The following is a 72,089-nucleotide window of genomic DNA, read 5'->3' as shown; positions in this document are numbered from 1 at the left end:
TCAAAGTGATTTTTTCAGGAAATCTTCTATGATATATTAGAATAAATATCACCAAGTTTAACGTTTTTATATTGGAAATTAAGGGAGAAATGGCTAAAAATCTTTCTATCTGAACGATCGGATGTATGGGATATATATTATATATAGCTCCGATCCAAATGATTTTTTCATGTAATTTTCTATGATATATTAGAATAAATATCACCAAGTTTAACGTTTATATATTGGAAATTAAGGGAGAAATTGCCAAAAATCTTTCTATTGAACGATCTGTTGTATGGGATATATACTATATAAAGCTCCGATCAAAGTGATTTTTTCAGAAAATCTTCTACGATATATTAAAATATATATCACCGAGTTTCATGTTTATACTTTCTAATTAAAGGAGAAATGGCCAAAAACCTTTCTATCTTAACGATCGGTTGTATGGGATATATCTAATATATAAAATTCTTCTGTCACTGTTTTAGAGGCTTAACTCCTCCGAAAAGGCTGAACCGATTCTCATGAAATTTTGTGAGCATATTGGGTAGGTCTGAGAATCGGCCATCGTCTACCTTTTTTTTCGCTATGAGCAGAGGGTCTTGAGATCAAAACGTGGACCCGGGTACCCCTGAAATGTGTTTATAAAATATGGATATCAAATGAAAGCTGTTGATGAGTGCTATAGTACAGGATAATTTTCATACAACTGGAAGGTTAGGGTCTCGAGATATAGCCCAAAAAGTGGAATCGGGTACCCCTAGAATGTGTTTATACAATATGGATATCAAATGAAAGCTGTTGTTGAGTGCTATAGTACGGGATAATTTTCATACAACTGCGAGGCTAGAGTCTCGAGATATAGCCCAAAACGTGGACCCGGGTACCTCTAGAATGTGTTTATACAATATGGATATCAAATGAAAACTGTTGATGAGTGCTATAGTACAGGATAATTTTCATACCCCTGGGTGACTAGGGTCTCGAGATATAGGCCAAAACGTAGAACCGCGTACCCCTAGACAATGTTTTTACATTGTGGGCATCAAATTGAAGCTGTTGATGAGTGCTTTAGTACAGAGTAAGTTTTACACCACTGGGTGACTACGGTCTCGAGATATAGGGCAAAACATGGACCCGAATACACCTAGAATGTGTTTTTATATTATGGGTATCAGATTGAAGCTGTTGATGTGTGCTCTAATACAGAGTAAGTTTTACACCGCTGAGTGACTAGGGTCTCGAGATATAGGCCAAAAAATGGACCCGGATACCCCTAGAATGTGTGTGTATTATGGATATAAAATAAAAGCTGTTAATGGGAGCTCTAATGTTCATTGTCATATTCGATTTAGGCGCATTAACCTGGCAAAACTGATAAATATGCATGCGAAGCCGAAATAAAGACAATAGTTAATAATACCCACATACCTATTTACATACGTCCAATTCCATTTGCCTGACATTTCGTATATAAATTTGCCTATATTAGTATTTACGATGATTTTTCCGGAAAGTATACCAGAGACAGACTGGGACTGGGATTTGGACTAGGACTGGGACTGAGACTGAGACTCGGAGTTGGAATGTGACTGAGACTCGGAATGGGACTGGAACCAAATACGGGTGGTATGTATGTCTGGGACTGGCAATAAGAGATGAAAAAGAAGGAGAAAAACTTGAGAGAAGAAAAAAGAGAGAAGGAGACCGAGAAAGAGATAGAATGAGACGAAGATGGATATGAAGCGAAAAAGACGGAGGGAGGAGTGAATAAAAAGGTTAGGAAAAGGTGTAGAGGGATAGGGTAGAGTTAGACGGAAAAAGCTTATTAAAATGTATGCAGATAGGCCAAATTTAGGGCAGAACAACGTCTGCCGGGTCTGCTAGTACTATATATAGCTCCGATCAAAGTGATTTTTTCAGGAAATCTTCTATGGTGTATTAGAATATATATCACCAAGTTTCAGGTTTATACTTTCTAAATTGCGGCAGGAATAACCAAAATCGTCTTATCTGAACGATCGGTTGTATGGGAGATATATGTTATAATGGTCCGATCATACCGGATCCGACAAATGTCTAATATAATACAAAAATACATCCGTGTACCAAATTTCATTGAGATATCTCAAAATTTGAGGGACTAGTTTGCGTTCAAACAGACAGACGGACATGGCTATATCAACTCAGTTCGTCGCCCTGATCAATTCGGTATACTTAATGGTGAGTATATCTTCTATATTTCTTAACGTTAAAAATATCGGACCAAAGTTAATATACCATTTCATGTTCATGAAAGGTATAAAAATAAAACGAGGGAGACCACAACTGGAAAGAAATGGTGTACCTGGAAGACCAAGAAAGATTTACAAAACCGAGGAATTGCCTCAAGTGAATGAGATAACAGCCATGGAAAGAGATCCATTGACAGTGAAAGAGGCAATGAATAAAAGGAATGCAGAAGAGTGGAAGAAGGCGATGCAAAAAGAATATTATGCATTATGTAAGAATAAGACTCGGGAGCTTGTGGATAAGCCGAAAGGTAAAAATATTATTGGAAGTAAATGGGTGTTTGTTACGCGTAGAGCTGATGGTAGTATAGAGAAACTTAAAGCTCGTTTGGTAGCAAAAGGGTGTAGCCAAAAGTATAATATTGGTTATTTTGATACATATGCACCAGTAATTCGTCATTCTACTATAAGAATGTTACTATCGTTAGCAGTGCAATATATATTGATATATGGACGTTGATATAACGTCTGCATATTTGAATGGACAATTAAATGAAGAAGTTTATATGAAACAACCCGAGATGTTTAAAGATGCGGAATTTCCAAATAAAGTATGTAAATTAAAGAAATCACTTTATGGTTTAAAGCAAGAAGGAAGAGAATGGAATAGAAGACTTAATGAAATACTAGAAAATATAGGATTTATGAGGTGTAAATCGGATAATTGTTTATATATTATGAAAAAAGGAAATGAAATGAATATAATTGCGGTTTATGTGGATGACATATTGATTGCGTGCCCTTTAGAAGAGTCAATGGAATCGATTTTTAACGAGTTGAATAAAGAATTGGATCCGGTAAATCGTGGGACAGTATCATATTTTCTAGGAATGGAAATAGATCGCGAAGAATGTGGAGAGATTATTACATCAAAAGAAATATATACAAGACTTCTTAACACGTGGATCATGGCAGATTGCAAATCAGCATCAACACCGTTTGCAAGCGGAGTAGATTTAGATTTTGCAAAGAGAATTGTTCTGATATGATTGCTGTAAAGAAGTATCAGTCATTAATAGGAGGGTTAATGTATTTAGCCGTTATATCACGATATATATTGATATAACACACACGGTATCCAAGTTATCTCAATTCAATGGACATCCTCATAAAGATCATTTTATTGCAGCAAAACTTGTTCTACGACATCTTAAAGCAAAACAAGATTTTACAATTAAATACAAATATCCGAAAATGCATTTTTATGTTTTACAGATGCAGATTGGGGTTCAAATCCAATTGATAGGAAGTCATATAGCGGATACGTAATATTTATGGCAAATGGTCCTGTGGCATGGGAGGCAAAAAGACAAAATTCGATTTCTTTAAGTTCAATGGAAGCTGGATATTTATGAGAAATATGTTGCCCGAAATCGGTTTGCAGATTTTATGTAACAAACCTACATTAATCAAATGTGATAATCAAGGTGCAGAATTTTTGGTCAAGAATCCAACAACTCATAAGTGAAGCAAACACATTCACAAATTCGAGGCCAATGAGATTTCGATTGAATATGTACAAACAGCTGAAAATATTGCAGATTTGTTTACAAAATGTTTGACTAAAGAGAAACATAAGAAATGTTGTAATATGTTAAATTTAGATGTATAAGCATATTTATACATATATTTGAGTTGAGCGGAAGTTTGTCAGAAATATTATTGATTCAAATCAACTATAATAATACTTTGATCTTGTTGGAACGATCATAGATCTTCATTGAGATATTGAAAATTTCTACTTCAGAAATTTTCTATTTTACATCATTCAAATAAAAAACTTCATATTGTTCAAACTTAAATATTATCTTTCCTGAATATCTATATTGGAAGTTAATTAATAATAAGTCATCTGCATAAAGTAAAAACTTTGCAAACGGAAAACAACTGCTGATGTCATTAATAAATAATATAAATAAAAGTGGACCTATTATACTTCCCTGGGGAACGCCAGAAGTCGTAACAAACGGACTAGACATTTTCCCGTTAAAGGTAACAACACAGTGTCTGTTACTTAAATACGAACGTATTCACAAAAGAAACGTTGAATGAAAACCGAGACAGCTTAATTTTTTTATCAGAATTGTGTGAGGAACTCTATCAAAAGCTTTGGAGAAGTCATTGTAAATGCAATCAACCTGTAGTCCAGCAGAGAAAGACTCTACACAGTATTGGCTAAAAACAGCAAGATTTGAAACCGTAGACCTATCAGCAAAAAACACGTGCTGGTGGGGATATCAGGGATTTAACAGAAAAACTCAACTTGGCATTCACAGCATGCTCAAAATCGATTTAATATTCGACTCAATATTACGAATATAATTGTTTTTGATTTTATCGGCTTATTGATAAATGATTCAAGGTTCGATTTGAGTTCAAAAACAATTGGTTGAGGTTTTCAGGAAAGAAGCCAATAAACCAGGAATATATGCCACCTATGTCCCGGAAACCTGTAAGATTTATTTTAAAAGTGTGCATTTTGGTTTTCTGTACAGTTTGTGGTGGTGGGTTTTGTTGAAATGTGTTAAAAATCTCGAAGGTCTTGTTGTTGATATTAAGGAATTTCGAAGGCCTTGTTTGTTGTGCCAAATTTAATAATGATAATCTTGATTTGCCTTTTCTGTGATGTGGACTGTATATGTAGATCAAGTTCTGTTCGCTTGTAAAAAATCTCTCAGTGAGTAGGACCAATGTATATTCTCGCACGGTGCGTGGAAGCACGGAGAATATATATATGTGTATGAAAAGAAATAAAAAGGCAAATAGTTATATTATTAATGATGGCAATTATTAGTTTATTTTGTATTAAGTTAGTACAATATTTTACCTTTGGTGTATGATGTGGCGTGACAGCAGCAGCGACTTTCTTCCTCCGTGGTTGAAATAGAACAGAAAACAAGAAAATGATCTCCGTTGTGTCGGACCGGAGATCGTGCGGGGGTTTTCCAAGGGATATTTTTTATCCGATGGAAAACTCAGTTACCCGTGTTATGCTGCTTATATGTGTGAGTGTCTATATGAGGGTGTATGCATGCGTGTTAGCAATACATGACAATGTATTTATGTAAATACATATGTGAAACGAAATTAATTATGCATTGGGGTGGCCGTGTAAAATAGATATAAATATTTAGGTTCTGACCCAAACATTCAGTTTATTTAATTCTTTCGAATACCACCGAAGTTTATACGGCCTCTTTCGTTTTACCGGAATTTTATCCAAACAGTGACGAAATAGAATGAATTTGAACGTGGAGAAGCAGTTAGAGGTATCAAATCCTCCAGTAATTCGTCCCAGTTTATTTCCATTAAAACGTAAAATCTAGGGATATCGCACGAATTGAAATTGAAAATTAGTCTGCTATCTGAAGTATCCGACGCATAATAATAAAAACTACAAGTTATGACCAGGGGTAGGTGATGCCTATCCTTGGGAATAACTGCATTAGAGCATTCACTTATTTCGCAACTAATGTTGTCACTTATAAATACTAGGTCCACTAATCTATTTAGAGCCTTTACATAATTACTAATTTGCTTTAATTAAGACTCAATAAATTATCAATGATATACAGTTCGTGATTCGAAGAAAGGTTATTAGCGTGAGACCATAGCTGGAAACATTTGTTGACTAGTGAATATTACAAAGTTTGAAGTCACCAAGCACGCAGAGGTGGTCATCATTTAGGGTACGTAAAACAAGAGAGATTATGTTATCAGCATGTACTTTGTATACATCAAATGCGCTGCTTGGTGGAAAGTACGAGGCAAGCAGATATAGGGAGCCTTGTGCACCAGAACCAGAACCATTTATACACATGCAAAATTGGTCAAGTAGCGAGTCGTCATTATTGAGAGGAAATAAAAATGAACGCAGCTGGCGCTTGACAGCAATTAAAACACCACCACCGCGAATGCAACCAGTTTTACCAGCATCCCGATCTTCGCGATAGACAAAAGATTTGAGTCAAAGAATTCACTATCAAAAAATTTTTTATTGAGCCCTGTCTCGATGAAGACAAAATTATTGTAATCCATTTGCGCACTACAATTATACATAAGGTCAGATTTGGTTATCATTCCAGATACATTGTGAAAATATATCTTTGAGTCGTTATTGCTCTTATTAGTGGGGAGATTTCTCCCTACTGTGTGCGAGGTGGCCTTTTGTGAGCCTTCCGAAAAAACTGAAAAGGCTTCACCGTAACATTAGTCGGCCAAATTTGGGAGCTGAGCAATTTGATGATGACTCAGGAACTCCCAACCTGAAGCTAACTCTATTCAGGTTTGCCAATGCAACATATTTTTATTAGCTTCGTACAACTTAACGTGGTTTTATTTAATTTAGCTTGCCTAGCCACGTATTCAATTATATTATCTTCAGTTACAGATGGTGAAAAAGACGATATATGTAACCATTTGTAACGATCAGCAACCACCAGATCGCTCGATGCATGATATCCTCTAATAAGAATTTGAGAATTACTATTTTTCCTTTTGGTTCTAGTTTTAGACAGATTTACCAACTGTCCATCATCGATAATATGCGCATGAGTGGATGAAAAAGAAGCCGAAATTTCGGTTATTGGCACGGCCCGTTATTATGGATACGTATTGCGAGTATTATTTGAATTTGAAGAAGAAGCGTTAACTTTAGAAAGAGAGTTAGCAGATGACACAGCAGCAGAAATAACATTCTGAGGCGTCGACGTCACAGCATTGGACACCATTGTATTAGTAGCGCAAGCAGCAGCACTAATATTTGAGATAGCAATAACCTATACTACAGATGATTGAGGATTCATAGGCACTGACGTCACAACACTAGGCTTTGACGTGAAAGTTGTGCAAGCAGCAGCACTAGCCGATAGTACGGATGTTTGGGCATTCACTGGCACTGACGCCGCAACATTAGGATTTATTGTATCCACTTGCTCTGACGTCACTACACTAGGCACCGCCATTTTAATGGTACAAGCAGCAGCACAAATAGCAACAGGTGATCGAGCATTATCATGTACTGACAGCACAACGTTCGTTGTGTTAGTAGTAGTTAATTTGCTAGCACTCTCATTAGTTGTGGGTGGAGGATGAGCTGGCAGATGAGAGGGATTACCATTCCACACATCGGCATTACTCATAGCTTGTTTAACTGCGACTTCAAAAGAGCCGCGTAGGCAATTGATTTCCGAAGTGAGGGAAACAATTGTATTGCCTTTTGCTATCAAATTTTAACGAAAGTTTTTTGTTATCATCTTTTAGAGCACTGACCACATTAAAAACACGAACATTCTCTGCTCTAAGAGAAGATGTATTAAATAAAGATACCAATGTTGGTTGCTGTTAATTGACATTGTTATTAGTGTTGTCACATTGTCAGGCTTAAGGGCCCATTACTGATCCTTAGCATAGACTTGACTTGGCGTAAATTTGGCCACGATTATACTCCACTTAGCGCATACAATCTGGCATGATAATCAATAAATGTCAATTTGTATGACAAAATGTCAAAATGGAATGGAAACAAACAAATGGCATCTCAAATGTAAACGTCACTTAGAACTTACGTAGAAAATCAAAATTCAACAGATTTCTAGGTCAAGTTAAGTGTTGCTAAGTTTTGAGTAATCAGTAACATGCCATGTTCATATAACAGAACTGTAAGTGACAGTTCTCAATTCAAGTCAAGTCTATGCTAAATATCAGTAATGGGCCCTTTAGATTTCGTTGATTTTGAAGTATTACTTTCTGACACATTCGAATTTATGGCAATAGCCTTTTCATCCATCACCAGAGTTGGGGAGGAGAGCGAAGGGAATTCCGACGCTGGGAAGCACAGTCTTTACAAAAAAAAACTCTGCTCGGAATTCTATAAAAATCGACGTCTGACTGACGGATATCAACACAATGTATGTGAAAGGGATTGTTGCACTTAGCGCACTGCAGTTTCTTTTGATTTCACTCAAGGCATATTAATTAAAAGTTTCAGTGATTGGAATTAATAATGATAATTTCCAAAAGTCAACGATTTGTCAAATGTGTTACCATTGCAAAGGCAATCGAGAACACTTTTACTTTCGCAATAATACGGTGAATTTATAGAATTATGAAAGAGCGTTTTAAAAACACGTCCGAATGGCACGAAGGCGCTATCGTATTCTGTGTAATTATTAATATATAATTTTATTTTGTTTTGTTGTATTTTCCTATATGTGGGGACTATGTCCTTTGGGTATATATACACTTAAGGTCAAAAAAAAATCGGAGGAAACTGTTTTCCCTGTTACGGCGTTTCTACTGTCACTATAGCTGCGTAACGAAACTTTTTAGTTATTTTGGTTAATATCAATAACTCCTTAACTAATTATGTGGTATTTTACGCGAGAAAGTTAGAAGGTCCCTGAACAAATCACACAAAATATGGAAAACGTCAGCGGAGAACAGTATAATGAATTACCAAAGGGGATTCTGGACGAAATATATCGCATAGGTGAATTTATGCACAATTTATCAAAGTGGACGACCACCAAAGGCCACTGAACGCGTTAATAAGAATATCGTCGGGATAGCTCATCTGAATATATTTAAAACTGTCCAGAAACTTTCGTGGAATTGAAGGATAGTATAAACACGAAAACTATAATATTTTTGGTCCGTCGTCACTTGAGGTAAAATAATTAGATGATCCCTGGCTAGAATTAAACCAGCTTATTTTAACAAAAATCCCTCCTCCCTACTAAGCTGGTTCTGCGAAAAAAGGAACTGGCCTCGGAGCGACTGGGACGAGTTATATTCTCTGAATAGCGCAAAATAAATACATTCAATTCCGTTAGGTAATGCGTGTTTAGTCCCAAAAATACAAAAATATGGATTCACAGCTGCGTTCAGATTACTGTGCTCGATTAGCCCCCCATTCTTGGTGAGATGCTGTCAATGTAGGCGGCGGAGTTATTTTAACTCCCCGTTAACAAAATCTAATCAACTTTCACGATTTTTAATGCGTTCCACCCCATTATATACGGAGAATCATTCACTGTTAACGCAGTTTTGACTCAATCTTCCTGATTTTTGGGACTTACTACGTGAATAACTTTGGTCTCTCTTCGCTGCACTACAATACTCCTTTCTTAAATAAAAAGAGTTTATAGTTTTTTTTTCTTAAAACGTTATAATTTTCAATATTCATTATTTAATACTTAAGTATTTTATCTTCACTTTGCATGTGTACAAAAGGATACTAAAGTGCACTTTCGCCTTGGTTGACGATACATATGTATAAAATAAAAGTATAGGAGCGCGTCCGCGATTGCCGGTTGTTAGTACTAGACTGAGTTGACTGCGCTCGTGTCAGGGACGATGATAGTGAATGCGTGTTGACGCCTTTCCCCTCGCCGCGCTCGGCTGCGCATATGAATTTCGCCACCGTCGAAATGTAATGTAATGTATTTATTTATTACGGCTTTCCTAAGCCTAACTTAAATCTATTTTACATGTTTATAATTTTCTTCTGGACTATACAATCTAAAATAGTTACATCTATGTCCTACCTTGGAGTACTATGGATGGGAGACTTCCAGATCATGCGACCAAAGTTTTGTGCTTGTGTAGTATGTAGGCATTTTACGCATGTTAGTAAAGTGCGAAGGCAACATCTGCACGGCGATGCACTGAGTTAATCGAGGGATGCGTTTCAGTATGTGCTTCGGCAATCTTTTTTGTATGCCTACAAGAGCTTGGAAGTCTTGGCGCTACATAGCAGTATAGTTTCGCTGCACTTCTATCGATGCTATGGAAGCCCACCTGTCCAGCACTAAATTGGTAGTGTTCTGCAATAATTGTACAATTTTTGTTTAAATTTATTGGAATGACATGATTTAATATCATTCGGTAGTTCATTATAGGATTTCAGACCTTTATAATACAGATTATATTTGTCTGCTTCAGTTTTATAAGCCGGCAGATTAAAATCATTTTTATTACGAGTATTTACAGAGTGCATATGTTTTACATATTTTATATTAGTCCCCAAATACGCTGGCAAAGTTCCTTCTATTATGTTTTTAATAAATTTTATGGTATAATAAAAAAGTTGCTGTCTAATGCTAAGCCAATTAAGAGAGCATAGCATGTCTCTGATAGGTGTGTCATACCGTTTTTTGAGAATGAATCTCATAGCTCGGTTCTGTTGCTTTTGTAGCTTGTATATCTGACTATCTCGCAAGATGAAAAATATAGTTGGGCAATAAATAAAATGAGGTTTATTATAGATCTGTGGACGTTGATTTTATACCTTCTATTTAAATATTTGCAGGTTCGTTGTGTAAAATATAACTTTTTCGCTATTTTTCCTACCGTATAATCCTCGTTGAAATTCAGCTTATCATCTATTTTTATTCCCAAGTATTTTATGGTGCTGACTTTTTCAATTAGTTCGTTATTTATATTTAAGTTTTGTAGCTCACTGTTTTGAAAATTGCGTCTAGATATAACCATAAATTTCGTTTTATTGACATACACTTTTAGTCTATTTACGCATAACCAACCATATACGCGGTTAGGATCTTCTTGCAGCTTAGCATATAATTCAGTAATATTGTTCCCACTTATCATCAGCAATGTATCATCAGCAAACAATTTTATTTCACAGTGCTTAATGGAGCTAGTTATATCATTAATATATATATTGAACAGTATGGGTGCCGGCACAGACCCGACCAACAGGTACCTCCCTTTTATCCGATACGGACGTTCCAATCACTGTTCTTTGGTATCTGTTAATTAGGAAGTCTTGAAACCATTTTAGTTCTATACCAGAAACGCCAATGTAAGAAAGCTTTTTCAGCATTAAGTTTTGGTCGATCGTCTCGAATGCACGTTTAAATCCAAAAACACAGATAATATGTGTTTTTTCCTGCTTAAGTCTTCTTTCCAGTTAGCTACAACCAAATTCAAAGCACTTTCATAGGAATGTTTCTTTCGAAAACCAGATTGTTGAGGCATAATAATTACATTATCTTCTAAATATTTTACGAGCTGATTTTTTACCACTGTTTCCAAAATTTTTTCATCACATTGTAACGTGTTAATAGGTCTTATCTCCTCAGCTTTGATGGTATTTTTAACTTTTTCTAATGGCACAACTATAGGATTTCCATAAACTAGGAACGAGACCTTTATCTAAGCTCTCATTAACAAGTTGAGAATAGAAAAAAGCTGTATACGTTATGGAGTCTTTAACGACTCCTTCCGACACAAGTTTCATCCCTCCAATTTTATTTTTAAACTTACTTACTATATCAACTATTTCTGAAGTGGATACATTCTGAAACTTAAAAACATGAGGGCCATTTTGCTCATCTATAGTACCTTCATTACTAAAAGAAGTAGGAATATTCATGCTAATCTCCAATATACTATCAATGAAATAGTTATTCAAAGACTGCGCTATTTCATTTTCCTCTGTATAGAGTTGGTCGTTTATTTTAATTTTTTTAATACCATTGTTTTCTTTAGCCATGCTTATGGAATTTTTCAAGTTTTTCCACATAACCTTACTATCACCAGCACTATGGTTGATTTTGATTTCCATGTACTTGGTTTTTTTATCTTAATTAGCTGTTTATATTGGCGTTTCCCACTATAATATTCACTCCATTCTCCAGTGGATAGGATGATCTTGTAAAGATTTAGCTTACGTTTATTTAAGTTAGCCAGCTCAAAATCATACCACTTGTTCATAAGTTTGACACTGACTTCTTTAGAGTATGTCTGGGTGGTCACTGCGCTTGATAGCATATTATATAGGAATGTAGCCTTATTTTCGATACTCAGATTTTCAAAGTCAGTGTAGTTAAGCTGTCGTAATTCGTTAACAAAGCTGTCGCTTGTATAATTTTCCCAGGAAATTATTGTTCTCTTCTTCTCATCTGAAATAGCTTATGTAATTTGATTTTGAATTTAATCGTTTCATGATCTGAAATCTGAAACTCTTCTAATTTTAAACATGATATAGAGCTACTATCAGTAAATAACAAGTCGATCAATGTATCTGTCTTATCGCCCTTTCGTGTATAAAAATCAATTTTTTGCTCCATAGCAAAGGATCGAAATAGGTCAACTAACTGTTTACTATAAGTTGTGCTCTTGTAAAGGTTTATATTGAAATCACCCACAAAGATAATATTATCCTGTGTTACGCAGTTATTATTTAAAATGTCATGTAAGTTCGTTATAAATTCTGCATCACTCGAGCTCAGTGAGTGATATATCAGAGCTATTTGGTATTGGGGAAAATATTTTTAACTTTTGGTATAATACACCAGATGCTCTTGTTTAATGTTCTGTTGTAACTTATTGATTATTCAATTGTTTCATATATATATTAGCACACCGCCTGTGTGCCTGCTGTGGGAATTGCACCGTACAAGTTTATATGTTTGTATCTGTGGCTCTTGATTCGTTATTTCTTCAATCGAACAAGTCTCCGAGCAAAATATTAAATGTGGTTTATGTACATCTATCAGACGCTCTAGTTCAGCTTTATTGGCGACGATACTGCTAATATTAAATATATACAACTTAGCTCCTCTGGTATTCGTTGCTAAACTCGTGCCTTATTCCTTGGCTGCGAACATTTTTTATAAGCAGGTACGCAGGACAATCTTTGCTGAAAACGTAATGACTAACACGGACGTCAATAACTTTTTTTTGAACAAGTTCGCTACACTTTACACATTTAACAATGTTATATGTACACTCTTTGTTTTCATGGGGTCCAGAACATTTGCTGCAAGCTACTTTATTCGTACACTCTGCTGCTTTGTGCTTATATCCCAGACATTTAAAACACCTTAAAACACTTATATGCTCGTAAGCGACGCAAGTATCCCACTCTATATATAGTTTCTTTTGTTGCAACACATTATCGAATGTTACTGCATCTGTTTCCACTAACGCAATGTAGCTTACTTCTCTACGATTGGTATTTTCATACAGTTTTAACACTTTAAAATCCTTTCCGTTACATGAGTCATTTTGCTTAGTTAAGCATTCTACCAAACGCTCATTGCTAACTTTTTCAGTTAACCAACAATTTTTATTTTATTTTTTATTTCATCCTTATTTTTTGTTTTCTCTGCTTCGTAATCATTTCCAATACCTTCTCTTACGTTTAGCTGGACTTTTTCACAGGCGTCTTTATTTTTACATTCTACAATAATGGGACCACTATGTACTTCTTTAACATTTTTAACAAGGCCTTCGGTAGGTTCGACAACTTTTTTTAGAGCTTCCTTGGTTTCCTTAGCTTTTTTGCCCTTCTTTTTCGGTTTAATGACAATTTTATTCTCATTTTCAGAAGCGACCTGAGCATAAGATAGTTTTTCTGGCTGATCATTTGCCACGCGTAAATCGTTAAACAATTCATTGCTCTTCTTTAATTCATTAGATACATCTTTTACTATCCCATTCTTCATTGCAATCAGTTTTACTTCTATATTATGCTCTTAAAGGGAGTTGAAGTCCGTAATAATGCTACTTTTAATCTGGGGGAATTTATTACAAAATATCTGCTCGACTATCCGTTTAATATCAATGGCTTTCATTTTTGTTTCTTCACATTTATTAATCAAATGTTTGATTTCCACAAATTTAGTATTGGTATCCGATAATGCACATACATTACAGAACCATTTTATGTTCATATTATCTTCTATTATCTTTTTTTCATTTCTTTTAATATTACTGCATTTCAAGCAGAAACTATAGCCACACCCACCAGAGCATGCTACTATGTCATCTACCTGAAGCAGTTTCGCAGTAGATTCTTTGAACTCTGCTGGCATTGTAAATGTTTATCTTTATAAGAAAACGTAAAAGATATGCAAATTTACATGGCAACTTTGTGATACACAACTTTAAATATTCGCAAGACTGGTTTGAAAAAATAAACTACAAAATATGTATAAATATATAGTTTTCTACCGTGATGACAGCCCTGTTTTAGGCTGACACTTTTCACTCCTTTATGTCTTCCACTTTCCCTTTCTATCGTTCACCTTTGTAAACAAATTCAGTGCTTATCGGGCGCTAATTTTTCGCGCTAAGTTAATGATAGCAAAGAAAAGTCAAAAACGCAAAATAAAGAGCACAATTAGTAGCGACAGTATAGCAACAAAGCGGCTTGACAGGTTGTTGATGTTCTCACCCGTACTCAGCGTATCAGCAGGCGTTTGTGTGAAATTGTGCTTGGCGATGTTTGCAGCGCGCCGACTGCGGTAATGGCAGCACAGCAGATAGCTTTTGCAAATTACTAACCACCTAAATACTCCACTCTTCCAAACTATGTTTTTAGATTTGTTCACTTGAATACAGCTTCCCGCACCTGTTGTTAGATGTTGTACGTTTTTTTAGCTCTTTTGTATGTTGTTTACAATTTTTTGTTTAATAAAAACACGGAGCACGTATCAAAACGACCGTCTTGTTCGTCTGTTGAAGGCGGCTTAAACATCCTGCCCGCCCTGCAGGGAGGTGCTTGTAAGCACCTTCTGCAGTTCCTGGAATAAGCGGATGTTGGTATATAAGGCGCGACTGCCCATATTACGTCATTGGCATTGCACCTTTTGCAGGCCTTGTGGGGTGCGCGTGGTCGTGCGCTTGGCCGTCCGTTCGAGTTTGGAGGTTGCCGCTGGTTTCTTCGCACGTTGCGCCTTTTGGGCCCTACAGGTGCAGATGGGTGTCCTCTTGTTCTGTCAGGTGGTAGCGCTGCCATTAGTTGCGTGCGCGTTTTTTGTTTGAAAGGCGTGCACGATTTGCATTGGAAAATGCATTTCTTAATAATAGGCTTTGGTTTTGGTACGTAGTACTCTTTCCTCAACATTTGGAATATCAATCGTATTTCTGCATGAAGAAGCAGGCGGTAGAAACTCTAGATACAACTTGCATAACCTTGAATCCGGAGGAAGGATTACTGGATGCTTCTATTTGTATTGCAATGTAGCATGTTTCAATCTGCCACCGATACGTAGGAGTCCGTCTCCATCAAGAAAGGGGTTAAGAGCCAGAAGGGAACAATTTTTTCTAATTGGCATTTTGATTTGTAGAGAGCTCTTTTCCGCCCCGAAATGGCAAGATTGTGTGACTGCTACAAGCCGCGTTTGCGCATGTTGCAACTCTTTGTAGGTCAGATGGGGATTATGTGTTGTTGCCACCGATTTGGATTTGTTGCAAGCATTGCGGAACACGTATGCCATCACACGGAGCGCTCGAGATGTGAGGGGAAACGTTGAAGAATGCTCTTTCTCGAGTGCGTGATACGCGTCAACTTTGGGTTTCTCGGGTGGAGAAGCGCTACCTGCTTTCGACTTTGGCCAAGTCGAAATGTGGCAAGAAAGCCATTGTGGTCCGTGCCATCAATGTGAGGAGCCTATCAAATCATGCGGCTTGCAACAGGGTTGTCGGGTTGTAGATACATAGCGCCAGGTGCCGCTAGGAAGATATTCTCGAATATGAGAGTTATGGTTGGCCACTTAAGTCTTCCAGGTCGATGGAAAGTTTTCTAGCCAAGCTAGTACAATCTCAGAATATGACCATGTGTTGCATGCTTGTAAGTCGAGCCGTTTTCGAACAATTGAAGCCAGTTTGGCGAGTAGGACTGCACCACATAGCTCTAAGCGGGTAAGCTTATAGTTGTTATGGGGGCAAATTTGCCTTCCGCAACCAAAAGAGAAGAATTTATCTGATTGCCCACATTTGCGTGGATGTAAATCGCTGCGCAATATGCTTTTTCCGAGGCTTCACAGAACCCATGTATTTGGGTATCTTGCCCTGGAACGACACTAACCCATCCAGAGGTTTCGATGTGGCAAATGGCTGGCAGATTTTCTGCAAAATGTTGCCATTTTGATAATATTGAGGCCTTGGCGCTTTCATCCCAATCGCTGCCATCCAGCTAGACTTCTTGGAGAAGCATCTTGGTTTGGTTCATAACTAGCGACAGCCATCCTTCCGGGCCAAAAAATTTTGCAACAGAAGATAAAATTCGTCGCTTTGTGACCACATTAAGGTGTGCTCCGGCAGAATGGTGTACAAAAATTTTTCCGTGAGCGCGTTCCATCGCATGCCAGGAGTTTTGGTATTGGAAGTGCTCGGGTGGAGAAGCGCTACCTGCTTTCGGCTTTGGCCATGCCGAAATGTGGCAAGAGTGCCATTGTGGTCCGTGCCACCAAAGTGAGGAGCCTATCAAATAATGCGGTTTGCAACCACGTGTGCCAAGATCAGCAAGGTTGTCTTGGCTAGATACATGGCGCCAGGTGCCGCTAGCAAGATATTCTCGAATTAAGAGGTACGGTTGGCCACATAATTATTCCAGGTCGATGGAAATTTTTTTAGACAAGAATCTGAACATAAGAATGTCTTGCATGCTTATAAGTCGAGCCGTTTTCGAACAGTTGAAGCCAGTTTGGCGAGTAGGACTGCACCACCTAGCTCTAAGCGTGGTAAGCTTACAGTTTTTGCCTTTCCCAACCAAAAGAGAAGATTTTATTTGGTTGTCCACATGTGTGCGCAATATAATTTTTCCGAGGCTTCATAGAACCCGTGGATTTGGTTATCTTGCCCTGGAATGACATTAACCCATCGAGAGGTTTCGATGTGGCAAATGGCTGGCAATTTTTTGCGAAATGTTGCCATTTTGATAATGCCGCGGGCTTGGCGCTTTCATCCCAATCGCTGCCATCTTAAAGAAGCATCCTGGCTCGGATCATAACTGGCGACAGCCATTCTGCCGGGTCAAAAAATTTTGCAACAGAAGATAAAATTTGTCGCATTGGGACCGTATTTTGGATGTGCTTCGGCAGAATGGCGTATGAAAATTTATCCGTGAGCGCGTTTCTTCGAATGCAAGAGTTTTGGTATTTGAATTGCTCTCAAATTTTAAGAAGGTGAAGTCTAGAAGATCCACCTTCGGAAACTGTTCTAATATGGCCGGTGATTATCCGTTAATTTCTTTAATATGAAACCGGCTGATTTTAGGGCGTTATGACATATGTTTGCGTCTTGGAATTGGTGCAGTGAAGGGGAATGTCGCTTTCGTGTCACCGGCTAGTTGATGCAACGTACGAGTAGCGAGATTTGGTGCAAAACTGACGCCGAATGTAACCGTTTTTAGATTGAAATCGCTAAGAATGTAGTTGGCCGATTTGCGAAATAGGATTTGCTGAAAATCTTTATCGCCCTCATGTGTGAGGATCTGACGGTACATATTTTCAATGTCTCCATTGAACACATACTTTTGCATGCGCCATTGTAAAATTAGTAGCAAGAGATCTGGTTGGAGAGTTGGACCAGTATATAAAACGTCATTCAGAGATTTTCCTGACCCAGATTTTTAGAAATCCAAACGAACTTTCGTGGTGACCTTATCTGGTTTGACTACCGCATCATGTGGCAAGTAGAATGAGAAGACCTTGCCATTCGAAGTTATTTCGCATGGATCGGTAGATTCCATGTGATCAAGGTGGAGATATTCTTGCAACACATTGTTGTACATTGAACCTAACTCCCCCTTTTTCTGAAGCGTTATCTCCATACTGAAAAACTGCTCTAAGGCAACCGGGCGGGATTTGCCGAGAGAGAGTTTTTCAGGAAACTCTTCCTTGAATGGAAGTCGCACAATGTATCGACGGTTTGGTGCACGTGTCGTGGTTGTTGCGTTTATCTGCTCAGACGCTTCATCCTCGGGGGATATCTGTGGAGGTTGTGGAGTTTCCTCCTCTTCCTAAAATGTTCTCAATTGAGAGCTGAATATGTCGTTTGATACTTGGACTTGTGTGGAGAATGACACAACATTTTCAGTTATTGGACCACTGAGAATCCAAACAAAAATGGCTTGTTGCGCAAGTATGCTACCGCACACTTTTTTTTATAGCTTTCAGCATAATTTGTGAAAGTATGTCGTTGCCAATGAACATGTCATTCATATATGGCAATTGGGACCGGAGAGCTCAAGGAATTTGAATTGCTTCAAGATTTTGGGACTGATGGTGGAGGTTTGCAGATTCTGGGTGAGTTGCGGCAACACAATAGCATGAGCCTTTATCCTTTCCATGGCCTTGGATGCAACCAGTGTCAAAGGACAAAGCTTGGTGGACTTCTGTACGATTTTTCCACCCATGCCAGATATTTCGAACTTTGAATGCTCGAATGGAAGTTTCAACCGTTGTTGAACTTTCGAGGAAATAAACGTTCTTCCCGAGTCCTGATCGATAAGGGCCCTCAGTTGAAATAATTTTCCTTCATTTTCGACTGCGACCATAGCAGTAGGAAGGAAAATTTGGTTATCATTGGCTGCTTATAATGATTTAACCGGTGCGGGTTTTGAACAACACGTTAGCTCGCTATAATCGTAGCTATTCTGCGTTTGTCGAACGGGAGATGTCGTCTCAGCAGTTGTGTGCTGCACGTTTAGTGCATTCGTTCGCGGGGTGGAACATGGAGCTTGTGGTTTCGCATGCAACAGCGTGTGATGCCGTTGTTGACATTTCGAACATGACCACTTGCTCCTGCACTCATTGATGATATGAGTGCTGCTAAGGCAGTTTGTGTTCAGCTTAGCGTGTTTTACGAATTGTGTATGGTTTTGCGCAGACATTCACTTGAATTGTGGACAGAACCTAATAAAGTGCGGGGAGTTGCAACATTGGCAAGTTTCCTTTTAGATTCTGCCACATGGGTTTGCGTCCTGTTGAAGGAGTTGTTTTGCGCAGGATTCTGATGAGCAAGTGGTTTTTGGTTGCTTTGGCTTGGATGAAGCCTATTAATTCTTTCAAGGACTTCATATCTCGAGGTGAGATAGTCGTTCATTTGTGACCATGAGGGTAAATCTCTTCGCGAATAGAGAGATTATTCCCAAAGTGACAGGGTTGTTTCAGGTAGTTTTGATGAACAAATGTACACCAGAATTGGATCCCAACTGTCTGTCGTAACTCCTTGAGTGTGAAGGACTGATAGGCAGTTGTTGATTGTGTTTTGAAATCTCTGAAGTTGCTCACTGTTTTCAGATGGAATAGTGGAAAGAGTCAGTGAGGATTTTATCTGGTTATCAACCAGGATACGCCTGTTTTCGTATCGTGATCGTAAAGCTTCCAGGCAAGGTCAAAATTATCATCGCTCAACGGATATTGCTTGACGATGGAGCCGGCTTTGCCTAGCGTTTTGTACCGGAGATTGTACAATTTCTGAGCACGGGAGAGCCTTGGTTGGTTAATGTACACCGCTATGTGATATGTACACGAAAAGCGGGGCATTCTTCATAGCCACCATAAAATGTCTCCGTGTCACTTGCTCGGACTTTGAAATAAATATTTGCCTCAAGCGAGGGTTGTTCCACGTGAGGTGGTGGACTCGGTGTTGCCATCATTTTGATCAACGAAAGTTGATCGGCTATCTTTGCTTTGGTCACTTTATACCTATCAAGGCAAGTGCATTGTTTGCCTTTTCCCGAACTCTTGAAGCCTCCAGGGAAACTTTCGTCTGGTTTTGAAAATACCACATCGTAAACCGATTGAAGCCGTGCCCAATAATCATCTAGTGATTTGTCTTTGATCATGAGATACGATTCACTGTGATCTTGAATCGGTGCCTCGTTAAATTTTGCACAGTATCTCACCTTCCGTTATGAATTTTTGCGTGGACGGATCAACTGATTTGGATTTTGGGCGGAGGATATTTCCCTTTACTTTACCGTTTCTTCTTTTGGGCCATATTTTCGTTTTGTCCCAGTTTCGGACATTTTTGGGGGACTGAGAGGCTGAAATGTTTGATTTGGAATAAAAAGATGTGAAAGGTTTGGTAGTCAAACATTAATTCTTTTTATTAAATTAATTCTTTCCCTTTTATAGTTATTAACTTAACCTATACATTCATAATTATCTTAATACTAATAAACTAAAAATATGTACATTGGTAACGGGGTATGCATACATGTAGGTTTGTATATATGCTTTGTATACATGTAGATTTGTATGCCTGCTTGCATACATGTAGATTTGTATGCCTGCTTGAATCGTCAGCAGATCAATACGAGTAATTTGGTTAATTCACATTATTAGTTGTATGTAAATTATAAGCAGAATTTATTAGCTGTGAACGGACAAGGGTTTCATATTCGGCATTCCATTGATGTTAGCTAACCGCTGTGTTAGTTCAATAATTTATGTTGTATAATATTGTAATATGATTGTTACTAAGAAGTATTTGGCATAGAAGTTCATGGTGCGTAATGCAGCAAGTTTATTGCATAGGTGGGTATGACGCATAATGCTACACCATCCGCCTTAGAAAAAGAGGGTTATATAATTGTTTTGTGAACAATTGTATAAGACTCTTTGTCGTATTTTCAATGATTTTGATATTTTACTGTAACTTGATATTGTAGTGAAAGAGGTTGTTTGCTTTGTTTCTGATTTGCTGACCTTGATATTTTTATTGTTTACATTTTATGCATATCCCCTTTTTCAAAATTTTAAATTTAATGATTATTTTATTTAATTTACTTATGGTATTTACTGTATATATTTTATAGCCGCATTTTAAATGTGTGCACTCACTTAAAATCCGCTTTTTGTTGAAATTATTTTCAAATATTTATATAGAAATATGAAGCAGAAAAAAAATTTTGCTTTCAATTGCTTAGATACGAATCATTATTAAATAACTGAGTAAGTTGGAATATTTATGTTTAGATTATTTTCAAGAGATATCTTAGATGGACTACTAATTCCTTATCTTTATTGCTCCTATTACTAGTTTCTAAATTATGTTTATTGTTCCTACCATTATTTAGTAACTTATGCAAACTATTTTCCTATTAATATTTTCTAATCTATTGGAGCTAAAGTAGAGTACTTGCCTAATAGAAAAATATGACCTTATGAGACCTAGGTAATAAATTATTTTATTTTGTATTATTCAAGGAAAAAGAATTTTTTTTTTCACTTGACATTTTTCTTTTCGTTTATAATAAAGTAAATCTGTAATAAATTGTATTTACAATAGAGGGGGTTGCTGATGGAAGAGCGGGGTAGCTATGTATTGACAGTAGTTTTATTAATGGATAAGTGGAAGGTACAGTGGGTGTAAAAAAAAAATTTCGTATCTTTAAATTTTTAATAATTTCCCTATTTTCCAGCAATATCTTTAATCTTATGTGTCATGCGATTTCTGCGGCGGCCACCAAGACAGAATAATCATGACTTTTATGAAGAATATTTTTATTTTTATACCGGGATTGTCACATGCACAACCTCTTTGGTTAGTGCTATTATTTGATCTTAGAGAACTTGGTTAACAATTATTATTTTATAAATTCGCCTACTGCAGTAAATATTCAATTCTTTATCACCAATTTGTCCCTCAGGACAACTGTGTTTTTCCTTATAAATTTCAAGTTCTGGATTGCCGGCATTTCTTTATGCCTGGTCGAATATTGTATTAAGTCAATAACTTCCTCAACAATCTGGATACTTGAAAGTTTTCTACGCTACCATTTTTCTATCCTAAGATGAAAACGAGCGCGATTAGTCTTTTATTGCAAACTTATATAGCGCTTTAATATATCTATATTTATATATAGGTTCTCTTTGTGACTTTTCTTCATTATTTTTATACTCAGTTGAGCAGAGCTCACAGAGTATATTAAGTTTGATTGGATAACGGTTGGTTGTACATACATAAAGGAATCGAGATAGATATAGACTTCCATATATCAAAATAATCAGGATCGAAAAAAAATTTGATTGAGCCATGTCCGTCCGTCCGTCCGTCCGTTAACACGATAACTTGAGTAAATTTTGAGGTATCTTGATGAAATTTGGTATGTAGGTTCCTGAGCACTCATCTCAGATCGCTATTTAAAACAAACGATATCGGAATATAACCACGCCCACTTTTTCGATATCGAAAATTTCGAAAAAACGAAAAAGTGCGATAATTCATTACAAAAGACAGGTAAACGACGAAACTTGATAGATGAGTTTAACTTATGCCGCAGAATAGAAAACTAGTAAAATTTTGGACAATGGACGTGGCACCGCCCACTTTTAAAAGAAGGTAATTTAAAATTTTGCAAGCTGTAATTTGGTAGTCGTTGAAGATATCATGATGAAATTTGACAGGAACATTTCTCTTATTACTATATGTCTGCTTAATAAAAATTAGCAAAATCGGAGAACGACCAGGCCCACTTTTTAAAAAAATTTTTTTTTAATTCAAATTTTAAAAGAAAAGTTAATATCTTTACAGTATATAAGTAAATTATGTCAACATTCAACTCCAGTAATGATATGGTGCAACCAAATACAAAAATAAAAGAACATTTCAAAATGGGCGTGGCTCCGCCCTTTTTCATTTAATTTGTCTACGATACTTTTAACGCAATAAGTCGAACAAAAATTAACCAATCCTTTTAGAATTTGGTAGGGGCATAGATTTTATGATGTTAACTGTTTTCTGTGAAAATGGGCGAAATCGGTTGATGCCACGCCCAGTTTTTATACACAGTCATCCGTCTGTCTTTCCGCATGGCCGTTAACACGATAACTTCAGCAAAAATCGACATATCTTTAATGAACTTAGTTCACGTGCTTACTTGAACTCACTTTATCTTGGTATGAAAAATGAAAGAAATCCGACTATGACCACGGCCACTTTTTCGATATCGAAAATTACGAATAATGAAAAAGATGCCATAATTCTATACCGAATACGAAAAAAGGGATGAAACATGGTAAGGTAATTGGATTGTTTTATTGACGCGAAATATAACTTTAGAAAAAACTTTGTAAAATGGTTGTGACACCTACCATATTAGGTAGAAGAAAATGAAAAAGTTCTGCAGGGCGAAATAAAAAACGCTTAAAATCTTGGCAGGTATTACATATATAAATAAATTAGCGGTATCCAACAGATGATGTTCTGGGTCACCCTGGACCACATTTTGGTCGATATCTGGCAAACGCCTTCACATATACAACTACCACCACTCCCTTTTAAATCTCTCATTAATACCTTTAATTTGATACCCATATCGTACAAACTCATTCTAGAGTCACCCCTGGTCCACCTTTATGGCGATATCTCGAAAAGGCGTCCACCTATAGAACTAAGCCCCACGCCCTTTTAAAATACTCATTTACACCTTTCATTTGATACCCATAACGTACAGACATATTCTAAAGTCACCACTGGCGACCTTTATGGCGATATCTCGAAAAGGCGAACACCTATAGAACGAAGGCCCACTCCCTTTTAAAAATACTCACTAAAACCTTTCATTTGATACCCATATCCTACAAACAAAGTCTAGAGTCACCCCTGGTCCACCTTTATTGCGATACCTCGAAAAGGCGTCCACCTATAGAACTAAGGCCCACTCCCTTTTAAAATACTCATTAACTCCTTTCGTTTGATACCCATATTGCACAAACGAATTCTAGAGTCACCCCTGGCCCACCTTTATGACGTTATCTCGAAACGGCGTCCACCTATGGAACTAAGGATTACTCCCTTTTAAAATACTCATTAACACCTTTCTTTTGATACCCATATTGGACAAACAAATTCTAGGGTCACCCCTGGTCCACCTTTATGGCGATATCTCGAAAATGCGACCACCTATACAACAACCACCACTCCCTTTTAAAACCCTCATTAATACCTTTAATTTGATACCCATATCGTACAAACACATTCTAGAGTCACCCCTGGTCCACCTTTATGGCGATATTTCGAAACGGCGTCCACCTATAGAACTAAGGCCCACTCCCTTTTAAAATAATTATTAACATCTTTCGTTTGATGCCCATATTGTACAAACAAATTCTAGGGTCACCCCTGGTCCACCTTTATGGCGATATCTCAAAACGGCGTCCACCTATGGAACTAAGGATTACTCCCTTTTAAAATACTCATTTACACCTTTCTTTTGATACCCATATTGTACAAACAAATTCTAGGGTCACCCCTGGTCCACCTTTATGCCGATATCTCGAAACTGCGTCCACCTATGGAACTAATGATTACTCCCTTTTAAAATACTCATTAACGCCTTTCATTTGATACCCATATCGTACAAACGCATTCTAGAGTCACCCCTGGTCCACCTTCATGGTGATATCTCGAAAAGGCGACCACCTATACAACAACCACCACTCCCTTTTAAAACCCTCATTAATACCTTTAATTTGAAACCCATATCGTACAAATACATTCTAGAGTCACCCCTGGTCCACCTTTATGGCGATATTTCGAAACGGCATCCACCTATAGAACTAAGGATTACTCCATTTTAAAATACTCATTAACACCTTTCATTTGATACACATATCGTACAAACGCATTCTAGAGTCAACCCTGATCCACGTTTATGGCTATATCCCTAAATGGCATCCACCTATAGAACTATGGTCCACTCCCTCATAAAATACTCTTTAATGCCTTTCATTTGATACACATGTCATACAAACACATTCCAGGGTGTCCCTCGGTTCATTTTCCTACATGGTTATTTTCCCTTATGTTGTCACCATAGCTCTCAACTGAGTATGTAATGTTCGGTTAGACCCGAACTTACCCTTCCTTTCTTGTTTTGTTGTTATGGGCTGGTTTTAATAGTTTTGTATTTTTTTTTTTTTTGGGGTTAGTTGTTGCCTACTTCCACTGTTCTAGAATTTCCTATTGCTTCATGACCATTTTTGTCAGGAGCATACAGAGGTGTTATGCAAATTTATGATTTGCTGTTCGCTTTAGGCATGGCTGCCTTTACTGTCGATTTTAACATTTTTAGGTTTGCTATTTGAGATTTACTCGAATTGTTTATCGCTCTTCCTCAGCTTTGGTTTGGTTTAGGTAATGGGTTAGATACGAGTTGTGGCGGGTTTTACCTGCCTAAATTTGTGGTTCATATAGTTTTTGAGCATCATAGCTATTGTGATTATCAATAGCATGAATACACAACCTATAACTGCTAACCAAACATCTGGGATATTCGGAGTATTTTCTGTATTTACCTTAGTTGGTGGCTCGTACTTGATTATCTTGTTATCTGTTGTTTCAGAGCTTTCTTTACCTACCTCGTAGCCAGCTATGGCTACCATAATGCCTTGGGATATTTTTGTCCACCAAGACATCTTGAAAGTTCTCTAATTTTAATAAGAAGTTAGATACTTTGTTTTAGGACTTTTTATTTTGTGGATATTGTTGATTAAAAATATTTTTTTTTGTAATTTTAATATTCCAAAAAAAAATTTTCTTAGTGTAGTTTATAATATATTTGGGAATATTCTTATCTATTCGTATTAAACGAGCTTTTAATATATTTTTTTTTTGATGCTATCTTACATTTAGAAATTTCATACGCATTATTTCCTCTATAGAAGAGTTTTTGCTGATGTTGTTCTTGCACAGTGGGTTTGAGTAGGCAAGTAAATTGCATTTTTTGTTGTTTTAATACCACTTGAAATATGTACATACATATATGTTTTCTACCAATTTTTGGTTGCAAAAAATTTGCAGTAAAACCAACGGTAAGAAAATTTCCGCAATATTCATATATATAAATATGTGGATATAAATATATGTTTTGCAGTTTACAAAAATAATATAACTTTTGTGGAAAAAAGTTTTATTATTTTTTTTATATTTTTAATGAAAAATAAAAAAACTGCCCAATCACCAAATCCTGTATGTACTGCTTCTTATTGTGTTGTTGCTGCCTGGTCGCTTGTTGTTGGTGGAGCTGGCTGTTGTCGCTGCTGCTTGGCTAACTATGATTTTTGATGGTTGCAAAAATTTTTTATTTTTTTTCCAATCGGCACTTATGTATGGTTTTTGCGCCCACATTTTTCAAAAACTTTTTTCTCTATTTTTTAATAAATTAAAAATTTTGTTTGCAATTTTTTTTTTTGTAACTGTATATGTGTGTATGCATTTTTTGTTTTTTTTTCTTTTTGTCGTGCAAGAAAGCACTTAGAAAGTTATAAATGAAAAATAAAGCACTTTGAAAAAATTTTTTAAGTATTCGTTTATATATATGTATATATATATTTTTTTTAACATTCAGTTGTTGTTTTGTTGTGTTTTTTCTCTGAATCCACTCAAATGTACAAATTTTCTTAGAATTTTTTTTATTTTTTTGTTTTTTGACGAACGAAAATATCGATTTTAGTTTAATAATAATTCTTTGTTTTGCCTTTTAGGGCGGGCCAAAAATGTTCGAGCCATGATTAGCTTTGGTCTCTCTTCGCTGCACTACACTACTTCTTTCTTAAATAAAAAGAGTTTATAGTTTGTTTTTTTCATAAAGCGTTATTATTTTCAATATTCATAATTTAATACTTAAGTATTTTATCTTCACTTTTTATGTGTACAAAAGGATATTCAAGTGCACTTTTGACTTGGTTCACGATACATATGTATAACAATAAAAGTATAGGAGTGCGTCCGCAATTGCCGGTTGTTAGTACTAGACTAAGTTGACTGTGCTCGTGTCGGGGACGATGGTAATGAATGGGTGTTGGCGCCTTTCCACACGCCGAGCACGGCTGCGCATAGGAATTTCGCCGCCGTCTAAATATTGTAGAAGGCGGCTTACTACTACACTACGCATTGCGAACCTTAACTAAATAAAACTTGTTTTGCACTCAAAAGAGAATATGAATCATGACCAATCGTTCTCTGTCCAATTTATGTTTTTGTAATACCAGTTAGCGTGCGGAATCGCTTTTTTTGGTTTTTTTTTTTTAGCCATGGGCCATGAAGTTATTTTTTCTCAAGAGACACAGTGCCATTGCTATTGTAGTTTTCATGTTTATATTATCCTTCTATTACGTGGAAGTTTCTGGAGCAGTTTTAAATGTATTCAGAAAAGCCATGATGACGACACTTCCCTCAACGCGTACATTTGCCTTTCGTGGTCGTCCACATCGAAAATGAGAGGATAAAGTCACCTATTTAATATATTTCGTCCATAATCTTTTTTTTAAATAATAATTCATTGTAATGTACTCCGCCTACTATTTCCATATTTTCAAGGATAAAACTATTACTTTTATGAAACATTCTTGTTTTAGTAAACTGCTAGGAAATTTCTAACATTTTCGCATTCAGATACCACCATAATAAGTTAAGGAATTGTCGATGTTGATCAAAATAACTACAAAGTTTCGTTACGTAGCTGTAATGAGCGTGGAAACGAAGTAACAGGGAACACATTGTCGTCGGCTTTTTTTTATGACTGTAAGTGTAAAATAAATTTATAAGTCGTGGGTAAACTTGCAGATCAAATTTCTGTCACCTAAAATGCAATACCTTTGACGTACAAACACTAACAAGGGTGACACCCTTAGTTGCAAATTAAGGAAGTGTTCATCGCTTGGTATAAGCTGGGTGACACGAAGATCTTGGAAGGATGATGGGTGCTGCGTAGCACTCGGTAAATCTGAGTACCGAATTCGTCCGTCCACTCGTCCACGTAGGAGCTAAATAGTATACGGTTGGGGTGTGAAGTTATCGCTGATTCCTTTTCCCCAAAATTCTGACATTTTGCTACTCATTTTTATGGTGAATTCGATCCGCGTCATGTTGATCGAGCTGAGTTGTTTGCAGGATTTGAGTTTTTTTAAGTTGCAGATATTTGCCTATGCAGATGTCATCTACACGGACTTCAGCAAAGCTTTTGATACAGTCAAACATGAGTTACTTATTCATAAGCTTGATTTACTGGGCTTTCCGTTTCACCTATTAATGTGGCTGAAAAGCTATCTTTCTAACCGGACCCAAAAAGTCCTGTTCAAGTGCAATCTGTCGGAATCGTTCGGAGTTTCCTCCGGCGTTCCCCAGGGAAGTCATCTAGGCCCTTTGCTCTTTGCCCTTTTCATTAATGACTTGCCACAGACAATATTATATTCCCATACTATAATGTATGCGGATGATGTAAAACTTTCCTACACTTACTGTCCTACCGATTTGAGTTCCTTGGATCTTCTTCAGGCCGACTTGGACTCGTTCCAATGTTGGTGCACAACAAATTTACTAGCTTTAAATTGCTCTAAATGTAAGCATATGACATTTCACCTAGTGAAGCCAGCATTGAAACCTTGTCATAGATGGTACGCCTTTGGAGCGTATATCTATTGCAAATGATCTAGGTGTCCTTTTTGATCCGAAATTGAATTTTAACATGCATGTTGGAGTTTTATTATCTTACTTTTGTATGTCCAAGTGAAAAATCAAGCATAGACAAGTTAATGCTTACAAATTATGCGTTTTATTCATTTTGCAGTTCAAATTGAGAATCCGAATATATTAAAATGGATACAAAGCGAAAAAAGAACAGACAAAGTTCAGGGTTGCATGAATATGTACGTTGTACACAGAATTGTATTTTAACACGCCTCTTCAACGTTCATATGCATGCATATTAAATAAAAAATATACATTCAATTAATTTAAACCTAGCATCATCATTAATTTCTCATGGCTAGGTTTAGGCAAAATATTAGCAACCATGTCACTGCTACAACAATATTTGAGATCAATGTCGCCTCCTCTATAAATATCTCGTATATAATGGTATTTAATGTCGATGTGTTTGCTTCTTGCATGGTATACGGGATTCTTCACAAGATTCATAGCACTGATGTTATCTCCATTTACTACGATTGCCTTAGGGAACTCGAACTTCATTTCACTAAAAATTTGTCGTAAAAATACAGCCTCCTTAACTGCAGATGTAAGAGCCATGTTTTCAGCCTCAGTACTGCTGAGCGCTACCGTTGATTGTTTTTTCGACTCGTAAGAAAAAACTCCGCCAGCTAGTATAAACACATATCCCGTATATGATTTACGATCACTACCATCTCCGCCCCAATCAGCGTCTACAAAGCATTCCACATCTTTACCCGTTCGATGATATGTTAGCATTTTATCTTGCGTTGAATTTAAATATCGTAATATTCTTTTGGCTGCTGCTAAATGCTCGGAATGCGGATCATTATTTCTCTGCGCCAGTTTGCAAACTGAATGCAAAATATCTGGTCGTGTGCACACAGCTAAATACATTAACGACCCTATTAAAGATTCGTACTGAACCTGGTCGACTTTCTTACAATTTTCCTTATCGCAATTCACTTGGTGCCCTGCATCAAAGGGAATAGCTATTGGTCCATCATTCCAAAATCATTTAATATTTTTCTGATATGAGCCTTTTGCCCAATGGATATAGAACCTGTTTCACCATTACGATTCACTTCCATACTTAGAAAATGCTGCACTGGTCCTTTGTCGACTACCTCTACTTCCCTTGCTATACTGGCTTTGATATCATGCATTTGCTTATAGTCAGAACTAGCTATCAGCAAATCGTCAACATAGACCGCGATAATATTAATTTTCCCATTTCGGTGATTTACGTATACACATGGTTAACTTTTACATGGTTGGAAACCAATCTTCTTTAAAATTGTATCTAATTTCAAGTTCCATTGACGCCCGGATTGCTTAAGTCCATACAGGGCCTTTTTCAGTTTTAAGCAATGATTAGGGAACCGTTTATTAACGAACACTTCCGGCTGACTCATGTATATGTTATCGCCTAACTCAATATTTAAATATGCGGTGGACACATCCATTTGATGGAGATGTAATCCATATTCTGCTGCTATCGCAAAAATCATTCGTATGGTGCTATACCTAACGACGGGTGAAAATGTTTCGTCATAGTTCACGCCATATAGCTGTGAGCACCCTTTTGCGACTAACCTAGCTTTGAAACGTTCCACGTTACCATTCGTATCTCTCTTAATCGCATATACCAATTTGCACTTTACAGCCTTTTGCCCTTTAGGAAGTTCTGTAAGTTGCCACGTTTCATTTTTTAATAAAGAATTATACTCGTCTTGCATGGCCTCATACCAGTTATTAGCATATTTACTTGATAATGCTTGCTCTACAGACTCTGGTACCTTTATGTTATCGACGTTTACTAAATTTAAGTAACATTGCTGCGTGGACCAAGTAGACCCAGGTACCTCACTACGAAATAATCGTGGCCTGCCACGAGACTTCTTTAAACTAACATCATCTGCTGGCGCTTCGTCAGCTGACTCAAATTCATCGTCACTCTTTTCTGGTTTATTCAGCACCACTTCTCTGTTTTCGATCGGTGTTGTATCTAAATTTGTATATTTTTGTTGCACTTCGTTGTCAAAAATCTTCATATTAAATGCAATTCCTTTTTCTTGCACACTTTCTGCAACCTTAACATTCAACTGTTTATTTTGTTCAGCTGATGTCGACTCAATAAAGTAGACGTCCCTACTCACTATGAATCGCTGTGTTTGTTTGTCATATAATCTGTACGCTTTTGACGTATCGGAGTAGCCAACCATGATATACTCCTTGCCTCTTGGTTTAAATTTATCTTTTTGTGTCTTATCTAACGCTATCGCGCATGATCCAAATATACGCAATTGCCCTACTAGTGGCTTATAACCATGCCACGCTTCGTATGGTGTCATATCATTCAATGCTTTTGTTGGTGCACGGTTTCTTAAATATGCCGCCGTATTAACAGCCTCAGTCCACAAAGATTCATCTACACCAGAGCTTACAATCATACACCTTGCCATCTCAATTAATGTGCGATTTAGTCTCTCCGCTACGCCGTTTTTCTGTGGTGTATAGGGCACTGTCAATTGTCACACAATACCGTGGTCCTTAAGAAACTTATCAAACGCATTGTTTACAAATTACGTGCCATTATCACTGCGAAGCTTTTTTATTCTTTTTTGGGTTTGGCACTCAACCATTTGCTTAAACTCCTTAAATTTATCAAATACTTCGTTTTTGCGTTGTAAAAAATATACAAATACAAATCGCGTTTTATCATAAATAAACGTTAGTACATATTTTGCATCACCAATTGATTCATGCCTCATGGGCCCACACACATCAGTGCGAATCAATTCCAAAATATCTGTTACCCTGCTATCTGACTTACTGTATGGCCGCTGTGCACATTTAGTGGTCATGCACAAAGTACAATTTACGTCCGTTTGTATATTCACTTTCATTCCACGAACCATATTGTTGTTGCTCAGCTGACGCAAGCTAGCAAAATTCAGATGACCGTATCTTGAATGCCATTTCATTGCCTCGTCATCAGATTTGCATACAAAAAACAATTTCTTTTTATTGGGCTCAAAAAGAAACAGATATACCTTATTAGTACTCAAAATCATAGCTCCGTGCTTATTTTTAATCATTGCATTGTTTTTTGTAAATTCAACTTTATATCCACTGTTAACTGCCTTCGAAACAGATATAAAATTACATTGTAGTCCTGGTACAAACAATACTTCAACCAATGTGACGTCGAACATGTTCGTTTTTAAACGCAAAACACCTTTCCCAGTCGCTACCATTTTGTTGTTGCCAGCAAGTATGATCTCTTCTGCATACTCATCGAATTCGCAGAATTTGTTGCGGTCACTGCATAAGTGGGAATATGCATCGCTATCGATACACCAAGCATCAGTATGTAACACAAGTTTGTTAACCGCCGCAAATAGTCCATTGCTTTTGTTGTTGTCACCATTGTATTGTACGTGTGAGTTTTTTCGTTCTTTGCACTGAGCAGCGAAGTGGCCTTTTTTGCCACAACTGTAGCACTTCATGTTGTGTCGTTTGTTCTTGTTGTTTGATATGTTGCAAGCATCAGTTGATTTTGAATTCATAGAACTATTTCTTTTTACAGAATTTTCTCGAACCATAAACGCTTATACGCTACTTTCGGGTTTTTCCGCACCACAAGATTTACGTCGTTCGCCTTCTTCTATCAATTTTATTTTTGTTGAATTAATTTTGGGTAATTCATCGTGAGACTCCAATTGCGACAACGAGATTCTCAAAAGATTTTGGAAAGCTTGCTAGTAGCATAATGACGAAAAATTCGTCTTGGAGACTTACCCCAATTTCCTCAAGCTTTTCTGCCAACGCAGTGAATTTACAGACATACTGTTGAATGCACTCGCCATCGCTCATACGCATGCCAAGGAGCTGCTTAAACAAAGTTACCTTACGTACCGGTCCTTTTGGCCTATGGATCTCACGAAGAGTATTCCATGCCTCACTTGACGCCTTGCAATTCTTCACATGAGATATCTGCATGGTTGTTATACTCAGCATTATAGTTGCCGTCGCCTTCTCATCTTTGGCTTTCCACTCCGTCACTTTCTTGTCGTTTGAATCCCCATCTGGACATTTTTCTTCACCTGACGTTACCGACCATAGCTCTTGATGTACCAACACACTTTTTAGCTGTATACTCCATGAGTCGTAGTTGGACTCATGCAACTTCTAAATTTTAAAAAGTGATGAATTATTTTCGCTTTTTGCGTAAAACTATTAAACTATTTTATTTTTCACTTGAACCGCAGGAATTTGCCCTGGGCCCATAACCTGTTGGAATTTTATTATCTTACTTTTGTATGTGCAAGTGAAAAAATCAAGCACAGACAAGTTAATTCTTACAAATTATGCGTTTTATTCATTTTGCAGTTCAAATTGAGAATCCGAATATATTAAAATGGATACAAAGCGAAAAAAGAACAGACAAAGTTCAGGGTTGCATGAATATGTACGTTGTACACAGAATTGTATTTTAACAATGCATATTTTATCTATTGCTAAATAAGCGTTGGGTTTACTTGGATTTGTTAAAAGATGGGCTAAAGTGTTCGATGATCCGTACCTCACTAAGGTTCTTTACACATCGCTGGTTCGTCCAATACTCGAGTATTGCTCATGCGTGTGGTCCCTTGTTTCTCAAAAGCATATAAAGCGTCTTGAGTCAGTTCAAAAGCAATTTTTGATATTTGCATTGCGCGGCCTTAATTGGGACTCAAGTCTCCACCTTCCTCCATATAGAAGTAGACTTCTTCTTATTAACTTACCCACTCTGGAAAATATTACTGGGGGTATTGTTCATCCATAATCTCATTATTGGAAAAATTGATTCTGCAGGCCTTCTCAGCCGCTTGTTTTTTGCGGTTCCCCCTAGAATATCCAGACACTACGTTCCTTTCTATTTACCCCTTTGTCGACGAAACTTTGCTAAAAATAATCCTCTTCTTATCTGGTGCGCGCACTACAATGACTTGTATAGCTGTATCAGTCTTGAGTGTACTTTTGCCACTATACGTAATGCAATACTTGCCTATCTAATTTAAGAGATACAAGCTAATTTAATTTAATTTGCCGGCATTTTATTTCTTCCATAAAAAACAGCAACTATCTCGTTTAAGGATGGAGGAACATTTATCAACATGTATCATTAAGAAGGAACAATGCAGTACTGTGTTGATTGGAATCTGGTGCATTCCAATCACGTAAAAAACATGCTTTTTCATGAGTCACTGACCGGCATCGTATGCATTCCGGCAGTATAATCTTATGAGTCAGGCTATCGAGCTGATTGGAATCCGGTGCATTCCAACAACACAGGTCAATTTACTTTTTTATGCCTTGTGATGGCGTATCCTCATTACACTACTCTTATCACTGCCGGATTCCCATGACATGCTGATTTGAATCTTGTTGCATTCCAACAGGAAGATTGGAATCCACTGCATTCCGAAATCATGCTGAGCGGAATCTGATGCCAGTATAAGATTTCGGTATAAGATCTTATTTCTGCTCATATTTCTTATTATTATTATATTCTGAAATTAAAGTGTAATGTTCATTAATATATTTTTGTTTGTAATATAACATTGTTGAAATCTCGATATATCTTAAATTTTATCTTTTGAGTTGTATATTTATATATCTTTTATATTATTCAGTCGACAATAGTTTGTAGCCGACTTTAAATAATAAATAAATAAATAAAGATGCGAATGTAGAATGGCTTAAAAATACAAACATAATCAGTAAAATGTTTGTGACTATGTACCTTATTCCTTTCAACATATGTAATATATGTATTAGGTACGAAAATAAATATTTGATCAGAGGCAAGTTTGGTCATTCAAATAAAATACCAACATGTGATTGTCCCCCTGCTTTGGCACATTCAAAACCAACCACAATATTAACCATACACAGATATTTGCCATCCTATCAGCTGTTGATAATTCGATATATGCACATGTATGAACTGATACATATTTAATTCTCCGACAAAAAACGTAGTAAATATACGTACATATGCTAAACATGTGGCAATTTGACAAAGAGGCACATCTCGAGTTAAGATAATGGTGATAAATTTAGCTTTAACTAAAAACCTATCATTATTTCGTTATTGTGACTTCTTATATTTTGCAGCAGCCATTTAGCACTAGTATTATGAACAAATAATATTGTGGGACCTGTAACGCATTTCCATTAAAAAGCCAAAATATCCCTTTTATCTTAACTCAAGATATGTGGGTTTGTCAAATTGGCAAAGTTATATTGGCATGACATAAAATAACCGACAGAATGTAGTTGATACGAGCTCAAATTCTGGGCTGGAATCGTAAAGCGGGAGTCATTGGTGCCGTTTGTCGTATCGCTGTAGTCGTATCCCTAACGTAATCAGCTGTTTATCGTTACGACGGTAAACCAAAAATCAATTGGTTGGCTACGATACGGTTACGACCTTAGCGGCACCAATAATCGATTGCATTGATTCCCATAAGGTTGGTCAAATCAGCTGTTATAAGGTTACCGATACGGTTACCGATAAAGCACCAATGTCTGCACCTTAATATGTGATCACGGATCGGCAACCATACGAAAGAAAATTACGTGATATGCCACACGTATCAAGGGCGAATTAATGGTGACTTATAACCATAAAGCCATAACCAGATAAAACAGCTGATCGAACCTACCTTATGGAAATCAATGTAATCGATTAATGGTGCCATACCATAACGCTAACTCGATTACATTGATTTCCATAAGGTAGGTGTGATCAGCTGTTTTATCTGGTTATGGCTTTATGGTTATAAGTCACCATTAATTCGCCCTTAAACAAAATGGGATTATAACATACGATAGCAAACGGAAGGTAATTTATTTTCAAATTACAATAAATTCTACTATCCACATTAGGTTGGATCGTATTTTTAGCTCACAATAAATTTTGAACTGTCGAATTGGTTGCCAAAAATATAAAAAATAAAGTAAGTAACTGCGATGGATCCAATTTTAGTGTTTTTTTTTTTGCTCCAGTAATAGCGAAGACGATGAAAGGATATCCCGACGGAGATTACGAGAGTGGAGTAACCCTTTGGACTTATCGAACAAAGCCCAAACATATCATTTATGTATTATTTCTTTGTAACAAAAAATTATTGCAATTTCTTGAAGAAATTTCGCTTAACTTAAGAAGCTTTTAGTTACTTTCTGGATAAGTAAAATTTGAAGAAAGCCAATACCAGAGCGGGTGTCTCGTCAATAATTCCGCCAATATTTCCTTTTGGCTTGTATTAAGCTAGTTTCAATGTCAATTTGTATCAATTGATCAAATAAATCTCTTTGAAAATTTTGTATGAAATATTTTATACAAATTTATGGAAAATTTAAATTTTTTTGCTAGCAACTATTGTGTACTTATTGTGCAATAACCGGGACTTTTTGTTTTAATTTTGAAGACCAAATTTCCAATTCTATAAAGGCGCATACTTCAATGATATTATTGCATTGAATATATGTTTCAGCGGCATGCGCGAATGCATTAAAACCCTCAACATGAATCGAAGTTGGAATTTATAAAATCACAAAATTTTGTCTTTTGATGACTTTGTACAAATGCTCTGTTGCCAAATTTTTCACCATAGTTGGACAAAGTAAAGAAGAAGCATTTTTATGAATGGGAAATCAAGAGGAAGCAAAGATAAGAATGGACAGTAGTAAAAAATTCAGGTTTGTGTGAAAGCTTTGTTGTGACATTTCATCACAACTCTTCAGCAAATAAATTTTGTGGAAATTTAGAAGTCAGCTTTTTGCATATATTGAAGAATATTTAAACGTAGTCAGTTTAGTATTTGAACAGAATTGAACTTTATTAAATAATAAGTAGACACATATAAATAAATTGACAGTCAATATGACTAACAGACAAATATGTCGATCAGCATGGCTGATAGATAAGTGTGTTGGTAAATGTGACGGATTGGCAAATGTAAACAGTCGTGTGTGTCGGCATGCATATATGATGTTGAACTCCTGCTGAGTTCAAGTAATTATGTAGGTCAGTGTAAGTTAACTACGTGTGTGGTCAATATGTGTATATGTATATTGTACCTTCTAAAATGCATTGAAAGTGAAACGCATTCCGAGTAACGCTACACCACCCGCCTTAGAGGAATAGTCATATGTAACTGACGACAATTGTATATGATTATTCGGGTGACTTAATGACCCACTTAAGGTTTGCTTGAGTTTACAAAATTTTAATTTTTTTCGTATTCAGTTTTAATTTATGACATAGGGGTAATTTGATACTAAAAGTAATGAGTTTTTTATTTTATTTGTTTACATTTGTTTCACATGCGTGTCTATTATGCTGACTTTGATTTTTTTTCTTCTTCTTCTTATGTGCATATTTATTATTATGAGTAAAGTGGAATGCTTATTGTGAGGTTGTTTCTTTTTTTCTTTCTTAAGATTTTTTTTTTTACTTCTAAATATTTTATATTGGTTTCAGTCAATCCTTATGGATTATTATTTGCTTATTTTTATCGACTCTATTACTATTTCCTATTCTATGTGGTATTAATGTAAAAGTGTTGCTCTTATCGATATTGTTTTACTCTATAGGATCCATTATATTTATTAACTAACTTATTGCCTCTCAAAAGGTGAGGTTTTCTTAACTGAAGCCGGCCAAACTTGTATTTGGTTCGTTAATATGATATTTCTTACAACTAATAAAGATAAATTATTTACTTTTCTATCGTTTTCTGTGTTGTTTCTATTAAACAGCGATTTTTTCATTATTATTTCATATCATTTGAGTTCTATTTAACTAGGATCATATAAAATAAGAAATCTGTAATTAATGATACAGAAAATTTAGGAACTGTAATTGAGGGAAAGGCAAGATAGTTTTATGGTAGTAGAAGTAGTTCAAGTAATGGGTAAAAAGGAGGGTACAGTGGATGCAAAAATTTTCATATCTTTATATCTTTCACATTTTCCAGCAATATATACATTTTTTTTATCTTAAGTGTCATGCGATTTCTGCGGCCGCAACCAGGACAGAATCGTCATGATATTTATGAAGAATTATTTAAATTTTTACCGGGATTGGTCACATTCACAACCTCTTGGGTTTGTGCAATTATTTGATTTTAGAGAACTGCTACTACCTACTTTTATTTTTAAATTTGCCTACTGCAGTTTTCATTATTATTCTTTACTAATTTTTCCATCAGGACGACTGTGTTTCTGCTTATTTTTCAAGTCCTAGATTGCCGGCATTCTTCAGCCTAGTCGAATATTGTCCTAAGTCAATCAGGCCTGTTCTGGATTCCGATTCCGATCAATTTTTTCGGAATCGAAATGGATTGGTGTTCTCAATTTCGATTCCGACCAAAAATTATCGGTTTGAAAAGTATTGCCTCTGAGCAGTCGGAATGAAAATTAATTGGCAGATTATACACAAATGTTGCGATATTTGTCTTTCAAATATTTTTTTTTAAATTCTTCATTTTATTTGGAAGAGTTGTGTGTATTTTTTGTTTAAATTTGAGTTAAATTGGCATAATAAATCTTTCTTTAAAAACTTCTATCAAGAAATCTATTAGGCAAACAAATCGATGCTGATCGAAATGAAGTCGACCTGTTCTGAATTCCGATCCAGCGCATTTTTACGATTCGCACGCACAATAGCACGTATTCTTGCGTCTGCGCATCAAAAACCATATCTGCAGGCATTTTTTAATTAAAATAAAATTTTATGATACTTAAACCAAAACACATAAACAAAAACAGCTAATTAAATTGGTTACCGAATCGGAATGAAAACGATTCGAAATCGACTTCGAATCGATTTTTTACAATCGGAATTGAGAACACCAAATAGAAACCGAGTCGAAATCAATGTCGTTTTACTTTTCATTCCGAGTCGGAATTCAGAACAGGCCTGAATAACTTTCTCAACAATCAGGTTGCTTAACATATTTTTTTACGCTACCATTTTCCTGTTGTTGGATGAAAACGAGCGCGACTAGTCTTATTGTTGCAAATTTATATAGCGTTTTATATATACATATATATGTGACCCGGCCTATGAAAAGGTGGCTTATGACTAAAAAAAAATGTGTGCCACTTTTTTCTGGTTTCGATGGTTTTTTTATCTTTAACAGCAATTTCTTTTTTGAGCCATAAGCCACCTTTTCATAGCCCGGGCCACGTATAGGTTCTCTTGTGACCTTTTCTCCATTTTTGTTGTTATTATGAGCTGGTTTTTTAGTATTTAGTGTTTTGCATATTTTCACCGTCCTAGAATTTTTCTATTGGTTCATGACTATCTTTGTCTGCAAAGATATCAGGAGCATTCAAAGAAATTATGCAAGTTCTTGATTTGCTATTGAACTTAGACAGTGCTAATGAAGCTGTCAAAATAAATACTTCTATTGATTGACGAATTTCGAGGGTTACTGTTGGCTCTGATTCATTTGTAATTGTTTACTGCTCTTCTCGAAATTGGGTTGAGTTTTAAAGGGTTTAGGGTGCTAAATTTGAATATTAAATACGTGCTTGAATATTTTTCAGCTGCCTATATTTAACTTTAATATAATTTTTGATTATTGTGGCTATTGCAATGATCAATCTTTTGATTTTAAATTTGCATTTTTATCCCACATGATGAGGTTTTTTGAAAAATCCCTCGGCATTCAAATTCACTTACTTTAGATACAAAGAATTTAATTTCTATTTGCTATTCCTTAATTTCTTTATTTTTTCTTTTAGTTCAGTAATTTCCTTAGCATCTAATATTATATTTAATAACCTAAAAGTATATGCTATCTCTCTTTTTTTCCTATACTATTTGCCCCCCAGTTTTTGTCCCGGTATTTTTACTGGGGAAGGTATTTTTAATTTATCTTCCTTATTAAGCTAATTCCGACGCCGATATTCTTCTATTGTAATCGGTGGCGGGCCTTGCTTTACTACTGTAGTGTTTTTAGGAACCTCTACAGTAGTTTGTATAAAAGCTTTCAATCTTTCCTCGCAATTTTTGAAAATTGTGTGGAATTCCTTTTCCATTATTTCTGGCACAAAGATAGCTGTAATTTATAGACTTTCTATAATTTTAGTAAGAGAAATCTTTCTTCACATTTTTTTTTTATAACGTTTGTAAACAAACTTTCATGAGCAGAAATCAAAGATTTCTGCTTCTGGTTGAGCAGCTGATCTGCCAAATATTTTTTAAGAGTTAAATATATTTATATTTAAAATTGCTGCTAGTCAATAGTTATCCGTCGTGCTGCCAGCCATTTCCTTGTTGGTGTGCTAGTTTGCCGATGTTATATTCCACTTCATTTGTTCGCCATTCACGTTTATTGTTGAGATCCTGTTGCTGTTATTTCATTTTATTAGTAGTAGTAAGAGAAATATTTCTTCACATTTTTTTTTTATAACGTTTGAAAACAAAATTTTCATGAGCAGAAATCAAAGATTTCTGCTTCTGGTTGAGCAGCTGATCTGCCAAATTTTTTCTAAGAGTTAAATATATTTATATTTAAAATTGCTGCCAGGCAATAGTTATCCGTCGTGCTGCCAGCCATTTCCTTGTTGGTGTGCTAGTTTGCCGATGTTATATTCCACTTCATTTGTTCGCCATTCACGTTTATTGTTGAGATCCTGTTGCTGTTATTTCATTTTATTATATTTTCTTTCTGTTCTGCTGCCAGTCTAAAATACTGGATTTACTGTATTGTAGCTGGATTGTACTGTCTGTGCCAAGGCTATATAATAATATAGTAGGCTGTGTTTATGAAGAATCTTCAATTGCTTTTGTTGTCCAAATATCCTGGCTTTTTGTTGCGAAGGTTGGCTTTGCCCGTAAGTACGAATATTCGCTTGATTTAATTTTTGCCTGTGAAGACCAATTTTTGCAGGATTATTGGCAGGACTATTAAATTTTACTGTTCTTTAAGTTTGGCAGGATCTCCTTCAGTAAGATCGGTTTAGCAGTTTTGCTTGTATAGCAAATATTCTGCTATCTAGTGATCAAAACTGGCAGGATTGCCATGAAGAATATTTAAACGTAGTCAGTTTAGTATTTGAACAGAATTTAATTTTATTGGAAAATACTTTCTCTTTTATACACAATTTCTTACATGACAAGTACCTATTTACACTAATACTTACAAACTAGAAGTAACAGATTCATAATGCATAACTGATAGTCAGCATATTATTACAGTTACCTATTTATGTGCACATGTAAGTAGCCACATATAAATAGTTTGACAGTCAATATGACCAACCGACAAATATGTCGATCAGCGTGGCTGATCGATAAGTGTGTTGGTAAATGTGACGGATTGGCAAATGTAAACAGATATGTGACGTGTATGTTTCCTGCTGAGTTCAAATAATTATGTAGGTCAGTATAACTTGATTACGTGTGTGGTGTATGTATATTGTACTTTCAAAAAGACATTGTATGTGTATGTATATTGTACTTTCAAAAATACATTGAAAGTGAGACGCATTCCGAGTAACGCTACAATATGTAGTAGAAGTTTTACATATGTTTTTTTTTTTTTGGGTTTTTAAAATGTTTGGATATTACAGCATTGTTTTTGAAATGTATGTAGCACCTATGTATTTATATTGAATTTTCCACAATTTTCACAATATTTATACTTTTTGCAAACTTCATAATTTTGATGATTTTCTTGTACTTTTTTCTTCATGCTGTCAACAAAATACATATATATGTATACATAATTGGATTGATTTTATCAATACAAATCTAATATATTTATAGAAAATTTATCGGTTTGGTTATAGTTTCTATCACAAACTTCTTATCACTTAGCACACACATCCACACATACTGCATAACATAATGTTTTATGTATACAACTTTATATTAAACGTTTAACTATATTCACAACATTTCCGCTTTACTTCACAATTTTGTTGCAATTTTTCTTCATGCTGTCAACAAAACTCATATGCATGTGTGTGCATACATAATTGGGTCGATTTTATAAAAATGTACAAATCCAATATATATAGAAAATATATCGGTTTTGTTATAATTTCTATCACAAAATACAATATTTCTTATCACTGAGTGCACACATCAACACATACTGCACACACAAGACATTGTTTTGGCCTTCTTTATGGCTTTTACACTTTTTTTAAGCAATACACTTCACTTACTACAACACACATTACTATTCTGTAAACATTTTATCCACTTTGCACTTATATTCAATAATTTTTCACTATTTTCACTTTAATTTTTCAGTATTTTCACATGTATGCAAACTTCTCTGATGCTATTTTATCGCAGTTTTGACACATTTCTTATTTTTGTCTTTTCTATTGCAGTTTTCGGCTTCACTTAACTTGTTTCCATTTCTCCGCACAGTTTACGAATATCTGGGCAAGTGAATTACCGATACCCAATCTAGTAAACTTTGCTTTCGGCGATTCAAAATGCTGCCATTTTTTATTTCACCGAGTAGCAAACTGACGTCTCTTATATATTTATTACATTTGCCGCTACCACAGCCTATTTTTATGAATTATTATTTCCTTATCTCTACTTGTCCTATTGCTACTTTCTATTAATGCAAAATTGTTAGTTTTATCAATGTGTTTTACTCTATAAAGGCCCTTGTACTTATTATTTATCTTATGGCCTGTATCGTCTTTAACTAACACTAGATCACCTATATTTATTTCCTTACTGTAGCTACTTCTATCATAATTGGTTTTTTGTTTTTCTTTTGTCTCTGGGACTAATTTCCTAGCTCTTTGCTGTGCTATATGTAGTCTGTACTTAATTTCTTTATCGTTAGCTTCGTGGTTGTATATTGGGCTGATTGTGTTATCCCCTAGGAATTCGTAAGTCGGAGGGTTTTTGCGAATATAAGCTCAAAAGGACAATATCCAAGTATGGTCGATGGTGTTGTATTGAAACAGTACGAGAATTACATGAGATATTCATCCCAAACATCCACGTCACTGGATATGTAAAAACGTACATATTCATTAAATGTTCTGTGACTGCGCTCTACAGTACCCAAAGTTTTAATGATGGTTGAGGTTTTAGCAGTTAGCACAGTTCTTCAAGTATACTATTTTTGTATTCTGTTCCCATATCTGTTATGATTGTTTTCATGCAACCATAAATCAGGATGAAATGCTCGAATACAGCTTCAGCGAGTGTTTGGTTAAATCGCATATAATGGTAATGGTCCGAATATATCGATTTGTACAATATCAAAAGCCTTCGGAGGTGTCTCCCTTATTGTCATTGGTTCCTTTATATGCCTATTAATTTTATTCGTTTTACAGTGGATGTAATTTTTTATTTCTTTTCTTATGTAATTGTTCATGTTTATCCAGCTATACTTCTGCTTGATCTTATTTGTCATTCTTGTTGTTATTATTGGCTGGTTTTTTAGTTTTTTGGTATTTTGCAAACTTCCACCGACACCAGATTTTTAATCAATCATTATTTTGTGAGAATTTATTATTTTGTCAGGGCTATGGTATACATATTCTACCTTGACAGCCTTCATAGTTGTTATTTCGATAACTTCCATGGAAACTACTGTGGTATCTATTGTGAATTTTGCTATTGCTTCATGACTTTCTTTGATTTTTTCAAAGGTATCAAGAGCACTTAAAGCACTTTCCATTGAATTTAGACAGTGCTAATGAAGCTGTCTTTATTGTCGATTGACACATTTTGAGGTTATCCTCAAAATCAGATTGAGTTTTAACTGATAAAGTACTAAAATGGATGTTTGTATCTTGTTCAATTGGAAAATTTTTAGATACGATCTTGAACGTTTTTTAATTGTCTGTACTTATGCTTCATGAAATTTTTGAGCATCATAGCTATTGTAATGATCAATAGCATGAATGCGCAAATTAAAACTGCTAACTAAACATCTGCAATGTTTGGAATATTTTTCGTATCTACTTCGACTGGTGGCTCATATTTAACTATTCTGTTCTCTGGTGTTTATCAGGCAATCGCTTTCATAATTCCGTGTGCTATCTTTGTCCACCAAGACATTTTGAAGTTTCCTTTAATTATTTTCTTATTTCTATGAAAAAGGGACTAAATTTATACTTTAATAAAATTGCTTGATATTATTCTTTATCCTATGCATTCCATTTTACTTACGACTTTTTGTTAATTTACCTTACTTAATTAGCATTATAAAAATTATTTAAAACAAAATTTATTTCTAAAATTTTCTTCAAAACGTTATTATTTTTACATTTCTAATTTACTAACAATTTTTCTTAAATAAGAATTTGTGACTTATTTTTTTTTAATTATTTAATTAAAATTACGAAATATTTAAAAATTAATTTCTATGCCATTTTGGCCTTCATATTTTCCTATTTTCAGGCTCAATTTGTGCCAATTTTCAAAGAAATGTTTAATTGAAACATTTTATTAACATTTTTAGTGCTTAAAAGAAGTTGTTCTGAGCAGAAATCGAGGATTTCCAAATTTTTTCTAAAATTTAAATTATGTATTTAGATTGCCAGTCTTGCTTCCAGTCGTGCTGCCGGTCAATTCCTGCCGGTTTGCTGCTGCCAGTCACATTATTCCACTCGATTTATGCATTTGCTGCCAGTCATTAGCCGTATCCTCTTGATTTATTGCTGTTTGTTCTTTCTTCATGAAGTCGTATTAAATGATCTTTGTATTTACAATATCTGCATGACGTTATCTACGTTGTAATGTCCTTCGTATTTGTGCGTCTTCTTTCCTTAACCGGTAACTTTATTATTTCAGGATCTTTTTGTTTAATGCAATGATTCAGCGTGTCTAAAATTCAAAAATTCAACTTTTGCCAGGACGGCAGGATTATTAGTTTTTATACTTACAAAAAAAAAAAAAATTGGCAGGATCTCTGATCAGCTAGATCCTTAGCAGTTTTGTTGATTTTTAATCTAGACTGGCAGGATCGCCATGTAAATAAGTAAAACAATGAAGTGTGAGATTTGGATCATGAGTAGTAATTAGTTTTATTTAGAAATTGTTTTCCCTTTTATACAAAATATTCTTATTCTACTTATACCTATTTATACTAATACTTACAAACTAAAATGTATATATTTCCTGTATGCGGAGTAAGCATATTGGAATGACCTACATATTCAGGTACATGAGTACATATGTATGTATATGGACAAAGTGTATCAGTCAGCGTGAATAATTGACCGATATAAGCAAATATGTGCATTCAGTGCAGAAGTGCATACTTAGCAATTGGATATTTGAGTTATTAATATTTTGTTACGTGGATGGTCTTCATGTGTACTAAGCTGGGTTGATTTGCATGGACGAAAGTTAACCCATATCGCGCCATCGATTTTTCGATATGTTTTGGGCTCAGGAAAAAAAAGTTCCACTAAGCATACCCAAAAAAAGAATTTCCGAGCCTGCAAAATTTGAGTTTTTTGACTTTTTTTCTTTGATTTTTAAGGTTTTTTTCATGACCTACTTAAAACATTTTCATTTGATTTAAAATTTTCATGTATACCCTGTCCGACTCAAAATTGTCCGCTCCAAACTTTGGCGATAACAGTTTTTTGAAAAAAAAAAAATTAACTTATTTCAGAATTCCAACCCGAAGGGCGATCTTAAAAATAATAATTATCCGGGCACTCTAATAAAAAGTCTAGTTGATCACAAAATAATGGAAATAAAAAACGAACAAAATAAAATAACAATACAAAGAGAAAAAGAAAAGAAACAATACTTTAGCGTAACAAACATACCTAAACTTACGGAGAACTTCAGCAAAACGCTAAGTAACAACACACACAAAATTGCATTTGCCTACAAATCCAATCATACATTATCGACGGTATTCACAAAAACAAAAAGCCCTATTGAAAAGCTCCAACAAAACAACGCTATATATGAAATAACATGTGAAGGCAATGAAAATGAAGAATGCAAGAAAAAATATACATAGGAACAACAAAACGGCCACTAGGAGTTCGGCTCGCAGAACAAGAAGAAGATATACGAAAGAAAAAACAAAGCACAGCATTATGTCAACACACAACACAAACTGGGCACGCAGCTGATCTACAAAACACAAGAATCAAGGAAAAGCCAGGTACACATTAGAAAGCCTGCGAATATTGCAAAGAAGAGAAAAAACAAGAAACATAAAGGAAGATGACGTGTCTGCTGCCTACACCCTCTGTCTCTAACATTAATTCGTTTTTAGTATGACAATGATACCACTATGGAATGGTACCGAAAATAATTTTAGTTCTATGAAATTTGTTTAAATAGTCCAATTACACAAGTATACACGGTTTTGAATCTAGACAACTAAAAGTAGTTTTTAAGACAATTTATGACGCTGAATCCGATTCTTCGTTCCGTCTTTTAAGATTGATTCTAGTTTTTAATACAGTCAATAAATTCATTTTTAAAGATTTTTGTCAAATAATATTCATTTTATTAATTTAAAAGTAACAAATCAGAAATGAAGATTGGTGGAACTTTGCCTTTTGTATTGTTTAGTATCTGTTTCGCGTATTAGAGTCCAACAGTAGTCGCTTTATCCCGAAATCTTTGGTATCGTCTTTCAATTGTTTGGCTAGATCGTGGTGTAGCCGCTCTCCTTGTTCGTCGCTCGTATCACCCAAGTTTTCGGGGAAAAAATAGAGATGGGAATGCAGAAAATGCTTCTTTGGAGACATTCTAGCTCCAATCTTTCGATAATTTTCCAACATATCTTCAATAATTTCCTTAAAATTAGGGGATTTGGGATTACCAAGAAAGTGGTGAACGATATTTTGACAAGATGCGGCTGCTTTATCGGGCGTTAAACATTTTGTAAATGTTTTATCAGCCATTAATTTTCTAATATCAGGTCCGACAAATATTCCTTCTTTGATTTTTGCATATGACAATTTAGGAAACAACTTGACTATGTACTGAAAAGCCGGTCATTCACGGTTTAATGCTTTGACGAAGTTATTTATAAGGCCTAATTTAATGTGAAGAGGTGGCAGGAAAATGTCTTGTGGATTTACAAGTGGTTCAGCGGAGACATTTTGCTGTTCAGGCTCATATTGAGTACGACTTTGCCATTCTTTTCTCACATAATGATGTTCAGTTGCGCGGATATACCACAAGCATAAAAAACCACAAAATTTGGTGAATCCAGATTGCATCCCAATTAAGATACCAATTACCTGTTGAAATAAATTTCGGTATCCATGACTTATGAGTGTCGGCTATTCTGAAACCAAAGTAGTGCAGATACGCATCTTTGAGCCCATTTGTTATTATTTTGCCACTTTTTATAATCATGTAAGAACCACAAACGTAACAGAAACACTTTGAGTCAACTTTGCAACACTGTCTCTGCATTTTTATTTGTTGTAATCATTTATTTTATTTGACAGTTACAGTTGAAATGACTTATCAAGCAGTGGCACTATTTAAAAGCTGCTATAACAGCACAATGGTGCTATCATGCGACAACTCTGAAACTAGAATCAATCTTAAAAAACTGAATGCAGATTCGTATTCAGCATATCAAGTATAGTTAAGAATCGTTCTTATCTGCTCAGATCCAAAAGTTGACCTAAATTTGTAAACTTGTGTTATGTGAGTTTTCTATATAAATCATTTTATATTATTCAAAGTGTTTTTTGCCTCTTGTTTGGGATATTTGTTTGTATGTAATACTGTGATTACTAATATTGAAATGTTACGCACTTATGCCTTTTCTGTTTTTTATATTAATGTATTGCTTTTTGTTATTAAAATACACAGATCGCCCTTGAAAAAGTTAGAGAGACTAGCGAAACGTCGGGTTGGAATGGTGAAATAAGTTTGTTTTTTTTTTGCACCAAACGCTACTGGCCAAAAGAGCCTATGTAAGCATTAGTAAATGTTATAAATAAATTGACCGGAAAATCACAAAAAAAAAAAAAATATTTGTTGTGTTTTGAGGAGTGTTTTGGTGAAAAAATTTATTTTTTCGCCATTTTTTTTAAGGGTTTCTTCAGAAACGTGCAAAAGTATTGCCGATGAAAACGAATTTGTCTCATAGCTCCTATCCCACTTAAAGTTATGCGTTGGCATTAACAGTTTAAAAAAAATTTTTTTTGGTTTTGGGACTTGTTTTGATCGAAAACGATTTTTTTCATTTTCAAGGCTCCAAATCATTTTTTATGTATATCGTTAGCTTAATGTGAAAATGTACTAAGTCACTTTTTACGAATTTTACAGGAGACGCAAAAAACTGAATAATTTTGAAATAACCTTTTTTTTTAAACTGTGAATGAGGATACCTTAGTTGCAATACTTTTGAGTGTAGAAGCTTTGAAAAAGATAAATAAAAATCATGTATGCTAACCCAGCAGCTATTTTATGACTTAGCAAAAACAAATTTTTTCTCCTGACTTAGCACTTTTTACTCAATATGTTTCCCCATCACTCCTCCCCTTTTATGATTGAAATATAACACTAAAACTATATATTTCACAAAAAATACTATTTATTTGTCAAACTATTTCTAACTATTGGCGGCCGCCGTAGTGTGATGGTAGTGTGCTCCGCCTACCACACCGAATGCCCTGGGATCAAACCCCGGGCAAAGCAACATCAAAATTTTAGAAATAAGTAAGGTTTTTAAATTAGAAGAAAATTTTTCTAAGCGGGGTTTGGCAAGCACTCCGAGTATATTTCTGCCATGAAAAGCTCTCAGTGAAAACTCATCTGATCGCAGATGCCGTTCCGAGTCGGCATAAAACAAGTAGGTCTCGTCCCGCCAATTTGTAGGAAAAATTAAAAAAAGGGAGCACGACGTAAATTGGAAGAGAAGCTCGTCGGGAGGTTATCGTGCCTTACATTTATTTATTTATTTTATTTCAAACGGTTTTGATCTGGAGTCTTTTTCCGTATGGTGCGAAGACAATAACTTATTTTTAAATTCAAACAAATGCTGTGTTGTATCTTATTCCATATAGACAACCGCCACATACTTTATCTACAAACTAAATGCTAAATCTCTTTATCGTTGTCAAGGGAGTAAAGACTTGGGTGTACTTTTTGACTCCAAACTTTTCTAGTCACATTGACTTCGTTGTTTCAAAATTTGTTGCAATGGTTGGGTCCAGTAGACGTAACACCAGTGACTTTAAGAACCCTATGACGTTGAAGGCACTTTATATATTCTTGGGCAGAAGTGGTATTGAATATTGCTCAATAATATGGAATCCTTTTTATGAATCTAACTCCTATAAAATTAAGAAAGTTCCAAAAATATTTACAAAATTGCTTTACTTATGCTTCACTGGCCAGACAGCCTCCCATCATATACCAGCAGTCACAAATTGCTTGGTCTTCAGGCTTTGCATAACGGAAGAACTTTTATCTCACTCATGCTTGCCTATAATGTAATAAACTTTAGCACGAATTCCTCTGATTTATATACTTTATTCACTCCATATATTCTACTGCGTGATCTTCGGCATAATAGATTATTTATAGAAATAACTCATAAAACGAATTATGCTATGAATGAACCTATAACTAGGACTATACATCTAGCAAATCGATTCAGTAGTGTTATTAATTTTAATGACAGCTTATATAAGTTTAAGCTTGAATTATTTTCTATTTTTAACTAGTCTGTAATAAAAAAAGCATGTAGTTATCGACATGTAAGAATTGAAGTAGATTATAGTCAGCGCAAGGCATTAATCATACACCAAAGGCATGCCTCAATTGGGTAAATCCAACCTTCTCCAGGGGTTGCCAGCACAATATATAGCTTCTCCAACCCAGTTGTCAACTCACCTAACCGTGGCGAATCCTGTTTCATTGACATCCGAGGCTCTGGCGACCCCAAGTTCCTCATGGAACTAGGGGTGGGGAGGACGGGATGGCCTAGAAGGTTTAATGTGGTCATATAAATCGTTCCCGAGATGGTCTAGCTAGTAGTACCTTAATAGTGGCTTTGTTACCGGAACGTACCGCATCTACCGGCAGAGGGCCATCAGCATCGGTAACACTCCCCAAAGCCTTCGGGGAGTGTTGTTGTTATTGTAGCAATGCTTCGCCCCACCTAACAGCCGCGACCGATCACAAATTGTCATCAATATCCTCTAACGTGAGTCCAAGGAAACTTGTCGTTTCAAGAGGGGTGGACCATAAGGAAAGGGGTGTTAGAGGCGTTGATTCCACATTACAATTAAAGAGATGGTTGGTGTCATTTGGGGACACATTGCAAGCGGGCATACATTTTGTATGTCGGGGTTGATTCTAGATAGGTAAGAGTTTAACCTGTTACAGTATCAAGAACGAAGTTGAGCAAGAGTGACACGCGTTTCCCTGGGGACCATGCGTTCCTCTTCCGCGAGTTTTGGATAATTTTCTTTAAGTACTGCATTCACCGGGCAATTCCCGGCATAAAGGTCGGACGCCTGTTTATGGAGTTCACCAAACACCTGCTTGTGTTTTTTCGCTTCATACGGCTGGGTTCTCAGGTGCCATATTTCTTCAAAATGCTTACGGAGATGACTCCTTAAGCCCATAGGCGGTGCTGGTTCATCAATCAGATGCTCAGGTTTCTGGGTATTCAACAGGAACTGTTTGGTCAGCATCTCATGTCTCTCCCTGATGGGGAGTATTCTCGCCTCATTATGCAGATGTTGTTCTGGGGACATAAGAAGACAGCCCGTGGCAATTCTGAGAGCAATATGTTGGCAGGCCTGTAGCTTCTTCCAGTGGGTCATTTTTAGGCTTGGCGACCATATGAGTGACACGTAACACGTAATCGTCTGGCTAATTACTTTGTATGTAGTCATGAGCGTTTCTTTATCTTTTCCCCAGGTACTGCCAGCGAGGGATTTGAGGATTTTGTTACTGCTCTGAATTCTCGGAACAATTGCGGCTGCGTGCTCACCAAAATGTAGATCCTGATCAAACGTCCACCCAAGATTTTGGGGTGTAGGACAGTCGGTAGCGTAGTGCCATCGACGCGGATGTTCAAAATGGTCGAAATTTGGGACGTCCATGTTGTAAATAAGTTCGCGGAGGATTTAGTCGGTGATAATGCCAGGTTTCGCGAGGCGAAACAACTGGAGAGATCAGGGAGGTAGCCGTTTATTTTAATGCATAGCTCATCGATCTTTGGTCCTGGGCCTGTGGCCATTATTGCGCAGTCATCGGCGTAGGAAACGATTGTGACTTCTTCCGGTGGTGAAGGTAGCTTAGATATGTAGAAATTAAACAAAAGTGGGGATAGGACACCACCCTGTGGCACCCCTTGTTTAATTCTCCTTGGTTTTGATGTTTCGTTTTTAATTGCACCGATGCACAGTGTTTCGTGTAGAACAAGCTAGCTGGACAAAAACAAAGATCTTATTCCAAGAAAGGTGTAACGAAAAATGAAAGAAAACAAACAAGATAACGGGATTTTTGCTTTTGTTTTGATATTTTTTCTCATATATATTGAGTAATTGAAGTAAGAAGGCAGGAGTGGCCGTAAAATGGATTGATTAATTTGCAGAATTATTTTTGAATATTAAACTTCATATTTCTTTTGAGTGAATAATTTTATATAATTTTTTTGATGGATTCTAAGCTCGAAGGTAAGCAAAATTTTTTAATAGTAATTCTTTCGCAATTAGAGTATTTTCAATATATTTAACATTCCGTTATTAAGGAGAAAAGGTATTTTTTCTCTATGTTTTTAAATTTAGGGACAAAAAAGTTACATACATCCGTGCTAAATTTTACATATGTTATAGTCGCAAGTATTCTCTAATAGTCGAAAGAAAAAACCATTGCGAATTCTTTGCACATCTATTTTTAATTTTTTTTTTTTGTAGATTTAGTTATTTCTACATATAAAAGAGGATGTAGGCACGTACCAGCTCCGACGAGATATTTGAACCTTTAAAGCTGATCTAAAAACGGCAAAACCAATTCCCAGGTACAGGGAATAAACACGTAGCCATAAAACACACAAAGATACACGCGCAAGGCGAACAAGAGCACACCAAAAGCAAAAAGGCGAAGATGACTGACTTCAACCTGCCACAACCTACCGCACCAGTCACCAAGGCAAAAAACAGGTACATACAAAGCAATCATAGCTTGAACTGGCCGGTCCATGAGGACCTCATATAGACTGATTGAGTCTGTAGTGTTCGTAGCAATCCTAATGCAGGTATAACCACACAGGAACGCTACACAAAACAACCCAATTTGGTAGCATCTACGCCAATACCTGAATTTAATATAAATACTGCCCAAATGTGATCAACGACACTTAAGATGGCAGCACAGCAATCATAACCTATTCACCCTGTCGGAAAATCAACAACACAAAGCAGTTTAGTTATAACCGTACCAAGAACGGAGTTTTTTGACATTTGGTTTCAACAATCGAAGGAAACCAGATATAAAGAATTATTGAGTTTTGTTTTACTTAAGTACGGTTTAAGCAAAGCACCCGAGTATTCGACAAAAAATTTAAGCTTAGAAATATCGGCATATTCGTCGAAGCTGGATCAAAATTGGAACACTTCTGGAAGACATAAGGAGCGAGTGGATGACCTCTTGCAATCTAGAAGTCCTGGTCCGGCAACAGAAATGTTGCTAACATTATAAAACAATCACAGGAAACCACTCAAATGTCCGGCAAAAAGATGACATGTGAGCCAGATGCAAGATGCTTGAGCAATGTAGAAGCTTTAGCATACTACGGAGATAGCAAGTCGACGACTCATGTGTACAAAACGACTCGGAAGTGGAGCATCAAGGCAGGCCATAAGGTTTATCCATCATTTTATAATCTAAGAAAAGCTAAGGCATAATGCTATCCAAATGAAATTGATGTGGGTGAAACACGTGCGGAAATTAAAGTCCAGTTCGTATTAGATAAAAATGTTGAGCGTTTAGTTTTAGCAAATCAAGAAGTTTTTGTTGGTTTATTACCTATAAACTTGACGTATACTTTAATCAGCAAGTGGGGTTGCAATGAAAGCTCTGGCCATAGCACATATAAGCAAAAGTTTACATGCAGTTCTGACACTGATGAGTTTTTGTTTATATTTTCTTTCGTTCCTCTTCACTTACAGGATGAAAAAGGTAACATTCTTTGGCAGAATCCTCGACCTTCTTCTACCATGTATTGTCGTCCAATTAAATTTATTTTTCTAAAAAAAAACAAAAGATTTTATTGTTTTTGAAACGAACAAAGTGTTAGAGGGGATAAATGCGTTGTTGCCAACAAAGTACATGCTCGAAGAATACGAAGTTTCCGTAAACCACAATATGCTTCTAACAATGATTGACGGAAAAGTTTGCAATACTTTGACTGAAACTTCTTCCGCACAAAAGTATTATATTTGTGGTGCTATTCCAAAAGATATGAATAATGAGTTACGGGACTTTACGCCTAACCGAGATAATCTTGGTTTTGGTTTGCCTACTTTCCATGCATGGATAACATGTTTTGAATGCTTGCTTCACCTAAGTTATCGCCTCGAAGTAAAAAATGTCAGCTTAGGAATGAGGCAGATAAAAATAGTGTAAAGCTACGTTCCAACATAATCGAGAATAAATTTAAAAGTGTACTTGGATTCATAGTAGATAAACCAAAACCAGGTTTCGGCAATACCAATGACGGCAACACTGCTCGTAGGTTTTTCGAAAATTCTTTGGCTAGTGCTGAGATTACGGGGTTGGATGTAACGCTAATCAAAATATTTGACACTCTCCTTCGCGCATTAGCATCTGGGTACAATATAAATATCCTGTTTAGGCCATGAACACCATGAACAAATGCGTGGTGGCAACGGCGCGCACCCACGTATTTGTTAAAGATTAGGTTAACGCGAAAAAAAAGGAAGAAAATAAAAACACCAAAAAGGGTTTCGTATTAATACAAGGGAATTCACAGTGTTTTTTATTCAATATGTATAAATACAACAAGTGTTAAGGAAATTTATTAACAGATGTTGTGAAAATGAAAATGTTAAAGATATTTTCGGAAATTATTTTATGAATTTGACAACTTACGTGAACGGGCGATTACGTGTTCCTTTGCTTGCTGCTGGATCAAAAGAGGACGAGACTCTTTTCCACATGAGCCGATGAACCCACGATACAGCTCCTTCGTTGGGTTTCCCGGCAACAAAGTTGCTGTACCGCGGGCTCACAGCGGTAAAAATCTAAGATACATACGTACCACCACTCACACATGCCTGTGTGTATTAGTACAAGTATATGTAGGTGGTAGTAAACGGAGGAAAATAACTAAGGAAATTATGTTACGAGGGAGGGGAGATATATTTAGGCCTGTGGCCTAAACATACCGGCCCCCTTGCCGTAAGCAACAAAGAAAAAATTAAAAAAAAGGGATACCGCGTGATCGCACGTCCAGTAAGGCGCTGTAACGAAAGAAGGCAGTGCAGATGCGGACTGCAAGCACTGCACGCCAGATGGTTGACCTCACATTTGGCTCTCCTGTGGAAAGTTATTACGAAAAGCTTTTAGGTTCATCAGAGCTTGATTCAAAGGACTTATCGGCTATCAAGAAGAAGCATAAAATGTGCTATTTCAGCTTCCTAAAGTGTCAGGCGGCAATAGCTGAGCTTTTGGAAAATTTTGAAAAGAAAGATAAGAATGTAGATGTCTCAGATAACATGGAATATCATGTGCGCCTGCCAGCATGTGATACGGATATTTTCAAAGGTGACTATATTTCATGGCCGTCTTTTAGGGACATGTTCACTGCCATATATATTAATAATAGTAAACTCCATGCAGTGCAAAAACTATACTATTTAAGGCAAAAAACTCAATGGGAGGCCAAAGAGATAGTGGAACGGTGTTCCTTAACAACAGACGGTTTCGATACAGCGTGGAAAAATTTATGTGACCGATACGAAAACAAACGTATCTTTGTCAATGCCCAATTAAAAATTCTTTTTAGTTTAAAAGCAGTTGAGAGCGAATGCGGTAGCTCCATTAAAAAACTGCAACGTGAAATAAACAATTGTATCTCAGCGCTTCAATGTCACAAGATTGACATATCAAACTGGGATGCAATTCTAACGTATTTGTGCTCCACAAAACTGCCAGAAACCACACTGGCTCTATGGGAACAAACCATAGAAAATAAAACAGAAATTTCAAAATGGGCAGATATAGATAAATTCTTATCCAGCAGATTTCAAACGTTGGAAACTGTCGTAGATATAAGAGGGGATACGGTTTCAAAACCCTCTAAGCCACATGCTTCTCGTTCCTCGGCAGATACATCGTCGAAACGATTAGGGTCCTACCAGGCAAGTGCAACAGTAGCCAAACCTACATGTAAGATGTGCAAAAGTCCTGCACATCGAATTTCAAAGTGTGAAAAGCTCTTACGTTTAACACCCAATAAAGGGTTTGAACAAATTAAGAGCAGCCGTGGGTGCATAAACTGCCTTTCTGCTGGCCATTCTGTGACAAAGTGCACCAGTCAAATGAACTGTGCCACATGTCATTTAAGACATCATACGCTGCTTCATATTTCGAGTCAGCCAAAACCAACAAATACTCCTGACACTATCGGAGCATCTACCTCACGGGAAGCTCAAATACGACGCAATGCTGAAAGAGAAAACGCTCCGATTAATAATGTGAACTCATGTTTCGCAAACACAAATAAAGGGGTATTACTAGGGACAGCTCAGGTCAATATTCGTTTTAATGATGTTGACTATTCGGCGAGAGCCCTAATAGACTCGGGATCTGAATGTTCATTCATTACCGAGAAACTAAAGCGCAGAATGAATCTGCCATCCAAACGCCTGCATGCCCAAGTTTCGGGCATCAGTAACACAATGTCTGCACAAGTAAAAGAAGCGTGCAACATACAATTGCGGTCACCAACAGACCCATTATTCGAGATTAATACGATCATGCTGGTTTTACCACAATTAACAGGGAATCTTCCAACTTGCCAAATAAACGCAATGACTAGGCAAGCATTCCCTGACTTAGTACTGGCTGACAAAAGATTCTTTGTCAATGAGCTAGTCGACTTAATTCTGGGCGGAGACATATACCCCCAAATTATGCTAGGCGGTATCAGGAAGGACGTGCTAAACACATTAATAGCACAGGAAACGGTGTTCGGCTGGATTTTGACAGGCCGGACAGATGCGGTTGATACAAATAAGACCCTAGTTTCATATTTCAATGAGGTCACTTTAGATAAACAATTGGCGGCTTTTTGGGAGATAGAGGAAATTCCAAAGAAAAGGAGCATCAATAACGATGACACTTACTGCGAGGAGCTATACACATCCACAACAGTTCGGAACAACGATGGCAAATACGTAGTCTCTTTACCCTTTAGGAAAGTGTTTAACTTAGGCCCCTCATTAAGAAGTGCGTGCTCTCAATTATATCGCAACGAGACACGACTTGCGAAAAACCCAGTCCTTCAAACGGAATACAATAGAGTTGTATCCGAATATGAAACTTTAGGGCACATGAAACAAATAGGCAATATTTCGCCAGACTCAAATGACTGTTACTTCCTACCTCACCATGCTGTTATAAAGAAGGGAAGTACAACGACAAAATTCAGATTCGTATTTAATGCATCTTGTCCTACCACTAATGGCAAAAGTTTAAATGATGCCTTATATCCAGGTCCGATTCTTCAATCCGACCTGACAATTCTTATACTACGTTGACGGCTGTTCAAATACGTATTTAACAGCGACATAGAGAAAATGTATCGCCAAATATCGGTCAATGAAGACCAAACAAAATATCAGCGAATCATATTTCGCAAATGCCCCAAAAACCCAATTAACATTTATGAATTGAAAACGGTAACCTTTGGGGTTAATTGTGCTCCGTATCTTGATATTCGAACGCTGCACCAACTAGCTGATGACGTGGAGACATCGCATCCAATGGCAGCAGATATACTGCGAAATTGCATGTACGTTGATGACGTACTCGCCGGTGGACACAGCATCGAAATTGCAATCAAGGCAAGGGACGAAATATCATTGGCATTGCAATCGGCAGGTTTCCCATTGCGAAAATGGACGTCCAACTGCAAGAAAATCCTACAGGGTATACCGAAGCAACACCTATTAAGCGAGGATTTTCTTGAGTTTGAAGACACCAGCATGGTAAAAGCACTCGGTATCAGGTGGAACGCCCATTTCGACTACTTTTACTTCACAGCGAAACCCTTTGAAAATAACCACGCCGTAACAAAAAGGTCAATATTTCTGCGATCGCAAAACTTTTCGACCCTCTTGGCTGGCTGGCACCCGTCGTAATTGTAGCCAAAATAATAATGCAAAATATTTGGTTGGAAGGGACAGGCTGGGATGAAGATGTGTCTGAAACTACTCTACATCGGTGGCAATCATTCATGACGGACTACGAAAAGATCAACGATATACGCATACCGCGATGGGTTCACTACACATTGAAGGACAATGTCGAAATACATTGATTCAGCGATGCCTCGGAAAAAGCATATGCCGCCACTGTTTTGCTGAGGGTACAAACAAAGGATCAAGTCTTCACCAACCTGTTGATGGCCAAAACGAGAGTAGCCCCGGTCAAAACCATATCATTGCCACGACAGGAACTCTGCGGCGCAGTCCTACTTGTAGAAATTATAGAGTCGGCCATAGAAGGTCGAAAAGTTTTGCGATCGCAGAAAGTATTGACCTTTTTGTTACGGCGTGGTTATTGTCAAAGGGTTTCGCTGTGAAGTAAAAGTAGTCGAAATGGGCGTTCCACCTGATACCGAGTGCTTTTACCATGCTGGTGTCTTCAAACTCAAGAAAATCCTCGCTTAATAGGTGTTGCTTCGGTATACCCTGTAGGATTTTCTTGCAGTTGGACGTCCATTTTCGCAATGGGAAACCTGCGGATTGCAATGCCAATGATATTTCGTCCCTTGCCTTGATTGCAATTTCGATGCTGTGTCCACTGGCGAGTACGTCATCAACGTACATGCAATTTCGCAGTATATCTGCTGCCATTGGATGCGATGTCTCCACGTCATCAGCTAGTTGGTGCAGCGTTCGAATCGCAAGATACGGAGCACAATTAACCCCAAAGGTTACCGTTTTCAATTCATAAATGTTAATTGGGTTTTTGGGGCATTTGTGAAATATGATTCGCTGATATTTTGTTTGGTTTTCATTGACCCATATTTGGCGATACATTTTCTCTATGTCGCTGTTAAATACGTATTTGAACAGCCGCCAACGTATTATAAGAATTGTCAGGTCGGATTGAAGAATCGGACCTGGATATAAGGCATCATTTAGACTTTTGCCATTAGTGGTAGGACAAGATGCATTAAATACGACTCTGACTTTTGTCGTTGTACTTCCTTCCTTTATAACAGCATGGTGAGGTAGGAAGTAACAGTCATTTGAGTCTGGCGAAATATTGCCTATTTGTTTCATGTGCTCTAAAGTTTCATATTCGGATACAACTCTATTGTATTCCGTTTGAAGGACTGGGTTTTTCGCAAGTCGTGTCTCGTTGCGATAGAATTGAGAGCACGCCCTTCTTAATGAGGGGCCTAAGTTAAACTCTTTCCTAAAGGGTAAGGAGACTACGTATTTGCCATCGTTGTTCCGAACTGTTGTGGATTTGTATAGCTCCTCGCAGTAAGTGTCATCGTTATTAATGCTCCTTTTCTTTGGAATTTCCTCTATCTCCCAAAAAGCCGCCAATTGTTTATCAAAAGTGACCTCATTGAAATATGAAACTAGGGTCTTATTTGTATCAACCGCATCTGTCCGGCCTGTCAAAATCCAGCCGAACACCGTTTCCTGTGCTATTAATGTGTTTAGCACGTCCTTCCTGATACCGCCTAGCATAATTTGGGGGTATATGCCTCCGCCCAGAAATATGCAACTTTCAAACATTAAAGTAACCCTTTGGACAGATTCGACTATAGTACTGGCATGGATCCGAAAACCACCATGTTCGTGGTCAACATTTGTGGCACATGAATAACGAAAATCATCGACAAAGTTGGAGACAAAGTATGGCGGCATGTAGACTCTGCGTCAAACCCTGCAGATTTGGCGAGCAGAGGCCTCCTCGCTTCGGATCTAATCGAAAATTCTTTGTGGTGGCAGGGACCTTCTTGGTTACAAGAAGACAACGAAAATTGGCAAACACAAGAAGAAGATTACAATACGAATATGGAGGAAAAGAGGGTGAAAGTTCATACAACTTCGGTCAAAAATAACTTTGATATTCTGGATAGGTTTTCCGATCTACCGAGGGCGTTGCGGGTTATATCCTATATTCTTCAGTTTTTCCAGAATACGCACCCAACAACTAAAGCCTCTTTTAAAATGGATTCTCATTCAATAGCTCCTGACGAAATAGAAAAAACAACACGAAGATTAATAACAATATGCCAGAGGCAACATTATCAAGAAGAGTACGCAAATTTGAAGTCAGGAAAACTAATAAATGGGAAGAGTGAGATTTTACCCCTGAACCCATATATAGATGACGAAGGCATCATTCGAACTGGGGGGGCGGACTGGGGCATCGAAAGACATATCCCATAATGAAAATCAACCCATTATTCTTCCTTATACTTGCAGGTTATCCAGACTTATAGTCCAATCCTCTCATGAGACCACCCTGCATGGAGGGAACCAGCTGATGCTACGTCATATCCGCACTCATTACTGGATCCCACGCGTTAAAGTCATGATAAGGTCGGTTATCTACAACTGTAAAGTCTGCACTATTTACAGGAAGCGGACGCAAACGCAACTTATGGGGATCCTTCCGAAAGAGCGCACCACCTTTACTAGGGCCTTCACTAACACTGGGGTAGATTTCGCGGGACCATTCGATATAAAATCCTACCGAGGGAGGGGATGTCGAATTTCAAAAGGATACGTTTGCCTGTTTGTCTGCTTTTCGACGAAAGCCATCCATCTAGAAGCGACAAACGATCTTAGTACCGGGTCCTTCCTAGCTGCCTTCGCCAGATTCATATCCAGACGAGGCTGTCCGAAAAACGTTTACTCCGACAATGGTACTAACTTTGTCGGAGCTTCTCGATCTTTACGATCCGAGTTTAAAGCATTTCTGCGTGAAGCAAGCGACGGAACATTGAATAAATATAGCCATCACACTTTAAAATGGCATTTTATACCGCCAAGCGCTCCTCACATGGGAGGTTTGTGGGAAGCGGGGGTAAAAAGTTTTAAGACATACTTTAAAAAGATCGCGTCCGACCATAAATATACTTTAGAAGAGTTTACAACCCTCTTATATCGAATTGAGGCCTGCCTCAACTCGAGACCTCTAAGTCCCTCATCTAACGACCCATCCGACCTGGAGCCGCTTACTCCAGGCCATTTTCTCGTAGGCGGCCATCTTTTAGCTCCACCTGAACTCGATTGTAGTGAAAACCCTGCCTCAATTGTAAACCGATGGCAAAAGATGAAAGCCCTTCATCAAACCTTTTGCAAAAGATGGAAATCGGAATATCTCACCGAGATCCAGAAACGGTATAAATGGAAACATCCACAATCCAACTTAAAACCCGGGGACCTAGTCGTCATCAAGGAGGATAACCTACAACCGAACGAGTGGAAAATGGGGAGAGTCGTCAACACACACCCAGGTTCCGATAACCGTGTACGTGTTGTTGACGTTCATACAATGAAGGGACAAATTACGAGACCAATCGCGAAATTGGTACTACTTCCGCCCAACGACAAGGAAAATGAACTTTAATAGTCCATATCCCTTTATTCCAAATAACCCAGCTCTCGTTCATCCCGAATGAGGCCAACACACCGATAACCCTGCTCTCATTCCCCTGAACAAGGCCAACATACCCTAACGCAGACTCACTATCTGCCCCAGAATACAATTGAATTAGCAATCACACCCCAAACATCAATTGCCATATGAACCACACATTCAAACTTAAAAGTATTTTCGAGTATAAAATTAAGGTACACGTCGTAAAGGTTTAAAAGTGCAAATAAATGTTTAACAAGCCGGCCCAATAAAACCGCACGGCGTTCTTTGCCCTAACCCAAATAAGCATGCGTTGCGACAATGTAAAGCATGTGTGCAAACGTCGAATCTAAATGTCACGCCGAACAAAAATTGGAAATCGAGTTAGGTTTTCACGCAGCAAATTCAACTTGGGTTGCTCTCATATAACTTGTATGTACATGAGACATTTTTTGACAGAAAATTACTTGGGTGCGTTTATATTGGGTTGGCTGTAAGAAACACAAGGAGGTGTTCTGAATAGCAATCCGGCCTGTTCTGGATTCCGACTCGCTTTGAAAGATCAGGCGGAGTTGATTCCGAGTCGATTTCTTTTTGGTGTTCTCAGTTCCGATTTAAACAAATCGATTCGAAGCTGATTTCGTATCATTTTCATATCGAGTCGATAATAAAGCGAAACAGCTGTTTTTATTTATTTTGTTTTTAGTTAAATTAAAATTGTGCAAAAATTTGAACAAAATGCCAGCACCAATGGTTTTCGGAAATGCAGAGGCAACAAGACAATTGCAATTTTGCATAAAAAACGCTAAAGAATCGATCGATGGAAATTGAGAACACGTCGGCTTGCTTTCGACCGGAATCGCTTTGCTTGGGTGGGACAATTCTTGATCGGAGTTTTCAAATTGAGATTTATTATACTAAATAAACAAATAGTCCAGCAAAACGTTGTAGTAAATCTTCCAAATAAAATGAATAATTTAATAAAACTTATTTCTGGGGAAAATAATGTAATGATCTGTGCTTAATGGGCTAAATACTTTCGATTCCGGAGAACAGGTCCGAATAACTTAAATCCCAATTTGAATATCCTAATATTTTCCACATAAGACAATTAAAAGCGGAACATTAAACTAAAATAAAGTGACTAACACAAAAGGGTATTAACTCAGATTTCTGCACACTATCCTTTATGTGCATTGCATTCCAACCAAAGAAATTTCGCAAACTATTTGGAACATACTAGAACCGGGAGACTTGGGTGTTGAAGTATTAAGCATCAAAATCAACATTTCAGACGCTATTTTATAGTTAAGCAAATAAAATGCATTTTCAAACCCTACTCATACGTACATCTATCTTCAACTTAAGTATGCTTTGAGAATCATTTCAAGAGAGTATCTAAACCCCTGGAGCCTACTAAAGAATTTGGCATCGCTGACTTCGTTTATTCTTTCTGTAAATCGGGATAAAGAATTTTTGAAAAGAAGAAAAGCTGCACCCATCTCGGGTAACTTAACAACTTGAGGTCAATTTGAAGCATGCCCGACTTGGGCCATTTTATTTAAATTCATGGTTCTTTTCTAATTTTTGGAAAAAAGTTATGCGTAGAGAGCATGTAAAAGGCAAGAAATCAACAAATTAATCTGGCTCAGGATCTTTGCAACGAGATGATGGCGTATCTGACCAACATTATGGCTCATTACCGCGAGAGATTTCGAATCGTCATTTACTACTACTCACCTGAACGATATCCATATAATAGCGTCCCTCTTCAACCGCTCCTTGTATTTCATAATGCAGCACTGCAGCTTCTGACGTTGGTACGTTGCCATCGTCGGGCAATAGCGAAAGAGTTGTATAAGTTAGCCATGTTGATTACACAATCTTCCCTCAGAAAAAAAGAATATAATTATATTAATAAGCCTTCAGTACCTCCAAGATGTAATTTTATACACACCTACGCTTCCTTTGTGTGATATCCACCGGCAAATGTAGGACAGACTTGGCTCTATCGACACCCGCTACCTCCGGTTCTAGCGCGCGTTGTCCTGGTCGGCACTTAGATATAAAGAATGTTTAGCAGCACAACTTGCAACAGCACCTTATCAATTGTCAATGGTTATGAGCGTTTTGCCGGTATAGCAGGCCGTTTTTAAGTGCCCAAAGTTTCGCCTTCGTACGACGTATGCCAAAGCGGTGGCATATAGAAAAGTGGTGAAAGATCGCTTGACGATAGAAAGCTGACGATTAAGTTATTGAGTTCGGTTCAGCAATGTAAATTCAGTCGTGGAACCTGTTTTCGACAGCGATCCATTACGTGCAAGATTTTGGATTAAAATAGAAACCAAATTGCTCTTTAGAACGTAAACACTTCCAGTTACCTCATTTTACTTCCTTTATATTAGGCCCATTTCAAGTTGTCAAGTTTCATCACAAAATTTTGCATTAGTTCTACTTAATTATATTTTTGTATCTTTAATCTAATACAAACTGTCAGCATGAGTTCAAAATGCCGGTGTAATAAAAAAGGTTAGCAAATCTTACAACATTACAAATCAAGAGGAATCTGGATTCCAAGACGATGATGAAACTTTAGCAAATATCGTGACCGCTGAAGAATACCTCCAACATAAGGATATATGTACAAAGGCTCGAGTATGAACAGCTGATTTTTTTTGGATATGGTGAACTCTGATGGTTTGCTAGTTTGCGCAAAGGGTTTGCACTACGATAGCGTACTTACAAATATATTAAAGGTGTACAGCGATCCAGGCAATTTAATGCTTGTAATGAATTGTTCAGATTGGGAGGAGCATTATTGTAAATCTAAATTGGAACAGAAATATGTACATGAAGTAGCGTACACAGTTACGGACAGAGAACGCGTTTACTTGGAAGACGGCATTCAATTCATAGGCACACGAATTCTAGGGGTTGATCTTTTAAAGCGTCGTTCACCCAGTGAGCTAATAACGGGCATCGTTGTGCTACGCGCACACACCATTATTGAATCCTGTCAAGAAGCATTTGCTTTGCGTGTCGTATCGTATGAGTAATAAAACTGTTTTTATAAAGCATTTTCCAACAGCGCCGAAGCTTTCACAAGTGGATTTAGTCATATTGAGTGCACTATGCGTAATCTGTTTGTAAAACAATTAGTTATTTGGACGCGTTTTCATGCTATTGTACAACAATCACTGAAGCCTCATGAGGCACAAACTATTGAGTTGTTCCCATGACGCTAATACAAACACATCTGCTTAATATAATGAATTGTTAGTGCGTTAAATTAAGCGTATAAACAGACCGGAAGATTTGGAAGAGATCACAGTAGAGAATTGTATAACAAAAAATTTCATAATATACAGCAAGCTCAACTGGATTGTATTTGGCATCAATTGAATTCGCAGACTACATTTATAGTAGCTGATTTGAAAATTTTACGCAATCTTATGATTTCCAATACATATCATGATGCAGTGGCCGCATATGCACTAACCAAACGTTATCACACTACAGAGTATGCGCTTCGTAATTCGGGTTGGACGTTTTTAGATTCAGCTGAGCAAATATTCAATTTAACTAGAGAGCGCGTTAACAATGCACAAGGTGAGTTTGAATATGAACCCTATCCCAAATGGAAATTTTAGCTGAAATACTCAAAGTTGAAATACCGGGCGAGATGAAACGTTCACGTCCCGACTGCGTAAGTGCCACCCAAAGTCGTAATACTTTGTCATGAGACACGTACCTGCCTTCAATTGCGTCTATTTCTCACACAAGGTGGTGAACGCTTTTTCTTATTTGCTGCAAGGCAGCATGAGATACCAATCGGTAAACTAGCTGATTGCTATAAGTTAAGGAAATGGTAAATGCACTAACGCAATTTGAGAAAACTCTCAGCGGCAAAAACACAAGCACACAAAAGAGGAATAGCACTCAACCAAATGCGAAAGAAAATGACGTTCTAAAGAATGAAGCTTCGGACTCAGAACAAAGCACCCCTATGGATGAGCTGACGCAGCTGTAGACTGATGCTAATGGTGATTAAGATCTTGCAGCAAAATATTTTCAAGAAAGTTATATGCTAACTATTACACAATTAAGTGATGCTGACGAAACTTTAACTTATGCTGGCGCCGATGCAAATGCAAGCGGGGCTACGGAGACCTCTATTATGGATACCTCGGTTTCGAGCCATTTCAACAGCTAGAACACCTGGATATAACTGCGGCTGTGGCGGCACGTAAACAACCACTAATCTGCATACAAACATTCAAACCAGAACGAGAGGGTGCTATGTCACTCAATCGCATACTCGATGAAATACAACCACAGTATGTTATAATGTATCATTGTAATGTGGCCGCAATAAGACAATTGGAAAGATGGGAAGCGCGTCAACGGCGCGCTCCGAAAGATCGGACGCATGTATCCTTCCCTTTACATGCGCACACCGTAGAAGAACAATCGTATTTGACTATCTGGCGACGTGAGAAGCAAGCATTTAGAATGATTATTAAAACGAAGCGTGTAATGGTTATACCAGGGTACCAAGATGGCAAAACAGATGAAGCTTTCATGTTGTATAGAGCCTATGCAGAAACTGAAGGCGTGGACGCGGCTAATGCGGCTGGGCGTGAAGCAGGCGGTCAAGCGAGCCTCATACCTTTTGTTTCAGCCAAATTATCGTAGATATGCGTGAATTCCGTTCTGATCTGCCATGTTTAATACATAAACCAGGCATGGAGGTGCAACAAGTTACTATCACGATTGGCGACTATATACTCACACAGATATTTGTGTTGAACGTAAATCAATCTCCGACTTAATTGGTTCACTAAATCCCGGACGCTTATACAATCAATGTGCACAAATGCAACATTATTCTGCCAAACCAATAGAAAGCAAAAACATATTTTCTTGGGAGTAATATAAAGCCAACATATTTTCGTGTCGAATTGAATGGCACAAATAATCCCAATATGCTATATATAATTCCAAAAGGCCGTTTATACATATTTCCATGAAGCGAAAATCTGGAAAGAAAAGAAGAAACTCAATTAATTAATAAAAATATAACCAAGTCTATGAGTGTACTCACCGCCGCGTGTTAAATGAATGACATTTTTTCATTCAGGAAATGGAAGAGCGACATCTGCTAGTCAAAATCACTACACTCCATTTCTGACTGTCAATGCACTGTGTTACCGACATTATGCCCTACGCGTTGCTACACGCAACACATGTCGCGTATTACATATCTCGATCAATCTTTCATTTGGTCGAGATTTAAAATACTTAATTCCACGAATCGCAACATTATCGACAATACACGTCAAAAATAATGTTGAATGGTGGAAGTGATACTCTGTAAGACCTTTTCAGCCAGGTTTCTAACCGTTCCGTGTGGTGGCAGGCCACTTGTTGTGAAAACAAAGTTCACCACAGTTCAAAAATAACTTGTTAGGACTACTTCGGCGACAACTACCGACATAAAATAAATTACAAAATGTACTAAAGGCGCTAAAGCAACAGCCACATCGCTTGGATGCGTGCTAAATCCAGTCTTTCTTCCTTTCTTTGCGCGCATAAGTATTGACTTATGGCCTTTAATTTTTTATTTCAATTAAATTTTATTTCAATAAAATGTTTTTTTTTTTTTGATAATATATTAGTGATAATTTTTTTTTGGTTACGCCACCCAAACAACATTCCGCCAACCTCAATTTGGGCATGATCAATGATATCAACATTCTTTCAGATCATGACCCGCTACGAAACTCTATTGGCCAAGTCAGAGGGGGGCGCCAAGCGCTTCGACGTCGCCTGCCAGCTCTGCGGTAGAAACCATAGCATGAGGCTCTGCGCGGAGTACAGAAGCAAGTCGCCCGAAGAAAGGTTACGGGCTGTCCTACTACATAAATACTGCCCCAATTGTTTGTCGCCGTTTCATCGCGTTGACAACTGCAAAAGTAAATATCGATGCAAAAGGTGTAACGAGAAGCACCATACTACGCTTCACCTCGAGGACCAACGTCCTGCACGCGCAGAAACCATTGTCGTCGGCGACGACAGCCAATCGGACGACGAGTTGTCGATCCACTTATCGGGACCAACTAAGTATTGGGCCCAACAAGTCGAGGAGGCAGAGTTGGAAGAAGAAATGGCTAGAGCCGAACAAAACCCCTCAACCAGCAATCTTGGGATGCGTAGTTTTCGGCCGCTGCTACAGCATGAACGGAAGGCGGAAAAGTTCAAGAAAGAACGACAAGAACAAGACAATTGGCGGCAGCAGGACACCGAACTCCATACCACATCATCGAAGGGAAACGCTGCCCATGGTCGGCCCAGAGCAGCTAAACGCGTAACGAGGCAAAATCGAAACAAAACCGCGCCATATCAAAGTCACGCGAGCAAAGTCGACAGTAGACGAGCGCTATTACAAGGCGTACCAGCCGGCTTCCGAACGGGACGCCTATCCCAGACAACGACCCCATCACCCATCATGCGACCATTTGTGCCCATCGCACCGACTGCCGTCGTACGGATCGAATCACGGGGCCACTTGCATTTGGTTCGAGCTATAGTCGATCCCTGCGCCACAAGTACAATTGTCGATGCAGAGCTGGTGCGCGACCTACAGTTAGAGCGTCAAGGATCAGGGCAATGCACAATAATCCTTCGCGGGAAATTCGGGTCATCCACACACTTGACCACTCAAGCCAGCATTGTTGCAAGCCACTATCGGTTGAGTCCGCCATAAAATGTAGATCCAAAGATTGCCGCTCCATTCCAATTCATGCGGCTGGCCGACCCACAGTTCTACCGCTCATCGCCAATTCGGCTTACACTCGGCGCAGATATATACGCCGAAATGATGGTGAGCGGAACGCCAGCAACAACAGTTGGCGGTCTCCTGACCCAACCGACCGTATTCGGGTTGGTAGTCTCAGGAGCCTGCGCACGGAATTTAAAACCACGTACGTATATCTAATAACTTCTTTCTCTTTCCACAGGAGAGCGAAACGTGAGGTCAACCATCTGGCGTGCAGTGCTTGCAGTCCCCATCTGCACTGCCTTCTTTCGTTACAGCGCCTTACTGGACGTGCGATTACGTGGCATCCCTTTTTTTTAATTTTTTCTTTGTTGCTTACGGCAAGGGGGCCGGTATGTTTAGGCCACAGGCCTAAATATATCTCCCCTCCCTCGTAACATAATTTCCTTAGTTATTTTCCTCCGTTTACTACCACCTACATATGCTTGTACTAATACACACAGGCATGTGTGAGTGGTGGTACGTATGTATCTTAGATTTTTACCGCTGTGAGCCCGCGGTACAGCAACTTTGTTGCCGGGAAACCCAACGAAGGAGCTGTATCGTGGGTTCATCGGCTCATGTGGAAAAGAGTCTCGTCTCTTTTGATCCAGCAGCAAGCAAAGGAACACGTAATCGCCCGTTCACGTAAGTTGTCAAATTCATAAAATAATTTCCAAAAATATCTTTAACATTTTCATTTTCACAACATCTGTTAATAAATTTCCTTAACACTTGTTGTATTTATACATATTGAATAAAAAACACTGTGAATTCCCTTGTATTAATACGAAACCCTTTTTGGTGTTTTTATTTTCTTCCTTTTTTTTCGCCTTAACCTAATCTTTAACAAATACGTGGGTGCGCGCCGTTGCCACCACGCATTTGTTCATTCCAAAGATTTGAAAAATGTGCGGTCGAGACTAAAAACTATACATAGCTCTCTATCCATGGTTTAATATGCCTGTTACAGTTCATAAAATCCTAGTGCATAGTACTGATATTATAAAAACAGCAATTTTACATATTGGTCAACTTTCTGAGGAAGCACAGGAAGCCGGTAACAAAGATTTGAGACGATTCAGGGATGATAACACACAAAAGCAGTCGCGTGAAGCCACGAATAGAGACCTTATGAATATGTTGCTTATAACATCGGATCTTTTAGTTAACAGTTTTAGGAAAATTTAAAAGTCTGACTTCAAAAGTCTTAAATTTACTGTCCCCCGATAATGTTGAGGAGTCAATAAATACCCCAGTTGTTTCAAGCTTTCACAGTAGTGTTGCTGATGCTCATCACTATTCCACAAGTGACTCATCGAATGAAAGTGATGATAGCGAATAATAACATAATTATAAGAGATAACCTACCCTATAACTTCTTGTTGGATCAGGTTTTATTTAATTTAAATCTATTGTCTTTTCTACTTTGTATGATACTTTACTTTTAAGTTTTTGTAATAAGTAATTTTCACATAATTAATTTAATTATTTACATTGTTATTATTGTTATTGTAATTCACTTTTACATTCCTGACTGTTATTATAAAATAATTTTGTAAAAATTGTAGTGCCAGGATAAATACTCAAATAAATACAAAATATGTATGTACATATGTACAGTCACTCACATAAATAAGATATACACCCCTTTTGGACAATTCTTACAATTTTCCGCTTTCGCAAATTTATTTTAACTAATTTCCCATAAGAAAATTTGTCACGATCTATAACAAAAACTAAATTATATTTAAAAAATGTTTGAAAAATTCGACGAATTTTCATAAAAAATTTTAATTTTTTTCGGTATTTTCAGAATTTTTTAGAGTATTGAGATTTTTAGTCCATTCAATTTAAGTACAATAAAGTAATATTCTTACGTCTTTTAAATTTTTTTGGATCTATATCACTTATTGACATGCGTTACTGTATATGAAATAAGCAAATGTATGCATATGAAGTAAAATTTTGGCAAAAAAATAAAAAAGAACATATGGCTGAAAAAAATTACGTAGTTGTAAATATATGACTGCATATGAAACGGAAAATCTCATAAAATAATTTTGTCCAGCTAGCTTGTTCTACACGAAACACTGTGCGATGCCTGCCGACCACCCAGATAATTTGCGGTCCACCTTTTAAGACATGGGGGAAGGGTATACCCTTCCAGGTCTTGCAGTAACGAGCCATGGTTGACCGTATCAAAAGCTTTTGATAGGTCTACCGCTACGAGTACTGTTCTATGGTGGGGGTATTGATTTAAACCGCAATTTATCTGGTTGCTAATGGCATTTAGCGCGGTGATAGTGCTATGGAGTTTTCTGAAGCCATGCTGATGAGAGGCTAGCTGCAAATTTGCTTGGAAATAAGGGAGCAAAATGGCTTCAATCATCTTTGCTACTGGCGATAGGAGAGATATCGGACGATACGACTCTCCTATGTTAGCTGGTTCCCCAGGCTTAAGTAGCGGGACCACCTTGGCCATTTTCCATTTCTCGGGTATGACAAAGGTGGAAAGAGACATGTTGAAGACATGCGCTAAATATTTGAAACCCTCTTTCCCTAGGCTTTTAAGCATCGGCATGGCTATGCCGTCTGGCCCCACTGCTTTGGATGGCTTAGCGCGACCAATGGCGTCAATTAGCGGTGATGGTGATTGGTGACCAGTGCTGCCAGGTGATGAAAAAAAGAGGCTAGATTGGAAAAAAAGTTAGAAAAGGCTAAATTTAGAAAAAAAGGAAGCTAAAAAAGGCCAGACATTTTTTTGGTAAATTCATTAAATTTTATTTTTAACTTCTTGTTACAAAACATATCAGGCACATTTTTCTTGACTAGCACATGAAATTACTTTAAATGATTGCATATGTGTATATACATAAAAAAATATTACAAACTAATTATTTATATAAAATATTCCTCGTCTGAAGAATCAGAAGAGCTTAAGTCTGCGTATAAAGTTTGGCTATTTACCATAGATATAAGATAATCGGTAATTTCAAAATCATTACATTTAGATAAGCGTTTTAACGAGCATCTAATATTAAGCAGCGCATTAAGCATTTTAATTTTTAGTTTGTTCCTTAATTTAGTTTTCAGAATTTTCATGCCACTAAAAATTCTTTCAACCTCCGCATTACTGAGTGGTAATACTAAAAACTAAATATGAATTCGACAAGTTCTAAAAAAGGAGGTTCGTTTAATGCATTTTTATATTCTCGGAATTCCGACCAAAATTCAATGGTGGAGTGTATATTTTTCCATTGTATAGTTATAAGTTTTCGCCACTGCAGCTCTATTAATGCTATCTGACTTGAAGAATAACTATACTTCTCTTTTTCAAAGTAAGAAAATAAATCTGGTTTTGAAACTTCCAACGAATTTTCAGCAGAAAAAAAATTAATCTTTTGTAGAGAACTCATATTGTTAAGTATGCGTTGTCGTAACTGGTTTATCAACTCAATTAAAAATAGTTGACAGTTTTTACGAATATTTTTTTGTACTTCGTCATTAATACTACTTTCATTCAACTTGGATCTTATATATTCCTCGAAATCGTATGAAAAATATGGTGTTGCAATGATATACGGGGTAAGAGGCGACGACAGAGGATCAAAATCCTCGGAATACAGCAAAACTTGTTGACAGTAAGTAGAAATCAATGTTTTTAGATCAGAAAATAACTTCGTAGGGTCAGCCGAATTACTTTCAAATGATTTATTCACTTTTTGAACTTCATTCAGTATTGGCTTTAAAAATATAAGATATGCCATGTTTGCATCCGTGTATAAATCATATAAAATTTTGGCTTTATGATAGCTTTATTTTAAAGACGTGATCCAAAAATGTGTTTTCAGTTCAATCCACTGATCGAAAATACGTTTAACTGCTGTTTCAATGGATAGCGGCGGTGTATCGCAGGCCCTAACTAATTTGTACGGCTCATGGCCATCGTTAATTAAAGGAAAAAATTTGCTTGTAACTATTTTGCCTATAAGCAGTTTTCGAAAACCAATTATAACTCTCGGAAATTACAAATTCAATGTCATTAGGGGTGTACTTAGAAGCACTGGATACGGCTAGCTGAATCGAGTGACATATGCATGACATTAAAATTATATTTTTATTATGATTTTTTAGAAGCGCAATGACACCTTTGTTTATCCCCACCATTGTGCTGGCATTGTCTATCCCTAGCCCTATTAGTTTGTTTATATCGAGATTACATTCCTTAAGCGTTTTTAGAATAGCATCTACTATACCCTCTGCAGTAGAATTGGAAAATTCTACTAATCTAAGAAATGTGTTAATAAAACGCTTCGTACTTGCACTATAATATCGTATCACTATACCTAGTTGCTTGTTAGTTGCAATATCGATGGTTTCGTCTATAATTAAACTAAACTGTGCACTTCCAATATCTTCGAGTAAATTTTTTGTGAATTAGTGGGACAAGACATTGGTTATTAAGGCACTGCACTTTGTTCTTCCTAGTTGCAAGTTGCTCGCAATAGCGCTATCCAAAAATGTACTTTTCTGCATCATAGTTAAATGATGGACGGAACGAATTGAAGTGTGAATTGCAATGTGAATTGCGTTGCGTAAATCGGCTCATTTGGTATCGACGATTATTCTTGCCGGTTTGAAGGGGACCATTGGTTGGCATCCAGTTTTAAATGGCGCTAATGCGTCTATGTGCTTATTTCTGTTCGCATGTGAAATAAGGTCAGAAAGTTTCGGCTGTAATTTGCATAAGCAATACTTGCAACTTAAGGAGTTCTCCCTTAAAATGAGCCACTGGTTGAACCTTTTGTCACTTAGTTTTTTGTTTATAAAGCCTGAAGTTTTTTAAAAGCATAAATACATATACAAAAATATATATTGAAAACAACGGCAATGTTTGATGTTA

General features: G+C 36.9%; 1 pseudogene; it reads left to right on the top strand.

Moving 5' to 3' along the window:
- The first annotated feature begins 43,322 nt into the window (after positions 1–43,322).
- LOC137234881 (DNA repair endonuclease XPF-like) lies at positions 43,323–65,299 on the top strand (annotated as a pseudogene).
- The last annotated feature ends 6,790 nt before the right edge of the window (positions 65,300–72,089 follow it).

The sequence above is a fragment of the Eurosta solidaginis genome, chromosome X, assembly GCF_040869045.1.
Source record: "Eurosta solidaginis isolate ZX-2024a chromosome X, ASM4086904v1, whole genome shotgun sequence".
NCBI classification, from domain to species: domain Eukaryota; kingdom Metazoa; phylum Arthropoda; class Insecta; order Diptera; family Tephritidae; genus Eurosta; species Eurosta solidaginis.
The sequence above is the reverse complement of the archived record's forward strand: the minus strand, read 5'-3'. Positions and strand labels throughout refer to the sequence as shown.